General features: G+C 47.4%; 1 protein-coding gene, 1 non-coding gene and 1 pseudogene across 2 annotated transcripts; 1 reads left to right on the top strand and 2 right to left on the bottom strand.

The window, feature by feature from the left end:
* The first annotated feature begins 16,726 nt into the window (after window positions 1-16,726).
* Window positions 16,727-16,833, top strand: LOC120705287. The gene has a single exon (XR_005687875.1). It is a non-coding gene; the product is annotated as a small nucleolar RNA R71 (small nucleolar RNA).
* Window positions 16,834-40,907: 24,074 nt separating this feature from the next.
* LOC120703632 (berberine bridge enzyme-like Cyn d 4) lies at window positions 40,908-42,767 on the bottom strand. The gene has a single exon (XM_039987772.1). The coding sequence runs from the start codon at window positions 42,600-42,602 to the stop codon at window positions 40,953-40,955; it is 1,650 nt and encodes a 549-aa protein (XP_039843706.1). The 5' UTR covers window positions 42,603-42,767; the 3' UTR covers window positions 40,908-40,952.
* Window positions 42,768-49,078: 6,311 nt separating this feature from the next.
* LOC120702130 lies at window positions 49,079-50,118 on the bottom strand (annotated as a pseudogene).
* Window positions 50,119-72,089: the final 21,971 nt, after the last annotated feature.

The following is a 72,089-nucleotide window of genomic DNA, read 5'->3' as shown; positions in this document are numbered from 1 at the left end:
AATCTAGAGGTGAACTGGGTCCCTCTGTCTGAAACAATACGACTGGGCACACCATGCAACTTCACTATGTTTTCCACATAAAGCTTGGCTAGCTTCTCTCCGCCGTAATTGGTTCGTACGGGTATGAAATGAGCTGATTTAGTAAGTCGATCCACTATTACCCATATGGAATCGTGTCCTTTCTGGGTCCTAGGCAGACCCACCACGAAATCCATTCCTATCTCGTCCCACTTCCAAACCGGGATAGGTAGGGGTTGCAACAATCCTGTCGGCTTCTGGTGTTCAGCTTTGATTCTTTGGCAAGTATCGCAATGGGCGACAAATCGTGCAATATCTGCCTTCATCCCATTCCACCAATATTTCTGTCTTAGGTCCATATACATTTTGGTGGATCCTGGGTGGATGGAGTAGGCCGAGTTGTGGGCTTCATCCATGATTGTTTGCCTGAAATCTCCTTTTTGGGGCACACAAATTCTATCTTTATACCATAACGTTCCTCTATTATCCACTCTAAAGTCCGGTGCCTTATTTTCTCCGGTCTGCCTCCGGATCTCCATCAGTCCCTTGTCCGATCTTTGGGCTTTCCTGATTCTCTCTTCTAGAGTGGATTGAACGTTCAGCATTTGGCTGGAGCCTCGAGGGACAATGTGTATATTTAATCGTGCCATTTCCTCTCGTAAATGGTCATTCTTGGGCCCGTAGGATTTCCGACTTAGGGCATCGGCTACTACATTTGCTTTGCCAGGGTGATAATGGATTTCCAGATTATAATCTTTGACTAATTCCAGCCATCTTCTTTGCCTTAGGTTTAAATCTGGCTGGGTGAAAATATACTTCAGGCTCTTATGGTCGGTATAGATTTCACACTTATTTCCAATCAAATAATGCCTCCAAATTTTAAGTGCGTGCAGTACGGCTGCAAGTTCCAAATCATGGGTCGGGTAGTTCTGCTCATGGGACCTGAGCTGGCGGGAAGCATATGCAACTACTTTCCCATCTTGCATCAGCACACAACCCAATCCCTGTCGGGACGCATCACAATAGATGACAAAATCCCGATGAATATCTGGCAGGGTTAGCACTGGGGCTGTCGTCAATTTTCGCTTCAACTCCTGGAAGCTCCTTTCACACGACTCCGTCCAGGTGAACTTCTTCTCTTTCTTGAGCAGCTCTGTCATGGGCCGGGCTATCTTAGAGAACCCCTCAATAAATCTTCGATAGTACCCAGCTAATCCGAGGAAACTCCTGATCTCACTGACATTGGTTGGTTGCTGCCAGTTGGATACTGCTTCGACCTTTTCGGGATCCACTGCTACTCCTTCGGCGGTCAAAATATGACCAAGGAAGGCTACTTTCTCTAACCAAAACTCACACTTGCTGAATTTGGCGTATAGCCTATGCACTCTCAGCTTTTCCAAGACTACCCTCAGGTGCTGCTCGTGCTCCTGAATACTCTTCGAGTAAATAAGTATGTCGTCGATGAAGACTACGACAAACTTATCTAACTCATCCATAAACACTTTGTTCATGAGGTTCATGAAATAGGCAGGTGCATTTGTCAGCCCAAAAGACATCACTGTGAACTCAAACTGCCCATATCTGGTGACAAAGGCTGTCTTCGGGATGTCGCTCTCCCTAATCTTGAGCTGAAAATATCCGGATCTCAGATCGATCTTGGAGAAGTACTTGGCGCCTTTTAACTGATCAAAAAGATCATCGATCCTGGGAGGGGGGTACTTATTTTTGATAGTGACTTCGTTCAGTGCTCGGTAGTCTACGCATAATCTCATACTTCCGTCCTTCTTTTTGACAAATAAAACAGGGGCTCCCCAAGGAGACGAACTTGGCCTGATGAAGCCAATTCGTTGTAACTCCTCTAGTTGTTTCTTTAACTCTGCCAACTCAGAGGCTGCCATCCTATAGGGTCTTTTGGCTATGGGGGCGGTTCCAGGAACAAGATCAATGACAAATTCTATGTCCCTATCTGGTGGCATACCGGGAAGCTCTTCGGGAAAGACATCGGGATACTCATTCACTACTGGGACTTCTTCCAAGGACTTGGCTTCCATGCTAAACACCATCGGGTTTGCTCCACTTTCTCGGGTATGGCAAGTCACTCGGACTCCTTCCGGGTTCGTAAGGTGTACTACCTTGTCAGTACATCCTATGAGGCTATTGTGTTTGCTTAGCCAGTCCATTCCGAGTATCACATCTATCCCTTCTGACTTAAGTACTACTAGGTCCGCTAGAAATTCTACCCCACTTAAATTGATCCTTACCCGTAGACAACCCAGCTAACACTGATGTCTCCTCCGGGCGTCCGGGTTAATAGGGGTGTTTTTAGTAGTACTGTAGGTATTTTATGTTTCTCCACAAAACTCGTAGATATGAATGAGTGTGATGCTCCAGAATCAAACAGTACTGTTGCAAGAGTTGAGCTGACTAGGTACTCACCGAGTACTACGCCCTGGGCTCCTTGAGCTTCCTGTGCGTCGATGTGGTTGACGCGGGCTCGTCCGAAAGACTGCTGGGGTTGCCTCTGCTGGTTGTTGTTGTTGTTGCTGTTGCCGCGGAGGGGCACTCGGTTGGCACCGGTCAGAACTGGTTTGGGTCCGTTCACTGTGTTGGAGAAGGCTGAAGTAGCCGGCTTGTTCTTGGCATAGGGGCAGTCGGCAATGAAGTGACCCGTCTCACGGCAGTTGAAGCAGGCCCTAACATTGCTGTTGTTATTGGTGACCTGGCTTGCATTACTCTGAGGGGCCCTCATGGTGTTCTGGCTTCTGGGCTGGGTGTTAGGGGCCCGTGGTCCTGTCACTTGAGACTGAGTCCTGTACTGCATTGGGGCTTGGGACCTTGGTGTGTTGTAGCTGAAGCTTCTGGGCTTCTAGAAACGATCCTGCTGGCGTGCCTTGCTCTCCAAAAACTTGCGCTTGTTACCCTTTCTTTCATCGATCTTGGCCCTCTCTGTGAGGATTGCCTTGTTCATCAGGGTGCTGAAATCAGGGTAGATCTGAGGAGTGAGCAGGGTCCTGAGTTCTGGATTTAGTCCCTTCTTGAACATGTCCTGTTTCTTTTCGTCGTCGTTCACTTCTTCGGGCGCATAGCGAGCCAGCTCCATAAATTGGTGTGTATACTCTTCCACCGTCATATTCCCCTGCTGAAGTGTGCGAAATTCATCCGCCTTGCCCTTCATGGTGGCCGAGGGGATGTGGTAACGGCGGAATTCCCTCACGAATTCATTCCAGGTGATGGTGGAGGCATCTCGGGCGGCAGCGCAGTAATTTTCCCACCAGGCTAAGGCAGTCCCGGTGAGTTGATGTGCTGCCAGAAGGACTTTATCCCAATCTTGGCACCCAAAGGGTTCGAGCTTCCTCTGGATCACGCGGAGCCAGTCATCTGCATCCAAGGGGTTGCTGGATCCGGCGAAAGTGGGTGGCTTGGCCCTCAGAAAAGCTGTCAGCTTGTCATTAAAGGTCTGCTCTCGTGGCTGCCTGTTCACTAGAGCATTGGCCAGTGTCTCCAGTATGAGAGTCTGGTTATGGATTACTTGTGCCAGGTCCACGAAGGGTGGTGGTGGTGGTGGCAGTTGTGCACCATGATTTTCTCCTCTGCCCTGACTCACTTCTTGTTCTTCCTGAGGATGGTTTTGTCCGTCAAGGTGTACTCCTGCATCAGCGGCTGCAGGGTCCCTGACGCGGGAGGCCCTTGTGACGCTCCGGGAAACCATCTGCAGATCGAGTGGATTTGGACTAAGATTAGGTGATGTTTAAGTTGTTTAAGTCGTATTTTTGAAAAGGCAGTATCTATTTACTGCCGGCAAGCACACAATCAACAAGCAATCATCACAAACAACAAGCACAAGCAACTTTATTACAGCAAGGGTGGTACAACAAGGGTAAGGCCAAACGCGTACTACACGTCCGGGTACACAATTTCAAAAGAAAAGGGGCACAGATCTTCTTCGGACCACACAGCTTCATCCCTTGACGGTCGCTAGCACTTTAGGCAGGCTCATCGGCTTGAGTGGGTTCCTCCCTCGGAAGGGAACTCACGTCCTCCGGGGAAATGAGTGGTCCTGGCTCGCCGTCCTCTAGATCTCCATTTTCCCGGGGTTGTGTCGTGGCTTCTCTTGCGGCGGCGGCCGTAGACCTTCCAGGGTTCTCGGGTGGGGCTAGTGGGTTTCCAACGAGTGGTTCCCATCCTACGACGGGCGTCCCGAGCAGAACATGGTCTTCTCCTATTGCCGGGACTGGGGTTCCACTACTAGCCCATTCTTGCATACGCCGGTCTCGGGCTTGCCTGAGGCTCTCCTGAGCAACTGCTTCACTGCTGACCGCTGTTGCGGCTCTTGCCTCGGCTTGGACTGCTCGGATCTGCTGCAGTCTTAGTGCGAGCTCTGCTTGCACGGCTCGATGGGTCTGTTCCCTCAGCAAGTTGGCTTGCTCGTCAAAGAGCTGATCCAAGGAGGCTAGGTAGGTAGCTACTTGGTACAGGAGGACTTCTTCATGGCGGCGCCGTTCTAGGCTTCTCATTCGAGCTTCCCAAACTGGAGTCCTGATGGCTGGTGGGAAGAACCTCATTGGTGTGGGGGTGAGGTGTCCTTCGAAAATCCGGCACAGGTAACGAAGTGTTTTCCTAACGGCTAGGGGATAGGTGTCCTGGTGCCTAAACCCTGTAGCAGTCACTCGCCATGACTGGATGTCGGGGTAGCGGTCACTTCTGGCGACGACTAGGATCACCCGGCAGCGGAGAGTGCCATGATGCTCGTACTCTCTGCTGTAGTATCTTGGGCGTTCCGTGACTCCAAGGCTTTCTAGGGCGTTGATCAAGAGGCTGGGGAAACCAGGTGTAGCTTGGCAATCGCCCTGGGTCCATCCTTCCTCAGCCATCTGAAAACAAAGATAGGGTGAAAACTTGCACAAATATTTGAGGTACACAAAAGGGGTGGATGACATTTATTACAACATGGTGGGGTACAACTTCATGGGTACACGATTATTAGGGAAGAAGTTCTAGCTTGGGTGCTACTCCTATCATGGGGATTTTTCTTCGATCCTAAGGGAGCGCTTCTTCGGTGGGAGATACTGATCCATCATATCATCCTCGGTCTGAGTCCCTTTGTCCCAGTGGGTTTCTTCGGGTTCTTCTTCTTCAGTTTGAGTTCCAACATCCCAATGGGTTTCCATGGGCTCTTCCTCTTCGGTCTGAATGCCTACATCCCATTGAGCCTCTTCGGGTTCTTCTTCTTCGTCTTCCTCTATCCATCCACCTATTCCCCAGCGGGCCTCGTACCTCCGCATCCGAGCTTGGAGAGCGGCTAGCGAGTCCTCGGCGCGTGTGGCCCTTGCCCGCTGTTCTTCCAGTTCTTCTTCCTTTTCATCCATTTGGACTTGGAGGGTGGCTAGGGAATACTCGGCATGTACGGTCCTCGACCGTTGTTCATCCAGCTCCTGGGTTGCCTTTTCTGCTCTATGGACTTGCTGCTTCAGTTGTGCTGCTTGCTCGCGGTAGAGCTCATCCAGGCCGGTGAGATAGATGGATAGGTGAGAGACCGTGTCTTCTAGGTCTTCTTCTTCTCTTCCAAGTCCTCTCATCCTGGCAATCCATGTGCGCCCTCTTCCTTCAGTCGGCGGGAAAAATCCCATAGGAGTCCGCTGGAGGTGATGCCTGTAGATCACACGTAGACGTCGTAGAGCTTTGCGGGCGGCTTTTCGATAAGTGTCCGGGAAGCGAAAACCAGTGGTGGAGATGAACCAAGGGTCCACATCTGGGTAGCGGTTGCTTCTTGCAATGAAGATCATCAGGTCACACCGAAGAGTGCCCTTGGAGTCGTATTCCCGGTAAAGAAACTCTGGCGGATCCATAACTCCAATGCGTTCCAGGCTGAGTATCAACAACTTAGGAAGGCCGGGCTCTGCGAAACAGATTCCGCCGATCCATCCATCGTCAGCCATCTGGAACAGGGCAAGAACCAAAGGTAAGTATTTGTGTGAGGAAAGGGTTAAGGATAGAAAAGTCCTAAAGTGAAGGGTCCTGAAAACGGGTTTCGCTCCTAGGGTCACGTCCAACGGCCAACCTGGCTCTGATACCACCTGAAGCGTCCCCTCATAAGAGAAGACTTAAATGTGATACAAAGCACCAGTCCCAGGAGGCTGATGCCACATTTATTACATCAGATGGTTCAAAACCGTACAAACCTTGGAGGACACTCGATACAGATAATGATAATAATTAACCAAGCTACGACATAACACCAGACCGCAAACCACATGGGGTCTAGCACGGGCTCAGAGTACTGCGACAGCGGAGGCATCTCGACGGGGCTGGTTCCACAGTCAAGGTTGGGTGTAGAACGATAACCCTACTCGGCGTCGTCTGGTACGAAGTCTGGGTCTTCTTCTGTAAAAAGTAAGAGTGGGGTGAGTACAAACGTACTCAGCAAGTCCAACCACACCCACGGAGGGGGTTATAACAGAGTAATATGCATAGGTAAATCAAGGATAAGGTTACGGTTTAATTTGCAGGAAAAAAATGACATTTTATGCAGGTGTTTATTTTACGGAAAACCTTTTAGAAATCAGTTTTTGCAGTAACACAGAGTTCAGGTTTTAAAACTGCTACCGGACTCCCCGTCCGTCATAGCACACGGCACAACTGCCGGACACAATTCCAAAACAACTCACACCAGCCCATCCCAAAGAAACACTAGTTATGTGACCACACCGTAACTCGCCCAATACCGTGGGCACGGACTATTCGAATAGATTCTTAACTCTGCAGAGGTGTGCAACTTTACCCACAAGTAGGATACCACAACTCGAACACCGCCGTGTCGGTGTAGATCCCAACATAGCCATTACCCACCATAGCTAAGCCTGACTAGCCATCACGGGATGCACCAAGGGGTCATTGACCGTTCACTTAGGTATAACCGGGCATAAGTCACTCGGGGCTTATCCCTTTTCCTTAGTCACCCGTTGCTCTCAGCTCTCCTGATGGCTACCACACCAACTAGTGGGATTTATGCTACGCCGTTGCCCATTCAACGGTCGAGTGGTTTGCACGATAATGGAGTTAGGTGAGATGACACACCAACTCGGTCCTTAGACACGACAAGATGGATATCTCCCTTCTTTGCCCTGCCACACAGGCATAAGCACACCAATCAGCAATTCACACAGAAGTGCCGTCCATCCTGTCCATACTCATCTTTCGAAAATCCACATTTTATCCCTTTCCATACACACACATTTTCTTTATAAAACAAAATGAATTTATGAATAAAGTCTTAAGCGTTCTAATAACGATTAACGTCCAAGCAAAATCAGACATTAATCTAGGTGGTCAAGGGATGGTCATTACAAATCAAGGGGTGGCTATCCAACCGTGTTTTCATGCAAGTAAAACATATGCAACTTTATAAAACAGGCCATTGGGTTGTGTTTATAAAAACTAGGACAGAAACATGCATCAAAGGATGGGATTGAACTTGCCGTCTTCGTAGCCTTCAGGAAGGTCCTGTCCTTCAGGCTCGGGGTCGCGGAACGGGTCCTCGTTCGCCTGCTCACAGTACTGCTCATTGACGGGTTCTCCTTCGTTCACTCCGTGGTCTACAACGCACACAAACAAGCACACAATCAATACACAGAAAATAAAGATCTATCGTTGAGCTCGAATCGGAAATAATTAAGATATAGAGTTCGGAGTAATCGGAGGATTCTTGGTGCATAAAATGACAGGTTAAGGAGGTGTTTAAGAGCTAAACCGTGGTTAAGGGGAGATGAAAATAGGCTGAGTGAATAGTATATGATTTTATAGGAATTTAGGGGAAAGAATCAAGGGAATCGGGGCTCGGATGGAGGAAATACTGTGCTTGCATTGTTGGCTGTGAAATAATTTCGAAAAATAAAATAATATAAAACAGGAGAGGTGGTTCAAATGTTGCGTGACTGTGCTTTTAGTAGCTTTGGGCCAGCAACCTTGCGTGTGGGCCATGGGCTACCTCAGTTTAGGAGAGGGAAGCAGGAATAAAGCAGCGAGGCACCACGGCAACAGGTCGTGTTTCCTCTGCTCCGCCATGGGAGGCGGCCGAAGCTCACTGGAGCTTCGTCGTGGGTGATTCCGGCCACCATTTTTAAAACTGAGGGCACGGCTAGAGAGAGGAGGGAGAGGGGGTTCGTTCTTGGGGCTTCCGAATGGGGGTTGCTGCTGAACAAGGAGGGTGCCATGGGCGGCCATGGATGGTGGCCTGCGAGCTCGTGGGGAGCTCTGCTCGGTCAACGAGAGGGTTAGGCGCGGCTTGGGTGAGGTAGAGGAGGGTATGGGGGTGCTCACCGTCGAAGCAATCGAGCTGTGATGGCCTCGCGGAGGAGATCGACGAGAGTGCTTTGCTTTTGGGGAAAAAACAGAGGAGCGGTGCATTGGAGCGAGGAGGAAGACGGGCGGCGGCGGTGCTGGCTACTCCGGTGGCGGTGTTAGTGAGCTCGGGGAGGGGCGGCACGGGGTGGTGAAGCTCGCTGTGGAGCTCAGGGGTGCACCTCGACCCTCCAAATAGGCGGCTAAGGCGGTGGAGGCGAGGGTGCGGCGGTGGCGACGTCAACGGAGGCGCTGTGCTAGGGTCGTCGGCGTTGTACGTGCACAGGCGACGGCGTGCGCAGCGAGGCAGGATGGGACGCTTCGGCAGGCGGCGACCGCGCGCAGGCGACGCTGTTCCGGGGTCGCCGGCGTCGTGCGGCGTCAACGGCTGTCGGCCGGTGGCGTGTCGCGCGGGATTGAGCAGCGTCGCGTCGAGGCGTGTGCGCGCGGAGGTGGACTGGAGCGGGCGTGCCTACACGCGCTGGCACGCAGGCCTGCGGCCGTGGTGCGGCGTGGCCGCCGCGGTTTGGTGCCGTGGCGAGCCCGGGCGTGGCGCGTCCCGGTGCGCTGCGGCGCGGCGGGCGCGTGCGCACGCACGCGTACGCACGGCCGGCTTGGCGCGACTGTGCATGTAGCGAACGGGGCGGGGTGCGTGCGCGGAAGCCGGGAGCAGGGTGGTGGCAAGCTGCGCGGTGAGGATCAGGAGGGAAGGGAGGTCCGTGCGGGCGGCGCTCGGGAGCGGGCAGAGCAGAGAGGGAGGGGGGCCGAGCGCGCGGGGTAGGAGAAAGTAGAGAGAGAGGGAGAGAAAAGAAAAGAGAAAAAGAAAAAGGGAAAAAGAAAAGAAAAAGAGAGAGAGGAAGGGCGGGATTCGCGCCGACGCGATGCGCCCTGGCCTGCCACACGCGACGGTCGCGTGCGCTCGGCGGGATTCGCGGCGTGGTCTACGGCTGGTCGGCCACGCGTGCGTCGCGCGGAGAGGACGATGGGACAACGGGTGTTCGGGACAGAGAAGTGATCTCGGGAATTGGGGTTTGGGGTTTTAGAAGGATCTCGAGCTCAACGAAGAAAATGCTTTTGGGAGAGAAAAAGTATTTTAGCGCGTGATTTGGCTTTGTTAGATTTTTGGGATGTTACACCTAAAGACTATGCAAGATGAGCAAGAGAGGAGAGGAAGTGTGGTGTGTGTGTGTCCTATTCTCCACCCCCTTGTAGTTATTGCAGGGAGCCACGGGGTGAAGCTTGCAGAACCGACTTGAGCAACCAGTGAGGAGGCGACACATGGCGAAGTTGAGGCGGTGGGGCCCACGGGCCAGGTCGGCCGACCTGGTAGGTCGGTTGGCCTGCCAGTGGGGCCAATGAAACAGACCGGGTTACCGAGAGGCGAACCCGACTTGCACAATCCCTGGCTCCCGATCCGAAGATCAGGGAAAGGGTCCGCTCGCCCCCGCTGTAACCTAATCACCAACTCCCATATATGTGGAGGCAACTTGCAGCAAGCAAGGACTATCACATCATATATTCCCATACCCCAAATCTCACTCATAGTAGCAATAGCATACAACAAATCATTTATAAGTATGGGAATCAAGGAATATTGTAAATAAATGGCCATGCAAGCTCATCTCATCACACTCAATTTGGGAGCGTAGCGTATCTAGCAAGCAATGTCTAATAGGTATTCAATCACGAATGGGCGTGAACTTGATGGGTCTTCATGGTCTTCCTTGCTCTCTGACGTCTTCTAGTCGTCCGGTACGTCCTTTTGGGTCTTCCGAGTGTTGGGGTAGTCCTTCTGGATCTTCTGATCGCCCGGGACGTCGGTCAACTCCTCCATGTCAGGACCTAATCATAAATACATATAAATACAGGGGCCAAAGTGGAAGAATGCACAAAACAGGCTCAAAGAGATCCAACTTACATCAAATCCTATTCTAATGCGTAGATCATGATTCTAGAAGAATTATAAAACTGGTGTCATATTTTTCGGAGCTCCAATTGATTTATTATGAAATAACTAAGGCTAAAACATTTCCTGGAGTTAATAAATGATTATCGAAAAAGGAAGAGCATAGAGGTGACACATGGCAGCACCAGAGCATGCCACGTCAGCATGATGACGTTAGCATGACGTCATCATGAGATCACCAGAAATGTCAGTTCTACTGACGTCAGCAGTGGGCCCTGCTGACGTCAGTGTTGACCAAGTCAATGTTGACCGTTGACTGGTCAAACGGGTCAGTGGGGGTCCGCAAGTCAGTGGGTCCCACTATCAGTCTCACATTAGACACTTACAAGCGGGGTCCGCGTGTAAGGGTTTAACCAGAAAAAGAAAAAGGGAAAGGTTTACGTCGTTGTCGGGCCGAAAGTGTGCAAGCGGCCCAACAAGGCTCGGCTTGGGTTATTGGGTTAGCTCAAGCAGCGGCTTGAAGGCTGGCTTAGGTTTGGCTCGATCTGCAGCTCCGTTTAGCAGGCCGGCTCGGACTGGCAGCTTGGGCGATGAGGAGCCAGCTCGGTTTCAGCTCGTTTGGGCCGGAAGCGGCCCAGTAGGTGGCGCTCAGCCCTCACTCTCTCGTTCTCTCTCTCACTGCTCCTGGGACCGGCGTGTCGGAGCGCCGCTACCACTGGCAGGCGGGGCCCGCGTGTCGGCAGCACGGCGGGATCGCGTGCGGCAGCGCACGGATCCGGTGCGGCTGTAGCTTGTGCGGGCGTGCGCGCGGGATGAGACCGGGGCGGCGGCGGCAGAGCAGTGGGGCTCGCCGGCGGCGATCTGTCCCGACGGGGCTCATCCTCCTCGAGCATCGTCACCTCCTGGTCTTCTCGTGGCAGACGCCCGGCGACGGCTCCTCGGCGGCGCGTTCGGGCTTCTGGGCGAAGTCCGGGCTCCTTCGTCCTTGACGGCTTCGGCGGCGAGGCAGCAGAGCAATGCGGTAGGGACAAGGTCAAGGAAAGGCGTGGTGTGCATGGAACAGTGGCGATAGCATTGCACGGTGTGACGTGCCAAGGCCACAGCGCGTTGGCGGTGGCAGCAGGGCCAAAAGGCGTGGCCTTTGTGTTGGGCGAGGCCGAGGCGCGGGTGCGGGTCGTGGCATGTCCGCGACGTCACGACATTGATGTGGCCACAGCGTAACGGTGGCAACGGCAGAACATGGCCAGGGGAAGGTCCAAAGGCACGGCCTTCCGGCCCGTGCCCGGTGAGGTTTGTGCGAGGCGTGGTGGCGGCTTTGTGGCTCGGGTGTGCAAGCTCGTGGAGCGCGACGTGTGCGCACGCACCATGCGCGACGCAGCCACGGTGAGACTGTGTCCGTGCATGGCGTGGTCATGCTCGTCGTGGTGAAGGCACGGCGTGTGCAAGGCCCAAGGAAGGGTGTGGTCCGACAAGCAAACAAGACAAGGCCGAGGCTTCTCCTTGCAGCTGGCTCGGTCATGGACTCTACGGTGTGCGCGTGCGAGGCGGACAAGGATGACGTGCGTGCGTGTGTGCGGGCACTCGGCTTTGCCTTGGCCACGACACGGCCATGGCTCTTGCGGTGTGCCGGCAAACCGGGCCGCGGCGGCGCCAGGCTGCAGCGGGGTTGCAAGGGCGTCGGCATGGCTCCTGCAGAAACAAGGGAACGGGTGCACCTACGGCTTGCTACACAAGAGGTTCATCGGCGGCGTTCCGTGTACGCCGGCAGCAAGACACAAGAAGGGTTCACGGAGCTGGGAACGGTGGCCTACCGGTGGAACGCGTGGATGACAGGGGTGGTGCTGTGAAGAGGCGCAGCTGTGGTGAGTCAATGCCGTGCCGTGTCGGGCTACTGCGTCGACGACGGCGCACGGGGCGCAGGCATGATGAAGGGGCTCTGGCGGCGACGTCCTCCTCACGCACGGCCCTGGGCGCAGCAGCGGCGTCCCTGGGCGGCGGCATCACTGGGTGGCGACGGCTCCTCCTTGGCTTGATGACGATGGCGGCGGCATGGTCCAGCACGTCCTCCTCCCTGGGCTCGGCGGCGCAGCTGACTCCTCCTTCTTCTTCACTGCTTCTTCTTCTCTTCCCCCCTCTTCTTCTTCTTATCCATGACTCCCCTGCTACTCATGGCTCTCTCCCCCTTCCTCTCTGTTCCAGGAAGCGGTGGCGGCTATGGGAAAAGAGGGCGGCATCCCTGGGCTTTATAGGTGAGGCGTGGCTAGGGTTCCGAGGGCACGAACGTCGAAGATCGACTGGGCCGGCTCGGCGCGGGCATCCGGGGCGTGTGGCGGCATCACAGCAGCTATGGGGCTTGGATGCATGTGCGGTGGTCAAAAGCGAGAAAAGGAGGCGCGGCGGTCGTGGGTGACGGGAGCGGCGCAGGCGGGGCAGAGCGCGGGCGGCCGTTTTGTCGATTTGTCGCGAAGCGGGGGCGGAGAGGGAAGGCGCGCGTGGCGCTGGCGAAAAGCGGAGCGGAGCGACGCCTAAGGGGCGGCGTCGTTGGGAAGGGGAAAGGGGAATAGGACCCCCTGGCGGGTGGGTCCAGGCTGGCGGTGACACAGGTGAGAGGGAAAGGTGGCCACGATGCTAGGCTGGGCTGGCTCCCTCGCGAGCTGGGCCTAGCGGGTTGGCGTGGGAAGCTGGGCCAGGCTAGTGTGGGTTCAGGCGTTGGGCTGGCGGGGTTCGACTGGTGGTGCTGGGCTGGTTCAGGCTTAGCAGGCCGGCAGCTGGTCTGGGCTGGTTGTGCTGGGTTGGTTTGAGTTAGGGTAGGTCTTGGGTTTGGATATGGGTCGACGAACGAGTCACGGATTTAATTTGAATGGCTCATTTCAAATTAAATCCCACTCAACAAGGTTAGCATTGAATTTAAATGGAGGGGCACACCTCAATTTAAATTCCACACAATTTGCACATAAGAAAAACAAACCCAAATTGAATTCGAGTAAACATGGCAGATGCAATAAAATCCAAACAACTCCAAATATTCCCATACTAGCAAAACATTATCCTTAATTCAAATCAAAGTTTTGATTTACTAGGAATTTTGGAAGGTAGAAATCCTACTTAAGTGGAAAATTATAGCACTGCCACGAAATTTTTTTGAAATTCACATTTTTCGACTATTTAACATTTCGGAAAATTCCGGGATGTTACAGCCAACCACCCCCATCTTCTTCTGACAGGCTGTCTTGCGCTTCCTCTTGTCTGAATGCTGGGGCTTGCCTTGTCTTGACTACTTTTGGGTTGGTTCTTGGGCTACACTTGGTCCATTTGAGCTTGAATCATCGCTTTGATATTTTATGTGATTTTATGTCGGGCCAAAGTGTGCTTGTAACCTGCAAATTAGCTCCAAAACACAACTTGCATTTTCTAAAAGGTAAAGTGTGGTTTAGGGACTTTATTGGATAAAGATGTATGTAAGAAATGCAAACTCTCATGATTTTCTTATCAAGTTGACGCCTGGAAATGATCATTAGTGAGCGTCAACAAGATCCCCCAAGTTGTCCTTTGCTCGTCCCGAGCAAATCAGGACAAATTAGGTTGTTGATCAGAAAATCACTTTGACTCGTACCTTACCTGCCGTGTCATAATCTTAAGCAGAGAGATTCATCTATAAGCTTAAATAAGTTGGTTAACATACCTTTGCACAATCACCTTACTCCTTCATGGGGCTTCTTAGCCGTCTCCTTGTCTTGGGCTGTTGAGAGTTAGAATGGTGCATAGAGTAGTACTTACTTGCTCATTGATCCACAATCCATCTGGAGATACTTTTTGAAAGATTTTTTAAAACATGGCAAAGTTCCCAGGATACTAAACTTGTATTTCCTTACCAGGACTGTATATTTTTTTTAATCTTTCCTACTACTACAAAGCTTTTGTGGAGCTCAAGGTAGGATAAGAACAGGGCATACTTGCATTCCATATATTGTAAAGTTAAAGAGATGATCCATGGAGAAACAAGTCATGCAATCTCGATCAAAAGTTGCAGGTGTATGAGTGGATGGATGGATGTTGCTTACTCCTTGAGGTAATGGTTCTCTCTCTCGAATCATCCCTGTCTCTTCTTTTTTTTTGAGACATGGTTATCCCTTTTTCTCTCTCTCTTTTTTTGGGTCATGCTTCTTTTGCATGCCATCTTTTCTCTTTTTGGGGATATCATAATCTAACTTTATTTTATTTCAGGGATGTTCTACGAGAGAGATCACCAAGACATGAAGCATTTATTAATGTGGAATGGATGGATGGTGGTGCAAATTCCCAGTGTAGGAATGTAGCGAATGGACGGGACGTGTACGTGCTTATGATCGAGAAAGCATGAAAGCATCTCACTAGGGTCACACAATTTGTGGTTTTTCATGGAATATTACATATGGCTCTGGTAGGACATTGCATATCACTAGGGAATTTGTCTTTTTAGATTTTCGAAAGCAACTCCAGATTTCAAGCATCACTAGAACAAACTTGCACAACCTTATTTACCATATATATACTCACAACAACTTAGACTTGGATCAAGCATATGCAACCCACGGAACTTTCAGGTTCATTGGCAAGATATTTGCATAACCAACAGATTTAAACTCAAGAGAACTCTCATTTTCAAACTAAGCACAACAGACATGGTAGAGCAAAGCAAAACTCATCATTTCAACTTATCATAAAGAGTTAAAACATTCTTACCGCGCATGATGTAAAAGGGAAATAAAGCAGTAAATTTTTGTTTTGTTTTTTTGAATTTTTTTATCATATTTTATTCGAAAGTAAGTAAAGGATACAGTTGACTTAGGGGAGGGAACCTCCCCAAGCTAGCTCTTGGTTTAGGATCCGAAAAGCAGGACCTTTCTCCATACTTGATCAGGTTGAGGTCATTTCATCCGTACCTGGAGAAGTAGTAGCGGTCGATGACGTCTTATTCGTCTTGCGTCATTTCATCTTGGTCTTCTTTGATGGCATAGATGGTGCAGGAACAGGATCCTTGGATGTAGGATAGACGATTTCCAGATCTTCCCATACTGTATTGGTGATGAAATCAGAAATCTTCTGGTCGTCTTCCACTGGCTCGGTTGGTGGAGTATGAATCTCCCAATCCTCCCAAGCTGGCTTGGAAGGGGAGTGATAATCTTGATCATCCCAACTGGGTTCTGCCCATAACCCCTGTTTCTCACTATCCTCATATATCAGGAATACCTCCCTCTTGTTTTGAAACTTGAATTTCATGGTCTTTCTCATGATGCGGAGGCTGATTCTTCTGTCCATACATCAATTCTGGTATTTGTAGCCTTGAGGGATGGTCGCCCAAGTATGAGTGGGATTCCAAGATCTCCTTCCATATCGAGGACTACGAAGTCCACCAATATGTAGGTATTCTTGACTTTTACCATTAACCTTTCCACAACTCCTTCGGGATATCTTATCGTGGAATCCGCCAGCTGAACACACATAGTAGTAGGGGAAATTGATAGATAGCCTAGCTTTTCGAATGTTACCTTGGGCATGATGTTGACGCTAGCTCCAAGGTCACACAGGGCATGATCAAATTCATAATCGAAGATTGAGCAGCTGATCACTGGGGTTCCGGGATCTTCTCTTATTGTGGCTGCTAACTCACCCCACGCACCTCTTCTTGGGCATGTGAGCTTTTCTACATTGCTGAGGGGTTCCTGCTAAGTGGCTCTTTCCACATAGCATTGATGACATTGACGCTCTCTAGAGTTAATTCGAGTTGCGCTGGGATCTTCCCTAGTTCAGCAGCAGGTGTAGCAGCAGCTAGCTGAGCCAATTGAGTTTCTAGCGTCTTGTTGAAACTCAGCTGGTTCTTCATAGCAGTGGAGAATCCGTCCATCTTGGCATGGATAGTCTCCATTGATTTGTCTATAGCGGCCAACATCTTTCGAAGGGACTCAATGATCTTCACTTGGCCGTAGACAAGATCTCTCATGGTAGGTTGGTTAGGATTGAAAGAATTTGAGTTTCCATTACCACTTTGATAGTATGGGCGTGGTTGATTCCACCCCTGACCTCCTTGTGAACGAAACCCACTGTTGTCATTGAGGAATGGAGCTTCCTCTTGGGTTTCCGAGCAATTGTTGCCCAAATGTCCAACATTCTCGCAGACCTCGCTTGTCATGCGAGTTTCCAAGGCTTGAATTGTTTGCATTCGAGCCTTGGGAATAATCCTCAAATTTCTTGAGGAGATCAATCTTCATAGCGAGCATGTCGGCCTCCTTTACAGAGTGCATGCCTCGCTGGCGCGGTTGGAGGCGATCATCGCTCCAACCTTGGTTGGACACCATCTTCTCGATTAAAGATGTAGCTCTTTCAATGGTCAGCGAGAAGAAAACTCCACCCGCAGTGGCATCCACATGATCACGGGATGATTAAGTCAACCCGATGTAGAAGTTCTGTAGAATGAGACAATTGTCCATTCCATGGTGCGAACACACTAAAATGTACTCCTGAACTCTCTCCCAAGCTTCAGGAATTGACTCATTTGATGCCTGCTAGAAGTTAGAAATCCGACCATGAAGAGCATTGGTTTTGCCCGTCGGGAAGAACTTCGAGAGGAACGCCTTGGCACATTTGTCCCAAGTATCCACAGCAGCCTTGTTAGCATAAAACCACTGTTTCACTCTCCCCAAGAGAGAGAACGGAAACAGACGGAGCCGGATTGCATCTTTTGATACACCCTTGATAACAAAAAGTACTGCAGAGCTCCAGGAACTGCTGGAGATGAGCGCTGGCATCCTCATTGGCCTTGCCACAGAAAGGGCTGGCCTGCACCATCATAATGTGACCCGTCTTGATCTCGAAATTTTCCCCTCCGGTGTTAACCTCAGGCCCGGTAGGGACCTGGTTAGCAGACGGAGCAGAGTAATCACGAAGTGTCTTCTAGGCCATAGTTTGAGAAGCTGACGACGATGCGATGACTGGTTCGGCTGCCGAGAGTGATCTCCGAGGTGATACGAGATGAGCTCGCGTCCTCCTTAGAAGTGACTCTGGATTGGAATGAAAGTTTTGCGGCAAGTCAAAACCGGTCATACACTACCCTGTTTTCATATCAACAAAGACAAGAAAACAAAGCCAAGTTAGCCTGTTTAGCAAGCGAATACCAATTTCGATTTTGTTCATAACTTTGTCTATATACTTCAATCTGTGCCTTCCCCAGCAATGGCGCCAAAAATTCTTGTTGGCACCTACCAACGTCACCACCGGGAAAGCAGCGATGACGCCCGCAGACGCCAATTTTGGGGTGGCAGTATTTCATGAACCAAGAATAAATCCGCAAGCGCACGGAATATCGCTGTAGCATTTTATCCGGGAGTATACCGGGATGTCATTTATATTTCCGCAAGGAAGGCGGTGAGTGAAGAGATATAGGCTAGTTGATGAACTTTATCTAGATTGGTTATTCTCATGCATAAACAGAGGTAAGATATATAACATGGTAGGATGTAGTGTGACACACACAAACAACCCTCTTGGATAGATAAATAAATAAAAGAAAAGATAAAAGATGCTTTAGACCGGGTGCAAGGCAGAAGTTAGAGGTCCCGTCAACTGTGCTAGGCTAGCTATATCTATACTATCTCATTGGTTAGATCGTCAGAGATTAAACTACACAACAGGGAGAAAGCTATTGAAGCAACGGGAGGAGCCCATACACCCAGGCGGCTTTATGTACCTCCTACCCCCCATACCGAACATGGAGGATTACTCAGGCTCGGACAGGGCTGTCACCACCTGCCGGCTACCTCTACAAACCGTGGGTATAGTTGACATCTAGCAAATCTTAGCTAATCTAGACACCATGTCTACACTAGTAAGGGATACTCTAGTGTCCCGCGCGGAGCCCCCTCCCTCCGAATGGATAGACATCACACTAGAGCAAACATACGAATACTGGAGCAATTGATAGAGTTCTAAGCACGAAATACTAACCATCTCAAGCACAGGGTGATCATGCGATGCAAGCAATGAACAATAACGCAACCATATCAAGAAGCATATATCCGATAACTCAGAACATACTTCGAGCAGATATTGGTAACCATAGTCTAATTCTATTACAAACAACCGAATATTAGAAGAGAGAACTAGAGATGAACCCATACCATACTCTCGAGCGGATCCGGCGACTCGAAGACTCCTAAACTTCTCCTAAACTCCACTAGGCCTAAAGACTATGCAAGATGAGCAAGAGCGGAGAGGAAGTGTGGTGTGTGTGTGTCCTATTCTCCGCCCCCCTTGTAGTTATTGCAGGGAGCCATGGGGTGAAGCTTGCAAAACCGACTTGAGCAACCTGTGAGGAGGCGACACATAGCGAAGTTGAGGTGGTGGGGCCCACGGGCCAGGTCGGCCGACCTGGTAGGTCGGTTAGCCTGCCAGTGGGGCCAATGAAACAGACCGGGTTACTGAGAGGCGAACCCGACTTGCACAATCCCTGGCTCCCTATCCGAAGATCAGGGAAAGGGTCCGCTCGCCCCCGCTGTAACCTAATCACCAACTCCCATATATGTGGAGGCAACTTGCAGCAAGCAAGGACTATCACATCATATATTCCCATACCCCAAATCTCACTCATAGTAGCAATAGCATACAACAAATCATTTATAAGTATGGGAATCAAGGAATACGGTAAATAAATGGCCATGCAAGCTCATCTCATCACACTCAATTTGGGAGCGTAGCGTATCTAGCAAGCAATGTCTAATAGATATTCAATCACGAATGAGCGTGAACCTGATGGGTCTTCATAGTCTTCCTTGCTCTCTGACATCTTCTAGTCGTCCGGTACGTCCTTTTGGGTCCTCTGGGTGTCGGGGTAGTCCTTCTGGATCTTCTGGTCGCCCGGGACGTCGGTCAACTCCTCCACGTCAGGACCTAATCATAAATACATATAAATACAGGGGCCAAAGTGGAAGAATACACAAAACAGGCTCAAAGAGATCCAACTCACATCAAATCCTATTCTAATGCGTAGATCATGATTCTAGAAGAATTATAAAACTGGTGTCATATTTTTCGGAGCTCCGGTTGATTTATTATGAAATAACTAAGGCTAAAACATTTCCTGGAGTTAATAAATGATTATCAAAAAAGGAAGAGCATAGAGGTGACACATGGCAGCACCAGAGTGTGCCATGTCAGTATGATGACGTTAGCATGACGTCATCATGAGATCACCAGAAATGTCAGCTCTGCTGACATCAGCAGTGGGCCCTGCTGACGTCAGCGTTGACCAAGTCAATGTTGACCATTGACTGGTCAAATGGGTCAGTGGGGGTCCGCAAGTCAGTGGGTCCCACTATCAGTCTCACATTAGACACTTACAAGCGGGGCCCGCGTGTAAGGGTTTAACCAGAAAAAGAAAAAGGGAAAGGTTTACGTCATTGTCGGGCCGAAAGTGTGCAAGCGGCCCAACAAGGCTCGGCTTGGGTTATTGGGTTAGCTCAAGCAGCGGCTTGAAGGCTGGCTTAGGTTTGGCTCGATCTGCAGCTCCGTTTAATAGGCCGGCTCGGACTGGCAGCTTGGGCGATGATGAGCCGGCTCGGTTTCAGCTCGTTTGGGCCGGAAGCGTCCCAGCAGGTGTCGCTCAGCCCTCACTCTCTCGTTCTCTCTCTCACTGCTCCTGGGGCCGGGGTGTCGCTGCGCCGCTACCACTGGCAGGCGGGGCCCGCGTGTTGGCAGCGCGGCGGGATCGCGTGCGGCAGCGCACGGATCCGGTGCGGCTGTAGCATGTGCGGGCGTCCGCACGGGATGAGACCGGCGCGGTGGCGGCAGAGTAGTGGGGCTCGCCAGTGGCGATCTGTCCCGACGGGGCTCATCCTCCTCGGGCGTCGTCACCTCTAGGTCTTCTCGTGGCGGCGCCCGGCGATGGCTCCTCGGCGGCGCATTCGGGCTTCTGGGCGGAGTCCGGGCTCCTTCGTCCTTGACGGCTTCGTCGACGAGGCAGCAGATCAACGCGGTAGGGACAAGGTCAAGGAAAGGCGTGGTGTGCACGGAACAGTGGTGACAGCATCGCATGGCGTGGCGTGCCAAGGCCACAGCGCGTTGACGGTGGCAGCAGGGCCAAAAGGCGTGGCCTTCGTGTCGGGCGAGGCCGAGGCGCGGGTGCAGGTCGTGGCATGTCCGCGACGTCACGACGTGGACGTGGACACGTCGCAACGGTGGCAGCGGCAGAACATGGCCAGGGGAAGGTCCAAAGGCACGGCCTTCCGGCCCGTGCCCGGTGAGGTGGTGGCGGCTTTGTGGCTCGGGTGTGCAAGCTCGCGGAGCGCGGCGTGTGCGCGCGCACCATGCGCAATGCCGCCACGGTGAGGTTGTGTCCGTGCATGGCGTGGTCGTGCTCGTCGTGGTGAAGGCACGGCGTGTGCAAGGCCCAAGGTAGGGTGTGGTCCGACAAGCAAACAAGACAAGGCCGAGGCTTCTCCTTGCAGCTGGCTCGGTCATGGACTCTACGGTGTGCGCGTGCGAGGCGGACAAGGATGACGTGCGTTTGCGCGGGCACTCGGCTTTGCCGAGGCTGCGACACGGCCATGGCTCTTGCGGTGTGCCGGCAAACCGGGCCGCAGCGGCGCCAGGCTGCAGCGGGGTTGCAAGGGCGTCGGCATGGCTCCTGCAGAAACAAGGGAACGGGTGCACCTACGGCTTGCTACACAGGAGGTTCATCGACGGCGTTCCGCGCACGCCGGCAACAAGACACAAGAAGGGTTCACGGAGCTAGGAACGGCGGCCTACCGGTGGAATGCGAGGATGACAGGGGTGGTGCTGTGAAGAGGCGCAGCTGTGGCGAGTCAACATCGTGCCGTGTCGGGCTGCTGCGTCGACAACGGCGTACGGGGTGCAAGCATGATGGAGGGGCTCCGGCGGCGACGTCCTCCTCACGCACGGCCCTAGGCGCAGCAGCGGCGTCCCTGGGCGGCGGCATCACTGGGCGGCGACAACTCCTTCCTCCTTGGCTTGACGACGATGGTGGCGGCGTGGTCCAGCATGTCCTCCTCCCTGGGCTCGGCGGCGCAGCCGACTCCTCCTTCTTCTTCACTGCTTCTTCTTCTCTTCCCCCTCTTCTTCTTCTTCTCCACGACTCCCCTACTACTCATGGCTCTCTCCCCCTTCCTCTCTGTTCTAGGAAGCGGCGGCGGCTATGGGAAAAGAGGGCGGCATCCCTAGGCTTTATAGGTGAGGCGCGGCTAGGGTTCCGAGGGCACGAACGTCGAAGATCGACTGGGCCGGCTCGGGGCGGGCATCCGGGGCGCGTGGCGGCATCACCGCGGCTACGGGGCTTGGATGCACGTGCGGTGGTCAAAAGCGAGAAAAGGAGGCGCTGCGGTCGTGGGTGGCGGGAGCGGCGCAGGCAGGGCAGAGCGCAGGCGGCCGTTTTGTCGATTTGTCGTGAAGCAGGGGCGGAGAGGGAAGGCGCGCGCGGCGCTGGCGAAAAGCGGAGCAGAGCGACGCCTGAGGGGCGGCGTCGCTGTGTAACACCCTAATTTAAATTTCAGCATTTAATAATAAATTTAATTGGCTTTATTTAATTTTCTAAGGATTTTCTGTGTTAGTCTGGCATTTAACCCAAATTTTTGTTCCTCAAGTAATTAAAATTTTATCATAGGTTAAACTTTGTTGCTGCATTCATGCTGGAGCATTTATTTTATTTGCTTGTGTGCATAAGGTTGTTGAATTCAAATTTTGTTTGAATTCAAATAGATTTGTTTGAGCTAGAAATAGAAATGGGAAGGAAATAGTGGAAGAAAAAGAAGAAGTGAATCCAACCCAGCAGCCCAGTTTCCTTTTTCCTCTAGCGGCCCAACCCGGCCTCCTTTTCTCTTTGGCCGGCCCAGAACCCAAACCTAGTTTGGCCCAACTCCTCCACACCTTGGCCTGCCTCCTCTCCTCCCACGCTGGACCGTTCCCTCTCGCCCGCCAGCAGCCTTGCCTGACGCACGTCGGCCCAATTTCCTCCGCGCCCGGCCTGCCTCGCCCGCGCGACGCGCAACCCGCTGATGGTCCGGGCCCAGCTGCCAGCATCGCCTTCTCCCCCGCGACCTCTGCTCCACGCAATGGCCGCGCCTCCCCGCGATCTCCGGCTGCGATACCCGCACCTTTCCTCCCTATCCCACACGCCGGGATCTTCGGCTGTGCCCTTTAAACCACCCCGACCCCCCTGCGCCCCCTTCCATCCACCAGCGCGCCGCCCAACCCTAGCCGCCGCACAGAGTGGCCCCGCCGTGCCGCCGCTCCTCTACGCCGCCGCGGCCACGCCGCCCCGCCTCACCCCAGTCCACCTCTAGCCGTGCAGCAGCTCCGCCAAGGCCCTGTGACGCCCCCTGAGACCTCAGCTCCGAGGTTATGCCGCGCCCGCACCAGAACTCTCCCGCATCCCGGACCGCGAACTCCGTCCAGCGTCTCTGCCTGATCTCGCCGCCGACTCGTCCTGCGTCGCGCCCTCGCCGTTTCAAGCTTCGGTGAGAACTCCAAGCCCGGCCCTTTCCTTTTGTGCTAGATTTCCTCGCTTGCGACGCATCCCAGGGACCCCAGCAATGCGTTCCGGCAAGACGCGCCGCCCCGAGTCGCCTTCGCCGTCGAGGGCCATCCTCCCAGCCCCGCACCGCCTCCCTAGGTATCCCAGTGGATTACACGTGCCACGAGCATCCTCCACGTCCCATCCCCGGCCCAAACCGAACTCCGGTGCTGAGCGCCGCCGCCCAGCACCCCAAACCTCCCTGGCCGTCCGATCCGAGACACGCGGCCTAGATTAGATCTAGGACCCAGCCACCCGGAGCCATCGGATCGAGATCCGACGATCCCGATCTAAAGATACCGGTTCGGCCGGTACCTTTTGCTAAAGAGACCCTGCCTTTTTCTGGAATCAACCCGCAGTCCACCTATAGTCAAAAGTAATTGCAGTTTAGTCCTGTTTTTAGCGCTTTAGACCCTGGGTTTCTTTAAATTAGAACCCACCATCCAGCCCTGGTGTTTTTGCGAGTTAGACCCTAGAACTAAGGTTTAATTACGTTTAGACCCTCAGTTTTTGCAGGAAACCCCCTGGAACTTAGTTTTTATCGCAGATAAGCCCCTAGAACTTGTTTTTAGCCTAGAAAATGCGTTTTACCTCCGTTTTAGGCGTTCTTTATGTCCACGCAATCGTTGTAATGCGTAGAATAGTTATAGACTAGTTAGTGTGCTGTTTTTATGTATTGATGTATTGTTTCTTAGTTTTTGTTAGTGTTTGCTTGTATGCTCATTATTGTGCATTGTTTTGGCCATGTGTTCGTGAGTAGACGCAGATCCAGTTGAGGAGCCCCAGTACCAGTACCCGGAGCAGCCGTCTTCTGACCAGTTTGAGCAGCAGCAGGAGCAGTACGAGGAAGGCAAGTATAACATGAACAACCTATCACTTTTAAATACACTTTCATATTGCATTTTAATACTGTATGCCTATAAGGATTTCCTAGCCACTTATATCCTTTATATATATCCTTTGGGTTGCATTTTGGTTAGTTGTGCTAGGTGCCGCGCTATAACACATAATGGTCCTTTTTAATTAATTTGATTAATGGTATATGCAACTTAACTCTGAGAGTGGCCCTCTGTGTGTCTTGAGTGGCTCACTTCTCATTAAAATTGGTTTTGTTAGAAACATGGTTTAGGGGGCCGGCACGGTGCTTACTGCCTGGTTGGCCACTCTCCATAAGGACCGGTTCATAAAGCGACAACCTAGGACAACAGCGCTACCACAAGACTGGAATGGGACGGTCTTGGCTTACTAATTAGGTCATTTTGGTTCGGGAGTAACTTACCGACGGGGCATGGGGGGTGGTGAGCTTCAATGGTGGACAGGCTACGAGGCTTGGTGTGCGTACCCCTCGAGGTGGTTACCATCGTTGCGGAGCCTGATTCCTTAGCGGTTACACCTTACCAACGTGTCCTCTGTAACGGCCTCGTAGTGAGTTTTCTAGTCATCTCACCTAAGGAAGTGTGATGAACAACTAGCGTAGCTCACGACTTGTGGGTAAAGATGTGCAACCTCTGCAGAGTGTAAAACTGGTATACTAGCCGTGCTCACGGTCATGAGTGGCCCAGATCCTCCTTTTGATTAGTGGGGTTATCTCCTTCCGACGAGGGAGGTGCCTCTCGGGGTTACCTTGGTGGTTGTGGTTTGGTTCTCAGTAGTAACATGATTAAATTTGATTAATTACTATGTAACTGGGTTTATGGTAATTCATCAACTTGTAGTAAATAGCTTTAATAAAATTTTGTCAAGACTTAAAAGCTAATGCAGTTGAGTCAGCAAACCTTAGAGCCTCATAGTTTGTGTTATACTTGTTGAGTACAAGTTGTGTACTCACTCTTGCCTCTTCTCTACTTTTTCTTCTTGGATACGCTACTTGTTGAGTACCAGGACTACAAGGACTTCTAGGTGTTCGTCTCCCAGTCGACGTCCCTGTGGCGCCCTGCTCAGCTTCGGAGAGTTTTATCGTATTTGTACTTCGCTTCCGCTGTATCAGACATTTTGTCATTAATGTATTAAATAACATTCGTATTTGCTTTATTATGTCTTTTTACGTGATATGTGCTATGATATACTGTTCATTCTGTTTTATATACGTGTGACTTGATCCTGGCACGTATATGATTGCTCGGTTTATGTCCTTTTATAAACCGGGTGTTACACGCTCGGAAGGGGAAAGGGGAATAGGACCCCCTGGCGGGTGGGTCCAGACTGGCGGTGACACAGGTGAGAGGGAAAGGTGGCCACGATGCTGGGCTGGGCTGGGTCCCTTGCGAGCTGGGCCAAGCGGGTTGGCGTGGGAAGCTGGGCCAGGCTAGTGTGGGTTCAGGCGTTGGGCTGGCGGGGTTCGACTGGTGGTGCTGGGCTGGTTCAGGCTTAGCAGGCCGACAGCTGGTCTGGATTGGTCTGGGCTGGTTGTGCTGGGTTGGTTTGAGTTAGGGTAGGTCTTGGGTTTGGATATGGGTCGACGAACGGGTCACGGATTTAATTTGAATGGCTCATTTCAAATTAAATCCCACTCAACAAGGTTAGCATTGAATTTAAATTGAGGGGCACACCTCAATTTAAATTCCACACAATTTTCACACAAGAAAAACAAACCCAAATTGATTTCGAGTAAACATACGAATACTGGAGCAGTTGATAGAGTTCTAAGCACGAGATACTAACCATCTCAAGCACAGGACAATCATGCAATGCAAGCAATGAATAATAACCCAACCATATCAAGAACCATATATCCGATAACTTAGAACATACTTCGAGCAGATATCGGTAACCATAGTCTAATTCTATTACAAACAACCGAGTATTACAAGAGATGAACCCATACCAGACGCTCAAGCGGATCTGGCGACCTGAAGACTCCTAAACTTCTCCTAAACTCCACTAGGCCTAAAGACTATATAAGATGAGCAAGAGAGGAGAGGAAATGTGGGGTGTGTGTGTGTGTCCTATTCTCCACCCCCCCTTGTATTTATAGCAGGGAGCCATGGGGTGAAGCTTGCAGAACCGACTTGAGCAACCAGTGAGGAGGCGACATGTTGCAAAGTTGAGGCAGTGGGGCCCATGGGCCAGGTTGGCCGACCTGGTAGGTCGGTCGGCCTGCCACTAGGCCAACCGCTCCCATCTTCTTCTGGCAGGCTATCTTGGGCCTCCTCTTATCTGAATACTGGGGCTTTGTGACACTTCAGGTGTCTAGTAATTAGAACATAGGATAATGTGTGAAATTTGTGTTTGTTCTTGTGTGAAAGTTTAATTTTTCCAATGTAAAATTAGGGGTATTTTTGTAATTATAGAAAATTACAAGTCCCTTTTTGCAAAAGTTTTTGACTTAGGGAGCAAATTCAACTTTGTGAAGGGCTTTCTTGCAATTGTGCTAGTAATCATTATTTGGCAGTTTTATTGCAATTTAGTCCTAAATTTGTTGAAATTTGCTACCAAAAAGTATTTTTCCTATATTAATTAGAGTTCATTTGAACTTTTGAAAATATTTTAAAATCCTTTGATCTAGTGCAAATTTGCACAACATAAAAGTTGTAGATCTTGAAAAACTGAACAACTTTCATTTTGGACACTTTTTCATTTGAGCCTTAGAATAGTGGGAAATTTTAGATTACAGTCAAGCCCCTGTGGTTTTCACAATTTCCACTTTAGCCCCCGGAACCCTTCTTCAGCCTCCCACCTCGCCGGAGCTCTGCTCCACCGCCGCCGCCACTGTTTTCGCCCGCCGGCTACCCCGCGCCGCCCCACGCGTCGCCCGTTGGAACCCCAGCCTTGCTCCGCCGCCGTTGCTGGCCCCACGCATGAGCGCCATGCCGCGCAGGCGCCTCCCCGCCTCGCTGCCCCTGTTTTGCAACTCCGGCAAGCTCGAGCGCCGCCAGAACTGCCCCCCCCCAAACTGCCTTACTACCTCCACGCGTCGCGCATGAAGCTCCGCCGCCCCCGAACCGCCTTTTGTTGACCTGCTTGCCCTGCGCCACACCACCCTGAGGGCTCCTCTGCACGCCACCTCATCGGCCGCCCACAGGAACGCGCCGCCGTCGTCGATTTCACTCTTTTTCCTGCCGAACTTGTTCCCTGGCCTCTTCTCTCGCTTATCCCCTCTCCTCTGGGCTATAAATAGCCCCGGCCGGGCTTCTTCGCCGGCGTACACCACCGCCGCCCCCTTCTTCTTCTCCGGCGAACTCTGTTCATCGCCGAACCGCCGCCACAGCTGCTCCCTAGCCACCCCAACCTCCTTGTCAGCTTTGACGTGACCTTGTGAAGCTAGACTGCCCCTCATCCTCGCCTTTCCCCTACCGGAACGCTGCCGTCGTCATTTACCTCCGCCGACGCACCCTGCTCTTCACCGACGAGCCCCCTCTGGTCACCTTCTCTGGCCCCCAAACACACCAGCAGGTGCGCCGAGCCCCTGAATTTCCCTGACCCCTTGGCCCTCGCCGCCGGCGACCCCCCTTGCCGGAATCGGCCGGTCAAACTCCCCCCTGTCTCTGACCCCGGCCAAGGGCTTGATTGCAAGGATTGCAATTTTTCCCGGGGACTTTTCTGTAAAAAGATCTTTTCCTTTTTATCTTTTTCTGTGAAGTTTGAAAAATCATAGGACATTGTAGAAAAATCAAAAAAAAAATGTCAAACCAATTTTGTTGTGTTCCTTGTGTTTAGATCTACAGTTTGATGCTATGAGTTTGAGTTGTTTTCTTGTATAGCTAATTCTAAAAATAAGGTTATGTTATAGCTCTTTTTATTTATATCTTTTGTTCTAGAGCTATACTTTGAATCAGCTTTTGACCATATGCTCTTTAGAGTATGTCAAACTTTGTATAATTTTTCTAGACCCATTAGTAGAATCTAAATGTACTTTTAAAAATTTCTTTTTGGTGTCTTACTTATGTTCTTCAGGATTTCTTTTAAAAATCCTTTTTGTTGTTTATTTTTGTTTAAATAAAAACCTTTTCTCATGTTATTTTATGGAGTTTATTTGTGTTTACTTTTACTCTATAAACAATTGCCCAGTAAAGTAAAACTTTTAAGTTTAGTCTTAAATGTTTACTTTATTGGTTTACAATTTTTTAGTGAAGGAAAGCTATACTCAATCACTTCACTAATTTCCAACTTCTGCATTGCATATAGAAACAACCTCGCTAACAGACGAAACATACGAGCTCATCCAGGAGCCGGACGGGAATTTCTCTGAAGCTCAAGCAAATGCTGCTGAAATAACTGAAGTCCCGAACTCTGTTTTGGAAGAGCCAAAATCTACTAACTCTATAGACACCACTAAAGGCAAGCACTGGTGCATAATTCTATTATTTCAAATTATACCACTTATTATAGTTATTTACTTATGCATTTAAGTTATTGGAGTTGATTGAAAACCTTAGTTGCATAATTCTATATACCTATTGCTTGAACACTAGAATCTAAGCCCGAATAGATGCTGTGCCAATAGGACTGGTAAAAGTCGAGTGATTGCCTGTCACTCGCGAGCTTTATAGGAGTTGACTGTTTACTTTCTTCCAATCACTATAAGGATCATGGACGGATTTGGTTACAAGCTTCATGGTAGAAATCTGTCTATGTTGATGAACTTGATAAGGCCGCAGTTTGTGGTAGCGGTGGTTAAGCATTTGAAAGTACTAGCCACATGCCGTAATTATGTACGCGGCAAGCCTAGTAACTGATCGGCCCGGCAAGTGGACAAACCCCCACTCTCTCTTAGAGATAGGAAGTTATTTTATGTTTCAACACCACTGGTACAGAGATGTGGTGGTTCTCTGTAGTCAGAGAGAGTGGCACTGATCCACGAACCGGAAAGAGAAGCAAACGGTTGCTTGGGAGTGACTCGACAGTGCTCCAAGCGTGTGTGTTAGGTTTACCCTTGCAAGGTTGGAAATTCGATTCAGAATCGTCCGTTTCTCGCGGATATTGAGACTGCTTGATCCCTTTGCCACATGGAGTAAGAAGTGAAACATTTTTTATACTTAATCTTGTTGGATGCAAATATATCTTCTACCATGTTTATGTAGATAGGTGCTTATCTAGAATGGTTAATAACACTAGAATCTAAAACCGAAAACTTGAAAGTAAGGATCTACTCTTTGTTGCTTTTCAGCAAAAGAAACCCCAGAGCCTTCACAAACCTTACATGTCTAGTTAAAGGGCTATGATATACCCTTAGTCGGGTCAGTCTTGTTGAGTATTAGTATACTCAGTCTTGCTTGTGATTTTGTTTTCAGGAATGACTTGTGAGGAACCAAACACTAGTTTGACTTGGCCTAGTGTTTTACCTGCTGGTTGGTCTATGGAATGGGAACCATCCCCGGCCAGCAATGACTCGGTTGAATGATGTCATGCTCGGGCTTACCATGGCATCTACCCTACGACGGTTGTGTATAGTTGTGTTTTCTTTCCGCTGCAGAACTTCTCTCTTATACTTAGTTTCTGTTAAACTTCTTTAAGTTCCTTTGAAATAAAGTGTGTAAAAGCTAGAACTTCGGTTTACTAGCTTTGAAACTCTGATGTAAGTTACACCCTTATCAATGTGATGTGAAATATTATGGAATGTTGTATCTCTGTTTTGCCTTCGTGCGGGATGTATACTTGTGTTATGATCGGATATTCAGTGGTTACATCGGGATGTTACCCGACAAACCAATGATTATACCGGTTGAGGTGCGCTTAGACGTTTAGTGCACTCAAACTGGTGTAATTCAAACTGGTTCTGCCACAGGCTTGCCTTGTCTTGACTGCTTTTGGGTTGGTTCTTAGGCTACACTTGGTCCATTTGAGCCTGAATCATCGCTCTGATATTTTTTGTGATTTTATGTCGGGCCAAAGTGTGCTTGTAACCTGCATAGTAGCTTCAAAACACAACTTGTATTTTCTAAAAGGTAAAGTGTGGTTTTGGGACTTTATTGGATAAAGATGCGTGTAAGAAATCCAAACTCTCATGATTTTCTGATCAAGTTGACGCCTGGAAATGAACGTTAGTGAGCGTCAACAATGCTATAAGCCCCACATGAGTAAGGTAAAAGGTGCGAACAAGGCCAACTTATTCAGAATAAAGGTAAGAACACTCAGTTGTGCCCTGTGCATAAGTCAGGAATGCGACATTGTAGCAACTCCTGATCAACAACTTAAGTCTAAAACTTTGCTCGGGACGAGCAAAGGGCTAGCTTGGGGGAGTTGTTGACGGTGCTTAAGTGCCAAATCCGGCCATCAACTAGACTCAATAATAAAGGAAAACTATACGCCTTACTCACATATTTGTATCACTAACCTTGCTCCACAGTTGTTTTCGAGTTTTGTACATTTCGGATGAGCAGGAGCGAAATAAGAAGAAAACACGTAGCAGACGCCACACAACTACGCAGAAGATCGCATCCGGCGTCACCCACTTAAAAAGAGGGCCCACCTAGCAGAGCAAACGGGCGCGCCACACATAATGCACACAAGGAAAGATACAAGGGCCCACCTATCAGCCTGCCAGAGGAGGATAAGGACGAGGGGCGCCAGGGGGGGTCGGTCGAACCCCAGGTTCGGCCGAACCTGCCCTGCCTCCCGTCTAGGTGCATTTCGAGGATGAGTCGTGGCCAAGGCACCTAATCACCTTCCATATGTGCGTTGGCGGGAAACCGGCCTCCACTAGTATAAATAGGCCTCCCCTCCACCCCTCTCAAACACACACACTCTCATTCCACCATTCCAAGAAGACTCTCCTCTCTCTTGCTCTCTTAGCTAGATAGTGGGGCTAGGCTAGTTCTTCTTTAGCGAGCAAGTCGTCCTCGGGGTCGTTTCTCTCTTTTATTCCTTCCTCTTGGAGCATGGATGTGTGCTGTGTCGCATTACCCTTGCTTATTCTTTACCTGGACTTACCCCTATTAGAGTTTTGCCTATTCCTTGAGGCACAATAGCATGGTTAATGTTGAGTACAGTACCTTTGCCACTACCATCCTTTGAGACAAAATAAATAATGATACCCTTACTCTCCGGGTGAAATGCTACAATGGTATATCCGTGCGCTTGCGGAACCATCTGTAATCGTATAGATTATACCACGAGAGTGGCACCCCTTGGGTGCAGTTGCTAGGATGGGTTGGCACCCTCATTTCTAGTTATTGCACTAAGGACCGCCAACAGGCAATTCTGAGGTTGTTGCCGAGGTCTTCACAAACCCGGTATCGACTTAAGAAATGCCAACAGATGCATACAAAGATTGGCTAGCTTATATGCATACAAGGAACCAAGCCATGGGTGAGTTATGGTAAAGCCCAATATATATATATATACACACACACACACACACACACACACACACACACACACACACACACACACACACACACACATGGATTTTGCAATTCACTCATGACTGATATTATGGATCCTTTTCAGAGTTTCAAGACAAATACAGGGAGGACACAATCAAGACATACTAAGAATGGTTGGGGGTTGAAGGAAAACTTGATGACATCAGTAATATCCCTCTCCTAATTGTCAAACAAATTACCATTCTTTGTCAGACTTCAAATTATGCTAGCTCATCATGTGACAAAATTCTACCATTCATATACAATCCAGTCAAGACAGTAACCCAACACCTCCAGTGCAGCCACCATCTCATGCTCGGTGTTGGACACAAGGGCAAGGAAATGGTAACTTGTGTTTGTTAGGAATTAATTGTGTATGCATATTATGTCGTTTAGTGTCTATAATTATATTTTGTTCTCATGGAATAGGCTCAGAAAATAGGCAGAAAAGAGGACGTGGTCCCCTAAAAGGCTTGAAGGCAATCTCCAAGAGAATCAAGGCGGGCAATCAGAAGATGAAAGTTGACTTCTCCAGACTTGGAGGACCGGTAGGTGATAACTACCGCTCATTCGTTGATGAAATAGTAATGTTTACAAGGAAAAGGGCGCCACTCATTGGAGTGAAAATGTGGAAACATATCCATGAAGATGTAAAAGAGTCAATAGCATATGATATATTGGTAATCATAATCTTTGCTTGTGTATACATTTCAATTTTAAACTAACGTAACAACTCACATAGTATTTGCATGTTCTTGTAATTATATAACAGGCTATGTGGGACATTGAGGATAATGATCATTCAAGAAGAATCATATGGGACATTGCTAAGGAGCGTTATAAAGGATGGCGTTCAACTTTCAGTGCTACGGCCAAGGCATACAACAGCTACCACCAGAGAATGTTACATAAGCCTAAAGAATTAGATATTGTTGAATGGCAATATCTGTTGAAGTATTTTAGGACTGCAAAATTTCAGGTTTGTTCGACATTGTTACTATTACTAAACGATATCAATTTCATACAAATGGCTATGTCTGAGTCATTAAGATTATTGTTGAAATCTTGACATTCTATAGGCAAAGAGCATACAAAATTCTGGAATTCAAGCCCAACAAAGGACCAGACATTTGTCAGGCTCTAAGCCTTATGCTCAGCGTAGCTATGAGAAGGTAATAACTAGAGAAGCACATCTACAAGCTTTTTTGCCGGATGAATTACTAATTTGTTATGTTCTTGGCATATCAGAGAGACCCAGAAACTGGTGATGAGCCCAATGATATGGAACTTTGGTTTATAATTCACACAAAGGATGGGCACCGGAAAGACCAAGAATCTCGGGATGTCTACGTGAGTTCTCAATGAATTTGTACATACATTACTATATATAGTCCATGCAAATATAGAATACATGCAATTTCTTATTCAACTAACTCCTCCATCTGTGCCTTGTAAATGTTAGGACAAAGCAAGCAGTCTTATTACTGAGGTGGAATCAAATGCAAGGAAAACTTTGTTACCCCAAAGGAAAAGAACGAGATTTTCTAGAAGGCATACAAGGCAGTCACAGAGTGCAAATCAACCAAGTTGCATGGTAATGGGTACCTGGCAAAAAACCCATCTAGAAGGCAGCTGCTGAATGCGGATCACTAGGAATAAATTTGTAGAGAGGAGCAACAGCATCAGGAACACGTCGAGCTCATGGAATCATTTGGGCAGCTACAACAACAAATGTTAACATGGGAAGCTGACAGGGAAGCCGAAAGGAGAGAACATGCACGACAAATTGAAGAAATTAACAAGGCAAGGGAGGCTGATAAAGAAGAGCTTAGGCAAGAGTTCCTATCAATGATGCAAGCAGCAAATGGACAGGCACCATTTCAGCAGGTACTAGTCAAGCTATTTATTGAATGACTTTCTTTCCTTAGGTTCTATATTTAATTGTCTGTAACCTTTCATAGATTGTCCTGCCAACATCTATCTAGCCAAACAACAATGTCACTGCATTTGTAGAGGTGGTAGCGGCTGCATCAAATATGAGTACTAAAAGTACAGAAAAACTCACCGAATGTGCTCTCTTCTAGTCAGGTTGTTTCATGAATTGACAACTTTTTACTTCTATCATCAGATACTGAACAAAATCACATCTAATTTTTTCCTTCTAAATTTTTTGCTCCCAGAAAAAGCCTCAAAGCCACCAAGAGCAATCTGAAGTCGGTGCTAAATCAAGGGCGGCTAGCATTCGCACTACAAGAAGTAGTAAAACTGATAACAATAATGAAGCACATTCGGTCCTGGCCGCGGCATATGTTTCATCACAACAGCTACTGGAAAAAGCTGCAAATAGGAGACGACAAAACGCAAAAAAGACAGGAGGTAAAATTTTTGTAACTCCTCTACCTACTGTGAATGTTTCTGTTTCAGCAGTCAAAGTGTTTATAGTTGTGTTAATTATTTGCTGTCATTCTGATAATTTTATGATTCACAATGAAACGTTGGTTTGCTACATGCTGTTGTTTCACCCTTTCCATTATTACAGATTATTTGATGCTCAAAAATGCTATTCATTCTTTTCAGGAAACTAAGCCATTTCGAATGGAGCAAACAGGTAATGGGACCTTCTTGAAATCACCCTTTGCTGATCAAGTGATGGGATCGTCTTGAAGTTACCCTACTATATGTTGAAACAATGTCCTGTTGAAAACTTATTAGTATTTCAATACTTCGTGTGTCATGGAATTTATCAGTGAATGGTTGAATGTTGTTTCATGAATTATAAGTGCATAATTATTATTGATCCTGTATTTTAATGTTTTAAATTATTGCTGCTACAAATAAATGAGCGTGGCAGAGTAGACATATGGCGAGCTACAAAACTATGGCAGCAACACCTTTCGTTGTAAAAGAGAATTCATCCTATCGCAACCCATATTTTTCGGTGTCACAAAGGCTCATGAGAATAGTAAGTTCCACTTGTAGCAAACTTATATTATGGTGGTAATAGAGACATGAACATTTGGCAACCAAAACATTTTCGAAGCAACAATGGAGGAAACATCTTACAACCAATCAAACTAGGTGGCAGTAGCGTGCTCCACCTATTGCCTCCAACCTATATATTTTGGCGGTAATAGAATGTTCCACCTATAATAACCATCTCTGCTGCGTGGAAATAGAGGACACCACCTATAGCACCGTAATCAACTTCGTGGTAATAGAGGGAACCACATATAACACCCAAACAACTTTCGTGGCAATAGAGAACACCACCTATAGCATCGAAATCAACTTCGTGGTAATAAAGGGAACCACATATAGCACCCAAAACACTTTCGTGGCAAAAGAGGTGCTTCCCCTATAGCAACCACAACTAGAGTGTAGCAATACAATACTTTGCAACGCAAGATTTTACGAATTACAACGTGTTGGGTACGATGCAATTGCACCTCTGGCAACAGCAGATGCATCGCAATATGATAATTTGCAACCAACACGAGCGAGCCCGTAGATGCTAGTTGCAACGCCTCATTGTGTTGTAATAGAAAAACTTTTGCAACAAAAAAAGGACATGCGTCACTACAAGCTAATGCAGCGAGACATTTAGCTACGTTTTCTTACAAAACAAATTGGTTGCAATTGCGGCTATTGCAACCAAATAGGGAGAAAATCTAGTAGTGATCTTCTGCTGCATTTTCTCCAGCCTCATCCGTTTCTTCAGCATCGTCCATGGGTTCATCTTCAAAGGCTCCCGCTTCATATAAGTGAGCCCAGTCTTCAATATTATCATCATCATCTTCTTCACCATCTTGCATCACAACTCCAGGTTCACCGTGCTTGGTCCAAAGAGTATAGTTATCCATGGAACCCTTTTCATAAATGTGGGCGTGTAGAGTGCTTCTCTTGGAGTATTCCTTTTTATTTTGGCAAAAGCGGCATGGACAACACATGAAACCTTTTGATGACTTGTGGGCCTCCGCCGCATTGAGAAAAGACTTTAGACCATTAATCCACGCTATGGTGCACCGGTCGCCGTACATTCATTGTCGGTCCATCGATCTACAATTTTGTATTAACAATATTATTTTACTTGTATTCATATCATTTGGCACATAACATAATAAAAAACAAAAGCCATTTCTGCGAATTTAACATTGAAATACAAAAAGTCTGAATATCCATCACATAACATGCTTAAATTACACAACATGATAAATAGTAGTCCAAATTAATAAATAGATTACACTACATGCTAGCTACCTAATACAAATTACTCATCGTGAGATCTTTTGACCAATGCCTCATGAACTGCCTCGCGAAGTCTTGACACGGAACGGTCATATTCTGCCAGCCCCGACTCTTCACGTCTTGCATTATATCGAGCCATCAACTCACGATCATCATCAGTACCATGCAACTCGACATTAAATTCATGATGAAATTTATGACTTTCTTTGCCAAGGGAGAATTTATGAAAAGCTTTCTTAATCAAACGATGAATACGACCGCTAACAAGACCAACACACTCTGCAGGGTGGAACTCAAGCGAATGATCGGTGTGCTCCAATTGATTGCGTACCGCCGCCCAAGCCGCAGATCGACGCTCAAAGGCATCATGTTGCAAAGGCATTTCTAAGAAGTAATATTAATAACAGGTCAATTATACGTCTCATTAAGAAACAAAACTAATTTCATTATACTAATACATCATTAGAGTGTCAAAATAATGTAACTAAATGCATAACAAATACCATACTAATTAACCATGCATGCCACTAGAAAAAAATTAAAAAAAATCACTATAAATTGTCCACACTGAAACTATCCTATAGACCTTTTCCAAATTCAAGTAATGGGTTCTATACATCTCAAATCCATGCATAAATCAAATAAATTGTGCTCATTCTTACTATTTCTAAAAATCACAAATTTCTCTAACTATAGAGCATGAAACAAATAATGAATACCATCAAACAAGAGAGGATGAAGTTGTAAACCTTTAGTGCACTTGGATGAGTGAAATCCCCACAAAACTTGAGAAAATGGGGGAGCACCTCCTCTCTAACTCTCCATGGGAAGAAAGCCCGAGCTCTGTCAAATGGTTGGATCGGGCTCGGGGAGGAAGAAGGCGAGCTGATTTATAGTTGGCGAATTAGTACCGGCTGGTGGCTCCACCCGGCACTAGAAGTCGCCATTTAGTACCGGCTGAAGCCACCAGTCGGTACTAAATTGCTCGGCTCCATTTAGTACCGGCTGGTGGCTCCAGCCGATACTAAGTGGTCACCTAGCTGTTGCGCCCAGCTGTCGGTGGCGCACTTTAGTGCCGGCTGGTGGCTCCAGCCGGTACTAAATGGCTCCGGGGGGTACTGTATCTTTGGCCCGGTACTAAAGATGCACGTTAGTACTGGACCAAAGTGCGCTCGGTACTAACTGCCGCAGACGAATGAGCAGTTTTCTGGCAGTGATATGAAGCCTCATATCATAACCTGCCATCGTTGTTGCACACCATCTGCCAGAGAAATCATGGAAGCTTCTGTGACTTGAAAACATATCCTTGTGTTTAGAAACAAGGCAAGCAGGTATTGCAGTGCTCCTTCTTGGCCTTAGGATCTTGCATTGAGGCCTTCTAGCATTGTCGTCCAGTCATATGCATCGATGGGACATTCCTAACATTCCTAACGGGAAAGTACAAAGGCACAATTCTAACAACAATTGCGGCTGATGGCAACAATCAGCTCGTCCATTGCCTTTGTTGAGAAAGAGTCCGGAGATAGTTGGTATTGATTTTTAGAGAGACTGAAGCAGATGGTTGTTACAGATGTACCTAATGTTTGTGTTATATAGGACCGACACAAAGGTATTCTACAAGCTATCGATGACATGCAGAGTGGTAATGTCGAGCGGCAGAGAACAGCACAGTGGCCTGATATTTTTTATTTACACTCCGCACACACGGGCTATGGTTGTCTTGGCTGACATGTCAAAGTTACATGGCCCATAACCGATTATTGTGTCCGAATTTTTGCATGATAGCATTACAATGATGAATTATATTGGTCACAAATGTTCTAGCCAATTCATGGCGTTGTAGCCTTTTTTTTTAATTTATACTTCGCACACATGGGCCATGCTTGTTCTGGCTGACATGTCAAGTTACATTGCCCATAACCTGATTATTGGGCCCGAATTTTTGCATATTACAATGACGAATTATATTGGTCACAAATGTTGCAGCCAATTCATGATGTTTCAACGTTGCATGTTATGACGGTTGCAAAAATTCTGTCACAAAACACGGGCCAATTGGTGGAGGCCAAATGAGCCAACCCCTAATCCATGACAGTAACTTGAGAATCGTCTCAGATTATGCCATATTGTGATGTTTCTTAAAAGAGTAAAGTCTATTTTTGACCATCCAACTATGGACTGCATCCGGATTTGGCAATGCAACTCTAAAACCGGACATCCGCAGCCATCCAACTCTCAAAACCGTTCATGTTTGGCCATCGAGCTGTTTTGCTGGGTAGTTTTGCTGAGTTGGACGCCACGTGGCGGTGGGACCCACCTGTCAGCCCTCCTCTCCCTCCTCTCTCCTCTTTCTCTCTCCCTCTACCTCTCCTCTCTCCTGTCCCCGTCGGCACGCGCGCCTGAGCTCCGCCATCCCCGTCGGCCAGGTAGGCGGCCGGAGCTCCGCCATCCAGGTAGGCGGCCGGAGCTCCGCCATCCCCATCGGCACGCGCGCATGAGCTCGAGCTCCGCCGCCCAGGCCGGCGAGCGCGCGAGAGGGGCGGAGCACACCGGAGCCGAGGCAAGCGGAGGACCTGAGGCCGCGGCGGAGGAGGAGCCGGAGAGAGGGAGAGGAAGGAGGAGGGAGCAAGGGCGGGGGACGGCGCGGCCGCCGGCGGCCCCTGCTCGCCTCGCCGACCGACGCCACCGTGTCGAGGGAGCCGGCCAGGGCCACCGCCATCGCCGGAGGCCCGCGCGTGCCCTGGCCCGTTTGCCGCCGTCCGGCCCCGATCCGCCATGGGAGGGAGGAGGAGGAGGTGCTCCCGGATCCGGCCGGCTCCGGAGCTTGAGGGCCGCCGCCCTGCTCGCCTTCGTGGGCTGGCCTCCGCGGTGCCCGGCGCCAGAGGAGGATGGGGAGCAGGGGTCGCGGCCGCGGTCACCGCGCGCACCCCGCCCTGCTCGCCTTGCCGCGCGCGTTCGCCGCACGCTTGCCGGCCTCAAGGGCGCGTCCGCCACGCGCACCCTGCCCTGCTCGCCTGCGCTCCGCCCCCTGCTCCGGCCGCGCGCGCTCCGCGGCAGCTCCTTCCTCCCGCGGCGGCTGGAGCATGAAGGTGTCGCCGCCACCCGCGCGAGGCTCCGCGCCGCGCCGTCCGCCCGCGCGCGGGATGCCTGGCCGATCCCGCCGCGCGCCGGCTCCGCCTCGTGCAGGCCATCGGAGCTCGTGGCGGAGGGGTGCGGGAGGGGAGGGCCCCAGGGAGCCTCACCGTGCCAGCCGCCGTAGCTCCTCGGCCTGGTGCAGGGGAGGCCGCCGCAGCTCCTCGCCCGCCGGCCCGGCGCGGAGGGAGTAGGGGAGGCCGGCGGCCACCGCTCCGCCCTGCACCGCCGCGGGAGCTCCCGCCGTGGAGGGGAGCAGGGGAAGGGGAAGGGAGGGAAGGAGGGGAAGGGGCCTCCGTCGCCGCGCCGGGAAGGGGAGCCGAACACGCCGGGCGAGCTCGAGCTCCGCCGCGGGCCCGCGCTGCCGGCCGGGTCAGCTGGAGAGGCGTGCGCTGGAAGGGCGGCGGCCGACGCAGGGTCAGCGGAGTTGGACAGGAGAGAGGAGAGGTAGAGGGAGAGAGAAAGAGGAGAGAGGAGGGAGAGGAGGGCTGACAGGTGGGTCCCACCGCCACGTGGTGTCCAACTCAGCAAAACTACCCAGCAAAACAGCTCGATGGCCAAACATGAACGGTTTTGAGAGTTGGATGGCTGCAGATGTCCGGTTTTAGAGTTGCATTGCCAAATCCGGACGCAGTCGATAGTTGAATGGTCAAAAATAGACTTTACTCTTCTTAAAACCGTCATGCAGAATCCGTCATGGACCACACCATCCCATTCCATCACTGACTAGTGTATAGAGCATGCCTCGTCATAACAGTAAGTACCATTAGATTAACAACTATAATACACCTAGCTTTCTGTTTTTGAAATAGATTCTCAACTAGCCCCTTACTATCGAGGGATTATAGGCTTTCCGGTAAATCCATGCCAGCTAAGTGTTCTCTGAATATATTGGGTGGTAAGCTTTTTGTGAGCGGATCCGCTAGCATCGTTTTTTGTTTAGAGTAAATTACACCCTAAGTCCCTAAACTTGTCCCGAAGTTTCATCTAAGTCCCTAAACTCTCAAATCGTCCATTTGGATCCCTAAATCGTGTTAAGTGGTTCATCCGAAGTCCCAAACACGCCACGTGGGCAACCAAAACTGACGTGGCATGCCATGTGACACCTCAGTGGCAAATATTTACAAAAGAACCCCTTGTATAGTTTTATCTTCTCCAGTTGGCTCCTCCCCTGGTCCCCTCTCTCTCCCTCACCAATCTCTCTCTGCTAGCTCTGCTCGCACGCCTCGCAAGTCGCTCGTCTCCCTGGTGATGACCCACGGCGGGGAGCTTGCCGTGCGGACCAGCGCCGCCGTTGTGCTCCGCCAGCTTGCGTTGTCGGCTGATGGCCGGATCCTCGAGGCCGTGGCGCGGACCCCGAGCTTGTGCGACGCGCTCGTCCGGAGCCCCGTCTCCGCAACGGCCGACAAGGCCGCGCTCGTCTCCGGCGACCGCGACGCTACCTGGCAGTGCCACGTTAGTGCTGCCGCCGCCGCCGCTCTTGACGCCCTCGTTGTAGAGGAAGATGGTGAGGCGGAAGATAGCGACGACGAGACCCGCGAGAGCGGCTCACCCTCGCCTCGCTTGATTTGATCCGGTCTCCCCTGGTTTGATTGCTTGCTTCCCAGCCACCAACGCAGCTGCGTAACCTGGGCGCTCCATTTCTTGGCTTCCGCTCAGAGCTTTCCAGGGAAGAAGCAAGCTAGGCGCAGCCGGGCCTCGCCCGGCCCCACGGCCGCGTCTCGCGCAGGCCGCCGCCACGCCTCGCCCGCGGCCGCATCTCGCGCAGACCGCCGCCGCGTCTCGCCCGCGTCCGCATCCCGCGCCGGCGTACCTCCCCCGCGGCCGCCGCCGCGCCTTGCCAGCATCCGCATCCCGAGCCGGTCGCCGCCGTGCCTCCCCGCTGCCGCATCCAGCGCAGGCCGCCACGGCCACACCTCCAGGGAGAGGATGGTGCCGATGACGCGCTCTTGTGAGCTGACGACTTCCGTCGTGGCGGCCTCGGTCCTGCAGCGGCCGCTGGCAACCGTGGGCGGGCAGGGAGCCCCCATGACCATTTGCATGCGCCATCGGCGCCACGAGAGTGTGAGCAGGCCGGCCGCCGCCGCCGCCACGAGGAGGACAACGGCCGCGAGCGCCTTGGATGACGGCGCGCGCCCGTGGCTGCCGCCGTTGCTATCGGGGGCGCGGCGGCAGAGCAGTGCAAATGGAAGCAGATAGAGCGGTGGGGGAGAGAGAGGACCAAATAGGAGGAGATAAGACTATGTAGGGGGGTTTTGTAAGTATTTGCCAACGTGGCACTACACGGCATCGTCAGAAGCTTGCGTGGGGTGTTTGGGATCTCCGATGGACCACTTAACACGGTTTGGGGACCCAAATGAACGATTTGAGAGTTTATGGACTTAGGTGAAACTTCGGGACAAGTTTAGAGACGTGGAGTGTAATTTACTCTTTTATTTATATATGCTCGAGACTACCAGTAGAATTCTAGATTTTCTCTTTCACAACAGGAAACTTTACGTCGAATGGCTGAGTCGGGTACTGGGTTGGAGATCAAACTAACAGGCACAAGTGGCGGGATGCTCTGCTCGTTCCTGAAGTAGTCGTTAGGGTCGATCTTGCCCTTGGCCAGGGCGAGTCTCTTGTAGTTTCCCTTGAAGTACTTCTCGCCCCAGACCTTGCCTACCACGTAGCTGCTGACGTTGCCCACGACGACGTTCCTCCCCAGGTCGAGGTCCCTGTAGTTGAAGTAGGCCTCCCTCGGGTTCTTGCTCACGTACGGCGCCATGAACGCGTACAGGTCCCTGATCCACCTCACGTTCGGCTCCCCGTCGTTGCCGGCGGCCCAGGAGTTCATGTAATAGATGTTGTACAACACGCCGCCGCGGTGCGGGAACGGCGTCACCGCCTCCGGCACGGCGCTGATCGCTCCGCCGTATGGGTCTACGATCATGATCCCCGGGTCAGGCTTGGCGAGCCAGCCGAAGATCTCCGCCCACACGTCGCGGGGGATGGCTCGCCGGACGTAGTCGGACGCCACCTTGTAGGAGGTGTCCATGGAGGTGGTCCGGTTCAGCAGGTCCGTCACGGGGATGGGCTGGCCGCTGCCCACGCAGACGTAGAGCACGGACTCGGCCCAGCTCATCTCCCGGCAGTGCGAGCGGTTCATCCCGAGCTCCGGGAAGCGGCCACGCATCACCGGGAGGAGCGCGTCGCACGTGCCGAGGTACAGGGACTCGAAGCTGGCCCACCCGTTCGTGACTATCACCCTGATGAACAGGTCGTCCGGGAGGGCCGGGCCGACCTCCTGCCACTTGGTCAGGACGTCGACGGCGCCGTCGTTGACGGATACAGGGACGATGAACGACGCGACCTTGGGTGGGACGGGAACGAGCCTCACCCGCCACGACAGCACGATGCCGAAGCTCTCGCCCCCGCCGCCGCGGATGGCCCAGAAGACCTCGCGCCCCATGGCCTTCTTGTCCAGGAGCCTGCCCTGGGCATCAACCAGCACGGCGTCGATGACGTGGTCGACGGCGATGCCGTACTTGCGTAGCAGCAGGCCGAACGCGCCGCCGCTGAAGTGGCCGCCCACGCCGATGGTCGGGCACAGGCCGGCCGGGAAGGCCAGCCGGTCGCCGCTCGCCTTCGTGACGGCGTAGTACAGCTCGCCGACCGTGGCGCCGGAGTCCACCCACGCGGTGGCCCTGGCCCGGTCCACGCGCACGGAGCGGAGGTTGGCGAGGTCGACCAGAGCGAACGTCTCGGGTTGGACGGACCGGTACGAGAGGCCCTCGTAGTCGTGCCCTCCGCTGCGCACTCGGACGCGGACGCCGTGGCGGCGGCCGCAGAGCACGGTGGCCTGGGCGTGGGAGGCGTTGGTGGGCCTGACGATGCAGAGCGGGCGCACCGTGCCGGGTGTGGAGAACCGGGGGTTCCTGATGTACGCCGCCAGGACGGAGGTGAAGGAAGGCGAGCTCTGCGTGAATATGAGCTTGCTCGGAATGCTGGCCGAGAGGCAGTGGAGGAAGTCGCCGGAGGAAGCCGAAGAGGAGGGGGTGGGGGCGTAGAAACACACGAGGCAAACGGTGAGCACCAGTGCTCGGAATCGGAGCACGGCCATTTTTGCTGCTCTGAGCTTGCTCGATGTGCTATGGGATGCTGTGGGCTCTAGAGCTAGTGAGCTCCTCTACATCCATTTAAAGCCAACACGGAACGCATCAGTTCCAGCTAGGATTATTTGCAGGACAACATTGTTGGCTTGTTGCCTAGGAGTATCTAGGAATACGGAGTGCACGGTGCAGAAGAATGTGAGCACGTATGGAAATGGAGAAGTGACGGCATGAAGGTTACATTTGAGCGCACGGTACGTGCTATATTGATTTAGGACTTGAATCTAATTTTATTTAAGCCAATAAATAAGGTTAGAAATAAAATAAAAATTTACTTTCAGTACATATACAAAACTAGGACATATATCCTTAAACATATTTTTTCTAATATATTTATTTTTTAAATATGATTTGATATACCTATAGTTCAAATTGGATTTACTTTAACCAAAAACATAAAATCTCGTGTAAGCATTAGAAAATAGTAAACTAGTTCAAAAGTTATTGAAATCTGTACACCACTTTTATGTAGCATAGTACATGTAAAAGATTATATTTGGGGTACATGAGCAAATATGTAGTATTTTCAACAATAATAATAGAAAATAATAAATTTTACTTTCCATGGCCGTTCCATAGTCCGAGCTGCTCCTAGAAATCCTTTTATTAGGAGGGTTCCATCATTCAGTCAGTCCTTGGAAATCTTTCAGCCTTTCAGGAGCAGATCGGTTGTTATAGTGCACATCATGAATATTAAGTGCCGAGAAACTTCTCAACCACTCCAGAAATAGATATTTTTCTAGTTTTCTACAAATCATTCTTATAATAGTAATAAGTTTAGCGTAACGTTTTGGACTTGATGATTTTCAAACAAAGGAGTAGTCTAATATAGTGCAGAATCACAAGTGACGTGCTTTGATTATAGCCTGCCTACCTTGATTTTAAAAATAACAAGCTTGTAAATGGTGAAAGACTTTGGCATGACCCTGGATGGATCCTAACTTGGAGACCTCGCCCGTGACGCTTGTAGCTTACACCCCACTAGTGCAAAACGATCCGTAAGAGCGCCCTTTTTTCCAGGGGCGCGGATCAGTTAACCCGCTCACAAGGAGAGGGGTTACTGCCCATCCATATAAATGCATTTCCTTTCCTGTTTCTAAGTGCGGCTCGCCTAGTCACCCGCCTCTAAAAAAATATTTTTCAGAGCGGATGATGGCATGACCTACTCCTAAAATTGATTTTCATGGGTGGACGATGACATGATCCCTACAAATGGTTCCACATAAATAAATTCATAACTTTTTTATATTATCTCAAATAAAAAAGTCAACCTTTATATAAAAATTGTAGAGTTTGATGAGATCTAAAATTTTATATTTGATAACCTACTCATTTAAAGTTATTTATAGTTCAAAAAATTAAAAAAAATCTCTAATTTCAAATTTAGAATTTTTGACTTTTTCCAAACAACCTCGGATGTAGAGTAGCTTCATATCAAAATTGTAGTGGTAAGATATAATATTTTATAGTTTGTACATTATTCATTTAAGACAGTTTAGGATCACAAGATTGAATTGTTGTACTCTATAATAGGTGTGACGTGCAATATTGTATGGAAATAGTTTATGAGAATATGAAAGCAATTTGAACATATGTATCGTGATTGTGATATTTTGAACAATTGGAAAAACACTTGAGATATGAGAAATATATCTTCTCTCTCTATGCGTGCATGTGTGTTCAAAGAAAAGAATAAAAACAAAACTAAATAAATAATTGTAGGTCCGGGTGATAGCGTTACCGGCTCCTAGAAATAATTTTCAAAGACGGGTGATGGCATCAACCACTCCTACAAATCATTAATATAAAAAATAACATACCTCATTCGGTCAGGTGACATATCAGGCTGGAGGTAAGAGCATTGAACCCTGGTTAACGCAAGTGTAAATATTTTATCAAAAAATTGTACCCCAATATTAGGCGGCCTTGTGACGATGGCCGGTTGGTTGGCATTTTTTCTTTTATATTTTGTTTGTTTTCAATTTTTCTAATTCTTTTATTTTCTGAAAATTTACTTGTAGGGGTGGTTTTATGCCCTAACACGCCTATGCAAATAGCATTTCTTGGGGCAGTGATGGATTTATCCGCCCTTGAAAATGAATTTACCCAGGAGGGTATGTTATCTGCTCCTATAAATGGCAGCTTGTAGCTACAAAAAGCAAGAGCTCGTCAACCTAGACATAATTAACTGAGATCGAAGAACCTAACTGAACCGACCGAAATCAAACTCAAACTGACTGAAAATGAATTTTTTTGTCATAATTTTGATCTTGGATCTCTAATGACCGAATTAATCCAGTCTATTCGGTTTTAAGCAGCGGTTAACCAAATATCAACAATACCAAATTATATAGAAAGAGGCCTAATTCCTCTCTCAAGTGCAGCCCAAAACCATCCAGGCCGCCCGTAAAGCCTTCACATATGCTAACCCTAACACCACCCACCCCACCAGCCTACCACACCACCACCGCCCACCTCCCCTCCCTCCTAGACTGCGGCACCCCAACCGCCTCCAAAATTTAACCATGACCTTAGCTTGGAGGCAGTTGTCTTTACCCACCTCGGAAAATAAAAAAAATGCGGGCCTCAGTTAAGTTTAATGTAGTAGTGCCCTTAGCTTCCCTCTCTATCTCTCTCTACCCTAATATGGCGATACCCGCCCGAAGGCGCTCTACGGCTCCGCACTCCCCAGGTTCCACCCGGCGCCTACTCACACCCCGCCAATGCCGGCTCCTCCGTGGTGCGGTCGCGCTGGTGACAGCAGCCTGGTGCTGGGGCTACCAAGCTGACGACTATGGCTTGCGTGCTTGGCGCTTGGGGCCGGCCAACTCGGTAGCGTCCTTCCTCGGGCCCTTCAGGTCGCGCGGCGGCCGGCGACGCATCCCCACCGCGGCCCCAGCTCGACAGTCCTCTCTCGAGCCATCCATGCCAGATCCAGCGATTGAAGCCTCGACGATGGCGACAGATCCAGTTTTCTGTTGATTTGCAGTCAATTTTCTTTGATTTGTGTTCACTTGTGCATTGATGGAGCTATCTGTGCTTAATTCATATGCGATTGTGCTTCAATCTTGCATTTTTTTTGTGTTGCCTCGATGTTTCAGTTCGTTTGGTCATGACCATGACCGAACCAAAATATCCAACACTGAATTTGCTCGGTCCTAGGAATTTTCAAGAATCAATCGATTTCTATTTTCTGATTAATGAATTTGGCAAATAACTGAAGAACCGATCGGTTTGGTTCGGTTAGACTGAATGCCCAGGCTAATGAGCATGTACTGCACCCGCGCCTGCAAATATGGTTCAACCGCCCCTACGAACCCTTTTTTGTAGTGCCCATCACTCATTTTCTTATAGTGATGGGCCCGTGCGCCTGCAACATTTCCTGCATTACATTTAGTGAATTTTCGTAGCAGTGTGGTTGCGCTCTAGTCATATTCCCACACTAATACAATAAACCGTTTAGCCATGAAGAAATGGATCCTGGTGGTGACAATATTGCAGAGACATAAATTTATATGATTGAGGAACATATATATAAGAAAATTTAAGGACCTAAAATTGCCAAAGTTGTTGAAAAGAGCAATATTCAAAATCACGTTTCATACAAAACAATGGGACGAAATACATGACTAGGACCGTATCTGGTTGGCTCGCTTGGCTGCCTTAATGTGGTGACAATGACTAGCGAACGACTCGTTATTGGTGCTCGCATTTTTCTGAATTTATTCTAGAATTTAACTGGCTTTATTCTTTCAGTGGTAGGCGACGTGCTCGTCGATAGCGTGGCGTCAGTGGTGACTTCGTTAATCTCGAAGTTCTGCCAGCTGAGTCTCTCTGGGGTGCTCATAAGGGTAGAGTTGTGTGCGTGTATTCATAGGGTGATTGTACGTGCGTTTGGGAGTGTCTGTGTTTTTACTGTATTTGGCAAAAAAATAAAGGAACCATAAGTAATGATTGTTTGCTTTCCTGTGGAAAAAATAAAAATGGAATGGTGTACTCCGAAGAGTTTAGCAGAAAAGAAAGACCAACCATAGAGGAGTATGATATTACACATGATGAACGGACGGATGAAAAAATATAGTTAGATAATATTCTCTTAATTGCATGCTGGGCATTATTGGCAGCCATCCAGTAAATTAAACACCATCACAGAATAGTTTTGATAAGAACACAGATGCTGCACAAAAATATAGTCTTGCTTTCCTCGTGTAGTCACGTTCGCTGTCGGGCCAAGCTACACGCATAAATCCACACAGGACGATCGCCATCATCAACGCCAAGTCCACACATGTGATCGAGTTGCTTTCTCGTGGCGCCTAATTAAATATGTAATCATCTAAACTGATGCAACCCCGAAACTGTAAAAAACACCCAATTTGACACTGCTTTAGGCAAACCGCCGGTCATTATCACTTAGATGAGAGCTAACACGTGCTCGCTCGAGAGCACGCCACGTGTTAACCCACATCTAAAGACTTGACAACCGACAAGTCATTCGCCTAAAATAATATCAAATCCGGTAGTCCCGGTATCTACTCCACTGCATACCCAAGATAATGCACACATACCGTTTACAATAGATACATCACCAATGAACCACAAAGCGCAATTTTAAGCATAAAAAGAGTACAACAAATAATTATTACAAATTCAACATAGGAGGGTTCAAATATAAAAAATAAAAGGGTTTAACATCTCCATACAGCCTTAGTCCATGAGTGATAAATAAGAGATATAAAAATAAAGTTTAGTGTTTTGTCATGTTCTCTCCAAAAGAACCACTACGCAGCGGATAAAAGATAAAATCGCAAAAGCAATAGCGTCCTGTTCAAGGGCGCTATCGCAACCACAAGACCTACTCCTCTCCCGCGCCAGAGTCGGCGGGATAGAAGTGGCCAAAAACAACTTCCGGCTCACCTGCAATTTAGTTTAGAAAGCAACATAAGTATAAAAGGTAGTTGCAAGAATTACGCAATTAAATAAACAAGGAGTATGCAAGGGCTCAAACAAATGATGCTTAAAGGTTAAGTAATTATTGCATAAGCATTAGCTCTCTAAACCAACATCTAGCTCTCTAGCAAAATTAATTATCTTGCCCAACCAACAACACAAATTTTAGTTCATTATAAAGTGAGACAAGTAAGTAACCATAAAAGTGCCATGAATCACATACCATCGTAACCGAAAATTTCTACGAAGAGTTCGTCAGACAAAAAGTTTGCTCATAACCGAGAGCGTGGAAATTCGAATTGATTTAAACTTTACAAGGGTGTACTTCTTTACTCACACGATATAAGGATCGTGCGGCTCACCCAACTGATCGTGTTGGATAAGGGAGTACTCACGTCAACCGTTCCCAACAAACCTCAACCATTGAACATCACACATAGTTCACGCGGAGAGTCACCTAGGTCCATCGGGGACATCTCTAAGCCTCTCTACATAGCTCCTTGGGCCATGTATCTAGGACCGTGCATCAAAAGTCTAGGCAAAGAAGGTAATTGGCTTATCCTTACCATTAATTAGGATATGTGGTAGCACGATAAAATGCTCAAAACCGAGGTCATCCACAGACAGTCCTTAAACGACCCGAGCGGACTATGCCTGTGACTTTTTTCTATAGGCCCTACCATTCTGCCCGGATCACGAAACTATTCTTCTATTCTAACAAGACCCAAGTCGTACAAGTGCGATCAAGGATAACCGGGTAAGTGTGATGACTCTCAACCATTTTTCCCTATCAAGTGGCAAACTACTCTAAGGATGGCTAAGCATCTATTCAAGTTAAGTAATTAATTAACTAACAAGTGACAAGGATAAGGATAACAATATCGAGGAAGGGTAATGCATAAAAGTATATACAAGAATGCAATAAATAACATAATATACATAACCCACAATACCCAAATGAGATAACTAAATTAAATCAAATTGAATAGTCACAATGAATCATGCTTAGCTGCTTGCCTTGGTTTTCCTCAGACTCGACAATGAATCATTTGTATGTGCTTTCAAATTTATTTTCAGATTCAAATTTGAAATGAATTAAACTTTTTTTATTTTATAAAATCTTATCCGAGGCGGGCGTCATAAGGTCCGACCACCTCAGTTAATATGTATTAACAGAGGCGGTTATGTTAGAGAAACCACCTCTGTTAATACATATTAACCGAGGCAGTTTCTTTAAAACAACCGCCTCGGTTAATCTATTAACCGAGGCGGTTGGCTGACCGCTTCGGTAAAGGTCACGATTAACCGAGGCCTTATGTCTGAGGCAGTTGCAATACCCGCCTCGGTTAACCTATTTTGCCCGCCTCGGTTAACCTATTTTGCCCGCCTCGGTTAAAGTTTGTGTAGTAGTGTTGGGCGGTAAGACTTTCGTGAGAGGATCTGCTAGCATCATTTTTTTATTTATATATGCTCGAGACTAATTTTGTCTTTCACAACATGAAACTTTATGTCGAATGACTGAGTCAGGTACTCGGTTGGAGATGAAACTAACAGGCACAAGTGGCGGGATGCTCTGCTCGTTCCAGAAGTAGTCGTCAGGGTCGATCTTGCCCTTGGCCAGAGCGAGCCTCTCGTAGTTTCCCTTGAACTACTTCTCGCCCCAGACCTTGCCTGCCTCGTAGCTGCTGATGTTGCCCACGATGACGTTCCTCCCCAGGTCGAGGTCCCTGTAGTTAAAGTAGGCCTCCCTCGGGTTCTTGCTCACGTACGGCGCCATGAACGCGTACAGGTCCCTGATCCACCTCACGTTCGGCTCCCCGTCGTTGCCGGCGGCCCAGTAGTTCATGTAATAGATGTTGTACAGCATGCCGCCGCGGTGCGGGAACAGCGTCGCCGCCTCTGGCACAGCGCAGATCGCTCCGCCGTAGGGGTCTAGGATCATGATCCCCGGGTCAGGCTTGGCGAGCCAGCCGAAGATCTCCGCCCACACATCGCGGGGGATGGCTCGCCGGACGTAGTCGGACGTCACCTTGTTGGAGGTGTCCATGGAGGTGGTCCGGTTCAGCAGGTCCGTCACGGGGATGGACTGCCCGCTGCCCACGTAGACGTAGAGCACGGACTCGGCCCAGCTCATCTCCCGACAGTGCGAGCTATTCATCCCGAGCTCCGGGAAGCAGCCGCCACTACTACAAATTACCCGTTCCTACCAATAGAGCGTGTGTATTGTAGCAAATGAGCCGCTCCTAAAAATGGCATTTTCAGGGGCGGCTCACCCCCCAAGCCGCTTCTAAAAATGGGTGCCATTCTTAGGGGCGGGTGGGGGTAACCCGCTCCTGAAAATGGCTTTTTTAGGGGCAGCTCACCCCCCCCCACCTGCCCCAAAAAATGACCACATTTTCTGGGGCGGCTTGGGGGTGAGCCACCCCTAAAAATGTCATTTTAGGGGCGGCTCACCCCCCAGCCACCCCTAAAAATGTGTATAAAAATCTGGGCTTCTTCCTCCTCTCGAACCCCCATTGTTTGGTTGGGAGAGGAGCTCCCCAAGATCCAAAAAAAAAGAAGAAAGGGGGGAGGTTTTTAACTTGATTTCCTTGAATTTTGGGGCTTTAGGAGGTCAGTTGATGCCAATTCCTTGTCATTCCTAAGCTCTTTTATTAGATTTGTGGCTCAAATGGAGCTCTCTTTCTCTCTAACTAGCTCTGGATCTCCACGGTGTGGTTTAGGCATTTGAGACATCATTTGCCTCAAACTTTTGGATGAAGTTGTGCTGTTTTAGATGGAGAACAAGATTATCTAATCAGTTGGTTTGGACTATATGTTTTAGCCTCATTCCTTAGTAAATTAGTCACTAGATCTATGAAGGAGAAAGAAGAAGATTTATTTTTTCTCCTATTTTTACACACGTGCATGTTAGATTTTTTTGCAAGATATTATGCTACAATAATAGGTTTGGTTTTGTACTTTCTTATTTAGTACTATTTAAATTACTTTTTTCAATATGTATGCTTATAGATTACTATATCTTCAATGTCATTTGTGATTATTATACTTGGAGGACAAAATTTATATTTTTCCTAATTATTTACGTGAATAGTATCTTATTTTAATCTATTTAATTATTTGTTACTGTTCAAAGATGGATAGGATGTGGATGTACCATGCAAAAAGGACAGACGCCTATTTCCATGGAGGGCTTAACAAGTTCATTCAAGTTGCGGAGAACCATGCAAGAAATGAGAAGACACATCTGATGCATTATCCATGCAATGACTGCAAGAATTTGAGAGTATTCAGCGACTCAACTACAATCTGATTGCATGTGATGGTAAGAGGTTTTGTCAAGAACTACACGATTTGGAAGAAACATGGCGAGATAATCCACTGGATCAAATCGTACAAGACAAGGATTTTATCAGAATGGTTCATTCTTATTTTTATGGTGGCGGAGATGATGATGGTGTCGATGACAATGATGATGATGCTGGTGCTGATGATGGTGATATTGGTGGATCCCATGGTGATGATGTCGACTGTCCTATGGATGGTGATAGCAGTGATGATGAACTTGACGACGGTGATTTTCTCGTCCAGTTTTGTGCCACATCAAAGCAGAGGTATTGGTTGCTAGTGCCCGGGGGTTAGCAAACTTCGAGACGATGAAAAAATCAGCAGCGGAACTTATTTATGACCGCTCAAAGGGATGCCCGAAACACTGGACCGTGCTTCGTTTCATACTTGAGCTGTTGACTCTGAAGGCTAAGCATAGTTGGTTATATGATAGTTTCAATGATCTGCTGCGTATCTTGGCTTGGTTGCTTCCAAAGCCAAATAAAGTGCCAGCCAACACATACAGAGCAAAGAAGCTTGTCAGCCCGTTCACCATGGGTGTAGAAAGAATCCATGCCTATTCTAATAATTGTATATTGTATCGTGGGGACATTTTTCAATACTTGAAAAAATGCCCTGTATGTTCCGCAAGTCGGTACAAAAACAATGTTGGATACTGTGGTGATGACAATCAAGATCCAACCAATGTGAATAAGGGGAAGGGGAACATGGCAAAGAATAATAGTGCTGCCTCCGTTGACCCAAACGATGCTACTTTAGGCATTTCTGAGAAGCAGAGCAGAATTCCCGCCATGGTTATGTGGTACCTTCCAGTTTCTGATCGCCTTAGGCGTTTCTTCTCAAACCCAAAGGATGCTGAGCTAATGCGATGGTGGGATTCAGATAAGCGCAAAAAGGGAGACGGAAAACTCCGACATCCAGCTGATGCTCGGCAGTGGAAGGAATTCAGTGACAAGTACTATCTAGAATTTGGGAATGACCCAAGAAATGTTCAGTTCGCGTTGAGTACGGATGGAATGAATCCGTTTGGTGAAAGAAGTAGCACCCACAGCACATGGCCAGTGATACTGATGATGTACAACCTGCCTACATGGCTGTGCCAGAAGAGGAAGTATCTTTTGCTATCCGTGTTTATACAGGGCTCCAATCATCCTGGCATCGATATAGATGTTTTTCTTGAGCCTCTGATGCAAGAGATGGAAACTTTATGGAAGGAGGGTATCAATATATATGATGGTTTTGCACGATAGTCCTTTAATCTTAGAGCTATTATATTCATCACCATCCAAGATTACCAGGCATTGTTTGTCCTGTCAGGACAGATCAAAGGTAGGACGGGATGCACGGTGTGCGTGGATGGCACCGTATCGTCTTTCCTTGAAGGTTCTCGAAAGGTAGTTTACCTTGGGTACAGATGCTTCTTGGTGGAAGGACATAGGTACCGAAGTAAGAAGTTCTATAATCATTTTGATGGCATGCCTGAATTGCATTCTACTCCGGTACATCGAGACAGACACTATGTTTTCGAAATGGTTCGGACCATTCAGGTCATTTATGGAAAGAAGAAGGAAGATGGGAGGAAAAGAAAGAGAGATAAGGCACCTATTGAAGGCGTACCATTCAAGAAACAGTTCATCTTCTACAAGTACTTGCCGTATTGGGCAGATCTTGAGGTTCGCCATGCAATCGATGGTATGCACCTGAAGAAGAATGTGTTTGGTAACACAATTGGGCTCCTTCTGGAGACATCAGCCAAAACAAAGGATACTTCGAAGTCACGACAGGACTTGGTAGCTATGAAGATAAGAAAAGATCTTCACCCTGTTGAGAAAGGGAATGGTAGATATGAACTCCCCCAGCTAGCTACAACTTGACACGTGATGAGAAGAAGGCAATGTGCAAGAGCTTAAGAGGGATCAGAGTCCCGAGTCGTTTCACGTCCAATACAAGGAAACTAGTGTCGATGAAAGATTTGTCACTATGCGGCTATAACTGTCATGATTGTCATGTGTTGCTGACATTGTTCCTTCCGATTGCAATCAGAGCGATCAAGCCAGTATATGTAAGGATGGTAATTACTCGGTTGTGTTACTTCTTCAATAGGATTTCACAAAAGGTGATAGATGAAGACGGGTTGCAGGATCTCAAAGAATTCATTGGGGAAACTATGGCGCAGATGGAGATGTGCTTCCCTCCGGGATTTTTTGACATAACCGAACACCTAATGATTCACATGGTCAATCAGATACGAGCACTTGGTCCACTTTACCTTCACGAAATGTGGACGTATGAGCATTTTATGTCCATCCTCAACCGGTACGTACTGAATCATGCTCATCCTGAGGGGTCCATGATAGAGGGATACAGTACCGAGGAAGTCATCGAGTCTTGCCTAGATTACCTAAAGGATAATGTGTCCCTTGGTTTGCCAATTTCACGTTTTTTGGGGAGATTGGAAGGTGTGGGCACGGTTGGGAGAAAAATCTTCATCGACAAAGATTTCAAAGGTGTGCAACAAGCACACTATAGCATCTTGCAGCACCTCACGATAATGACACCTTTAGTCAATCAACACTTGATCATAATTCATGCAGAAAGTAACGGTTGCTCGGCTGATTGGATCATGACAGAACACAAGCGTCGACTGACTGCATGGTTGAAGGACCTGCATCTACCAGATGGGGATACCGTTGAGGAATAAACAATCAAAAGATTGACAGCGGGTCCGTCTAGCCAGATCAAATCATGGCAAGGGTACGATATTAATGGATATCTATTCTATACTACCGCCAAGGACAAGAAGACCGTGTCCCAAAACAGTGGTGTTCGTATTGCGGCCTTAGATGAAAGAATAGGTCAAAATACAATATATTTTGGTGTCATAGAAGATATATGGCAAGTGCACTATGGTTCCAATATACAAATCCTGGTCTTTCGGTGTCGTTGGGTCAAACATCCGAAAGGTGTTGAGGTGGATGGATATGGACTCACGATTGTAGACCTCAACAATATTGATTATAAAGACGACCAATGGGTACTTGCTTCACAGGTCGCACAGGTACTCTATGTAGCTGATCCTGCAAAGAAGACAAAACACGTTGTCGTCCCTGGAAAATAAGATATCATAGGAGTTGAGGGTATCGATGATGTGGAAGAATATAATCAGTATGATCAAATGAACCTCTTCACAGATCTACCACATAAGATGAAAATTATAAAAGCGGGCATCAGAAAAGATGAGAAGCCTTGGGCATGCAAAGATGGTGAATCGAGAATTGTTACCGCTTAAATATATCGTGCATTCATGTATTCACAATCAATTATAAATATGAGGTCTATTAATGTACGAAAATGATTGTAACATGTCTATGGTAATACAATTGTTCAAAACGAGATTTTGATACATTGTTGTTTCAACACTTTTATTCAATATATACACTGAAATATGATTTTGATATTTTTTATATGTTACACATATCACAATATGCCTATAGTAAAAGTTTCACAATTTTATCATTTATTTTATTATTTTATTTGCATTAATAGAATTTTCAGAGTAATATGGAAAACAATTTGTAGGTGCGGCCCGCCCCTACAAATCCATTTCCAGGTGCGGGTGACCCACCCCTAGAAAGCATTTTCAAAATAATTCTAAAAATTCTTTTAATTTAAATAGAGCTGCAAAACAGTTCAAAAAATGAGCAATTTTTACCATAACCATTTAGTGAGCTGTAGAACTCGTGAAAAAAATATAAAGACTACAATTCAACATGTTTAGTGTTAAAGAGTATTCAAAACATAAAGTTAGCCTTGAGTTGTATGAGATAGTAGTGTGACATAGGTATACATTGTTGTTTGAATACTTTTATTCAATATATACGCTGAAATATAATTTTGATAATTTTCATATGTTACACATATCACAATATGCCTATGGTAACATTTTCACAATTTTATCATTTGTTTTACTATTTTATTTATATTAATAGAATTTTTAGTATAATATAGAAAAAGATTTGTAGGGGCGGGCTGGGCACCCACCCGCCCCTACAAATCTATTTGTAGCGCCGCCCCTCCCCGCGGCGGCACCCCTACCGGTGCCGCCACTCTCCGTGGCGGCCCCTCCCCGATCGGCGTCGCCTCTCCCTGCGGCTTGGGGGCCCTCACCACGACCGGCGCCACCCTCCCCGCGCGGCCCCCTCCTTGACACGCGCCGCCCCTCCCCGGCCGCGGCGGCCCCTTCCCCGACCGGCGCCGCTCCCCCAGACCCGCACCAGCCCCTGCTCGTCGTTGGCTCGTCTCCGGCCACCTCCGCCCGACCCGAAGCCACATACAGGTTGCTCTCGACCTCCTCTTGCTCCTCCCCCACTTCTTCATCGCGGCCGGTGAGCCAAGCCGCCGGATTGTGGCTGGCCAGAGCTCCCCCACCATTTCATATGTTCGCAGTTTGTTAATTAATTAGAAGCACTCTGTTTAGTTGTAAATGCATGATGTTTTTGACATTTGTCATGGTCCTAAAGCAAATTTAATCATAATTTCATACGTAGGTACGACAGTACTAAAATTATTTTTATTATGAAATATGAAATATGAATTCTTAATCTTTCTGATTGAGACAAATTCATAATTCATAATTTGTCATTTGTCCTGGCATGAATTCTTAATCTTTCTGATTGAGATGATCCCGGGGAATATTTCAACCAGGGTACATGACATGTCCATTGCACTATTGGATCTAACCAGACAAGATATCAGCACAAATGATTGCATTAGAAAATAGTAGTGATGTTTGATAAAAAAAATAGTAGTGATGGGCATATGAGAGCAGTACCACCACCACCACTGCTAGTACCATTGCCGGTCAACTGCTTCTGAAGCCTGGAGAAAAAGCACACCATATCTGCAGCACAATCGGTGGTTAAGGTCTAAATATGCCTAATTGCTGAATCAACAGCTAATCAAAATTAATCTCACGATTTCTTCTTCGGTACTAGAAGATTGTATACCCTCTGTACCTTTGTCAGTCAAGAAGTGCACTTATTCAGGTGCTCACCAGAGTGAGTGACAGTGAGCTGAAAAAAATGAAGGTGCAGGTTGCAGTAACAATTCTCCATATTTTTGCTGTTTTGTATTCAGGTCAATCATTGTAATTCAGAGAACTACTGCACACATGTCGTACAAGTACTCCAAATGAATCGCAGCTCTAAATTGACCTAGTTTAGAATGTGTGTGCAGCTGACTTTTTAGACATGGCTATATATCAGCACTCCAATAATTACATTCAGATTAAAGGTAATCAGCATCTACAAACTAATAGAAACTCAAGCTAGAGTTAGCCATTCTAATGTGTCGATAGTATATTATTTGAATTGCGAACTAAATCTCGTGCATAAAACGGGCTGGCTACTGCTAGAAAATCTCTCATTAGTACCGGTCGGGAACCCCCGGTTTGTACCGGTTTCCCGACCGGTACCGCTCCTCCGGTACTAAGTGCACGCGCACTTAATACCGGTCAGGTGGCCCGGTACTAAATGACCCGTTTAGTACCGGTTGGTAACACCAACCGGTACTAAACTGGCCTGTTTAGTACCGGTTGGTAACACCAACCGGTACTAAACTGCTGGCCACGCCAGCAGCTAGGCGGAGCAGTTACTAAACGATTTTTTTCTTTTTGATGCTTTATATTTGTTCTTTTTCCTTTCAATTTCAATTAATTAGTATTAGTAGTCGTACTCACAGCGGTTTGTGTATTCGTACTCGTACTCGTATCTAGAATTCGTATTTGTATATGGAGCAAAGCAAATAAAAAATTATATACATATACATACATGGATAAAAGAAATGTTAGAAATTATATACATACATGGATAAAAGACAATAATATTTACAAGTATGAATTCTCATAAGTTTTTCCGACAAATTCTTCAATAATTCTAATCATCTGCATCGTCATCGGCACCGGCATCCTTCTTGCGGCGTTTGTTGAGTTTATCAGCTCGAGCCACACTTATAATTAGATCGGAATAAAATTCACCTTTTGGATTTATCACCTCATCTAACAGGAATCCACAGAGTGCTTCTTGAATTGCCCTGATTCTTTCCGGTTCGATGAGGTTCTCTTTCAGTCTCCAAATCTGTCAACAACAAATAAACACCAATAGTTTAATTTAGTACCTGCATGGAATTAGATACAAGAAATTGTTACTAATGTTATACGTACTTCGAAGTTTTCTTGTGTTACCCTCTTGGTTTCTCTGCAAAAAAAGTGCATGTGCTCACATACGTAGTATCCGCAGAGGTTGGTTCCTTGTTGCTGTCTCAAACACTATATACATATATACATATATACATGTTATGAAATATGCATGCTGTTTGAATAAATGAAAGTAGATGTGCGATATTCGTACCGGCTTGTTATAGTTGAATTCAAGCTCAGTCGGTGTTGACGCGACTCCTAATTGTGTTTTGAGGAACCGAGACCATGCCCTTTGCATGATGTCTACGAGATTTTGATATAATTTTGGTGGCTTATTCAAGGAGTCCAACACAGTAACTCGGGACCGATTGATTTCGATCACAAGTAGGATCCAGTCAAAACTGTTGATACATACATATGGATACAAGAAATGTTAGATATATACACTTATTGGCTAGTTGAAGTGACTCAAAAAGTGAAAGGACTCACTTGAAGTTGTACGGCAACAGAATGAATGTACGATCATGCTGCCCTTCCAAGGACATGACTAAATTATTCTCGGTCCGATTAGGATATTTGCGTACACACTCCTCATGTATAACATTCGGATCTATGAAGCCAACATTGTAAATCCCGCTCTTCCGGCATTCTTGCATTTTCATCCTGCACGATTACAAATAAAAGGAGGGAATGAGAAATCTAAACGACTTAGTAGAGCTAGAGTATACAATTGACAGAAAACACTTACATAGACCATACACTGACGAGGGACTTGTCTAGGGCGTCTTGATGGAATAGAAACAAAAAATGGTCAAAATCAATCCAAATGTCATCCATTCCCTGATAGAAATGGGTATGTTTAATTCGAGCAGCTAGCATTATATACCCTTATGCACATGCTTTCAAGTACCACTGATGTAACTCACGCATTCTTGTTGGTAGGGTGTCAATCAACTCTGGCCACATCAGAGGTTCCCCCAGTACAAATGGTTTTTTTCCTGCCCCTTGGTGAAGCGGGATTTTTTCCAAACCTAGGAGCTGAGCTTTTGTGAGGTTCGTTTCCTTGACAAACTCAGCAATAGCTTCATCCTAATTTGAAAGCACTACTAGAGGGGGTACGCTTTGTTTGGGTTGTTCGCCGAGTTGGGGGACTTGGTTGTACCTCCGATTACTCTTCTTCTCCCATGATTTTGTAATCGAGCGGTCGTAGTCCGACATCAGTGGAGGCTTTGGTTGGCACATCATGGATAGATAGAATTTCTTCGCTGCTGGATCCACTGGTTCCTTTGGCGGAGGCTTCTTTGGCTTCAACTGCTTGCTCATGTCTTCTTGCACCCAAGCAGTTAATTCCTCTGGAGTCATTTCGTAACCTGACTTCTCTGGCGCGGGCTTCTCTTTCTTCTTTCGTGCTTGGGTCTTCTTCGGCCTTGGAGGTGGCGGTGGCGGCACCCAAGCAGATTTCTTCTTCTTTGCGGGGGAGGAGGTGGCGGAGGCGGACAAACACTGGGCTCCCCGGAAGCGGCCGGTGACGGCGATGGACTAACGCTGGGGTCCTGGGCAGCGGCCGGTGACGTTGGATCCACACTTGGCCTCGGAGACCTTTGAGCAGCTAGCGGTGACCTCGGAGATGGGCTAGGATCCCTTCCTGCAATTCTTATGTACTGTTTCTTCCAACAGATCCAAGTGTGGAGGGCCTGTCCTAACTCCTCTTCTCCATCGCCTCCAGGGATCTCTAGGTCGAGGTCTTCCCATCCATTCTCGACACGGTCAACCATGACTCTAGCATATCCTTCTGGGATTGCCATGCCATGGTTTGTCCCGCCTTGAACGGGGACTTCAGCAACCCCGTGAGCGACTACTTTCAGTTTTTTCCTGAGCTGATATAGAAGCTCACAGGGGGTCCTCACGACGATGTCGTCCACGGGGTAATGTTCCACAACTGCTTCCTCTCGATCTGCGGCTGGGTGTTCCGTTGAAGCGACGCTGCTACGACGCTGCGAGCCGATGGGGCTAGTCTCCAGCTGAGCCGTTGATCTGGCTTCTGGTGGCTGCTGTTGGCTAGCTGTAAGTGCACCTTCGATCGAAGCAACCCGTTCTTCTAGGGCACGCACCTTCTCTGCTACTTCAGCCTTTTTTCTCTACCGGCTTCGATACGTCTGTATGTCGCCACTGAAGCCATGCTTCCATGGAACTACGCCCATGCCTCGCACACGTCCTGTGTGTTCCGGTGTGCCAAGAGCGTACGTCAGCTCGTCTTTCTCTCTGTCCAACTTGAAGCTGCCTTCGGACATGGCCTTTAGTGCCACTTCGAGCCTGTCGGCCACTTCCCTTATGGCATCGCTAGTGACGAACGACCCATCTTCCATATTCAATGAGCCTCCATGAGTGTAGAAGTAATGTTTTGCTCGCAACGGCCAGTTGAATGTCGCCGGTACGATTCCTCTGGCAATGAGATCATCTTCCATCTTCTGCCATTTCGGAATCGCCGACGCATATCCTCCTTGCCCAAGATGATGGAAGTGCTTCTTTTTGCTCGCATTCTCCTTGGCTTGGGCTGTCTTCTTCTCGCTATCCTCGGATGACTTGTACTGCACGAATGCCTCCCAATAAGGACGTTGATTCTTGAAGTTTTTCTCGAAGTCCGGCGTGAGTCCCTTTCTAACATAATCTTTGTTCAATTTTTTCTTGAACGTCTGAAAAGCAATAGCCATCTTCTTCATGACCCAATCCTTAAACAACTGTTCTTTGTCCTCCAGAAAGGTGAAGTGCCATTTGACATCTGCCCATAACATTTCTTTCTCGGTCTCGGGAACGACGTCAGCATCGATATCTATGGCTTTACTTTTCTTCCATAGCTTGAAGCTAATGGGAATGTGGTCCCTGACATAACATCCACATTGATTCACCACCGTCGTCGTCACACCCTTCGGAGACTTTGGTTCACTCTTAGGATTCAATGAAGTGATAATAGTGTGCCCCTCCATGACTTTCTTCGACCCTCGTTTCCGTTTTGGTTTCCTAGTCGATCCGGATGCTTAAAAAATATGTATTTAGTACGCATTGTACTTAAATACAGAATTAATGCGTATGTTTATATATATAAGCACGAATTGTATATACCTCTGCGCTATCATCTTGCACAGTCGTTTGTTCTGTTTGGTTATCATCGCCATCGCTAGTATCGTTAAGATATTGGCTGCCATCGTCCTCGGCAGCATCCTCTTCGTTGTGGTGCGTGCCTATACCAATTATGTCCGCAAGAAAGGCCTCTTCGTCATCACGGTGAAAGGGTTCCATTTTGTTTCCTATGTGAATCAACATATGTTTGATATGCAATTTTGTACTAATTGACAATGTATAAAAAATTTACAAGTGCACCTTCAATAAAGCCGTACAACGCATACATGGACAAAATTTCTAAAATTTATATCATATACATCTTATATACAATGTGCCCTAGAATTTTATAAAATGTGCCCTGAATTTTCTAAGATTTTCAACTATTTTTCAATGATTTTCACCAATTTCTAAGATTTTCTACCATTTTCTACTAATTTCACCTGTTTATAGTGTAACAACCTAAAATTTACAAAGAAAATTACAAATTCAATAGATAAAGCTGTACAAGACCAAATTTACATCATATACATGTCATAAAATACACAATTCAAAATTACCAAATAAAACAATAAATGTTAAGCCCGTAAAGACTTGAAGTTTTCTACAATATTCAAGATTTTAGTACAATATCCATAATTACTACAAGATATAAATGTGAAGCCCGTAAAGACATGAAGTTTTCTATGTATATATCTACCATTTTTTTACAAATTTTGTACAAATTTCAACAAATTTACTATATATTGAACAAATATCTATAATTTTCTACAATCTCACTATTGCGTAGCAATTTCTAACAAAAGTATGATCAAGGGGCCACTTGCCTTCTCGAAATGCTGCTACTGAACGGTGTCTTCAAAGTCTTGCTCTTGTTGACCCTCGAACGGCGCGTCGTCTACGCATCACACAAGCACATACAAGCAAACACATACAACAAATAAGAAACAGTACACCAAACAATATAAACAGTACAAAAAGAGGGTATAAAACTATTCTACACGTTGCAAGGATCGCGTGAACGCAAGAATCGTTGAAAACGGATTTAAAATGGTGAAGTTATGGCTAAAACAAGGTGCTAAGGGCTTATTTGTAAAGGTTTTAAAACAACAGGGGCTAAAACATAAAGAAAAGGACTAAACTGGGATTATTTTTTTAAAAGGCTTGGACGGCGGGTTGATTTTAGAAAACTAGAGGGGTTCTTTTGCAAAAACGCCAGAGTTGACCGGCAATTGGCTGGTTGACTCGGCTTGGGACAGATCTGGACCCTTGGATCGATCGGGCGGCTGGTACGCGACGCGGCGGTGATGGCGGCGGCGCAGAGCGCCGGCGGCGACGCTGGGCGGCAGCTCGCCGGTGTAGGCCGAAATTGGCCATCTGGGGCTCTTTTCGAGTGCGGTTTGTACGGGGAGTGAGCTCGCGAGATCGCGAACTCATTTAGGGGCTCGGACGGAGCGCAGAGGCGGCGGAGGGCTTGCGCGGCGGCGGAGCGACTCGACGGAGGCGGCGGCGGCGTACGGAGGGACGGAGGCGGCGGCGGAGGGCTTGCGCAGCGGCGTACGGAGGGACGGCGACGTACGGAGGGGCAGCGGCGTACGGAGGACACCTCCGGATGATGTGCTTGCGCGGGGGAGGAGGCCGGCGCCGGAGGGGACGATGACGGGCGGCGGCAGCGTGCGCGGGAGGGCATGGGGCCGATGTCCACGGTGTAGGGCGGCACAGAGGAGGCTGGCGCGAAGGATGGCGGTGCAGAGGGCCTCGGGCGACGCGCGTGATGGGGGCCGGACGGCGGTGGCGTCGTCGGCGACGGGCGGCGGCCGGCTTCAATCGATCTCGTCGGGGGGGAGGGGGGAATGGCGACGAACGGCTAAGTCCCCCAGGTTATATAGAGGAGGCAGTTTAGTACCGGGCCCTGGCTGCACCCGGTACTAAACTGCCGACAGCGCAGTTTAGTACCGGCTGGTGCCACGGCCTGGTACCAAACTGGGCAGTTTAGTACCGGGCCGTGGCACCAGCCGGTAGTAAACGTCCCCAACAGGCGGGAAAGATTGGGGAGGCAGTTTAGTACCGGCTGCAACTATGGCCCGGTACTAAACTTCCAAAACGATTTTCCAGTTTTGTAATTGTTTTGTAATTCGTTTTATGTTTTATGTGCAACAAAATTCAATAAATGATTAAAAAATAGATATATGTACTATTTTCACCATGCAAAATTACATTATTATTATTAAGCACTTAATTTATTATATTAAGTTCAAAATTTGTAACATTAGTGTGTCAAATGTGTTTTAGTGTCTAAAGTATTATAAAAATGCATATATTTAATATTTAAACACTTAATTAATCGTATTGAGTTCAAAATTTGTTATATTAGTGTGTCAAATGTGTTTTAGTGTCTAAAGTATTATACAAATGCATATATTTATTATTTAAGCACTTAATTTATCGTATTGAGATCAAAATTTGTTATATTAGTGTGTCAAAAGTGTTTTAGTGTCTAAAGTATTATACAAAAGCATAAAAAAATGAAAAAATAAGTTTCAGAATCAAATCGATTGTAGGTTTACGCTCTGAACTCGTCATATTGAGTTCAAAATAAGTTTCAAATATATTACATCAATCACTTGGTTACATGAACATGAAAGTATAACATAATGATTACACATCATTGTTTAATGGAATGTTGACAACCTTTCTTTTTACAAATGTCCCTTGATCATGATCGAGGCGTAAGTAAGGAGCGTCCTCTTTGGACAACAGGATGCTAGGGTCAACATTGATAGAGAATGGAGGACGGTCGTCAAACTGATCAAAGTCTTCTGACTTGTCCGAAATGTCTTCAACTCCAACGATTTTTCTTTTTCCTGGAAGAACTATGTGGCGTTTTGGCTCGTCGTCGGACTTGCCTTGATTTTTCTTAGGTTTGCTTACCATGTCCTTCACATAGAAAACCTGCGTCACATCCTTGGCGAGGACGAATGGTTCGTCTTTATATCCAATCTTTTTGAAGTCCACTATTGTCATTCCATACCGGTCTATTGTTACACCGCCACCTGCTCGGTTCACCCATTGGCATCGAAACAAAGGAATCTTCAAGGGGCCATAGTCAAGCTCCCATATTTCCTCTATGACACCAAAGTAGCTGTCCTTATTTCCATCATGGCCTATTGCATCAATACGCACACCACTATTTTGGTTCGTGCTCTTTTCATCTTGGGCTCTTGTGTAAAATGTATATCCATTGATCTCGTATCCTTGGTATTGCATGATTGTGGCCGATGGTTCCCTAGCAAGCCATTGTAGTTGTACATCAATCGTGCTGTCACCTATGAGTTTTCTTCTTAGCCAAACCGCAAAGCTATCTATGTGATGACGTGTAATCCATGCCTCAGACTTCCCTATGTTTTCATACCGGACAATATTGATGTGCTCATCCATATATGGGGCCACGAGGGATGAATTCTGTAGAACGGCGAAATTTGCTTTGCTGATTTCACTTTCAGGGATGTGCATATTAGATTTCTTGCCTAGTGTGCCCTTTCCTTCCAATCGCCCATCATAGCGTGACATGGGGACCCCAATCGGACTAAGTTCATCAATGAAATCAACACAAAACTCAATGACCTCCTCTGTTCCATAGCCCTTGGCGATACATCCTTCTGGCCGAGAACGATTCCGAACGTACTTCTTTAAGACTGCCATGTATCTCTCGAAAGGGAACATATTGTGTAGGAATACAGGGCCTAAAATGTTTATCTCTTTCACAATATGAACCAGGAGGTGGGTCATAATATTAAAGAACGAAGATGGAAAGACCATCTCAAAACTAACAAGACATTGGACCACATCATTCTGTAGCATTGTGAGCTTATTTGGATCGATTGCCTTTTGCGAAATTTTATTAAGAAAGACACATAGCTTCACCACTGCTAATCTTACATTTTCTGGTAGAATACCCCTCAACGCGACTGGAAGCAATTGGGTCATCAAAACGTGGCAATCATGAGACTTTAGGTTTGTGAATTTTTTCTCTTTCATATTAATTCTTCCCTGCATATTCGAGGAGTAACCGGACGGTACCTTCATACTGTTCAAGCAATTAAACATGCTTTCCTTCTCCTCTTTGCTGAGAGTGTAGCTAGCAGGACGTAAGTACTGCTGTCCATTTTCTCTCTTCTCAGGACGTAGGTCTTCTCGTTATTTTGTTTCTTTCAAATCATGTCTTGTTTCTAGTGTATCTTTTGACTGCCCATACGTACCAAGGAATCCCAGCAGGTTCACGCAAAGATTCTTCGTCAAGTGCATCACATCGATTGCGTTGCGGACCTCCAGGACATCCCAATTTGGGAGCTCCCATAGTATGGACTTCTTCTTCTACATTGGGGCATGGCCGTTTTCATCATTCGGAACTTGTTGGCTTCCACAGCCCTTTCCAAACACGACATGGACATCCTTCACCATCGAGAAAACACGCTTCCTGCTTTGGAATATAGGCTTAGCACGAGTTTCTAGTTCCCCTTTGAAATGTTTTCCTTTTCTTCTTAAGGGGTGGTTGAGGGGAAGGAATCGACGATGACCCATGTACACGACCTTCCTACAATTTTTTAGATACAAGCTGTCGGTTTCTTCTAGACAATGAGTACATGCCTGGTATCCCTTATTCGACTGTCCGGACAGATTGCTAAGTGCAGGCCAATCATTGATGGTAACAAAAAGCAATGCTCGAGGTCAAAATTCTCCTGTTTGTACTCGTCCCAAACACGTACACCTTCCTTCTTCCATAGCAGCAAAAGTTCATCAACCAACGGTCTTAGGTACACGTCAATATCATTGCCCGGTTGTTTTGGGCCTTGGATAAGCACCGGCATCATCATGTACTTCCGCTTCATGCATAGCCAAGAAGGAAGATTGAACATACAGAGGGTCACAGGCCATGTACTGTGACTGCTGCCCCACTCGCCGAATGGATTCATTCCGTCCGTACTTAAGCCGAACCTTATGTTTCTTGGGTCATTATCAAAATCTGGGAAATCTCTATCCACGTTTCTCCACTGGGACCCATCCGCAGGGTGTCTCAGCATCTGATCTTGTTTACGCTCTTCTTTGTGCCACCGCATCAATTTAACATTGGATTTATTTCTGAAAAAGCGCTTCAAACGTGGTATTAATGGGAAATACCACATCACCTTAGCGGGAACTTTTTTCTTGACGGCCTCCCCGTCGACCTCACCAGGATCATTTTGCCTGATCTTGTACCGTTTTGCATCACAGACAGGACAAGCATCCAGTTTCTCATATTCTTCGCCTCGATAGAGAATACAATCGTTAGGACATGCGTGAATTTTCTGTACCTCTAATCCAAGAGGGCAAACAACCTTCTTTGCTTCGTATGTTGTAGAGGGCAGTTCATTTCCCTTTGGAAGCATGTTCTTTACGATTCCAAGTAGCTCCTCAAATCCTTTATCGGTGACACCATTAGCTGCCTTCCACTGCAGCATTTCAAGTGTGGTACCCAACTTTTTAAGCCCCTGCTTGCAATCTGGATACAATATTTTTTTGTGATCCTCCAACATCTTCTCAAACTTCTTTGACTCCTTTAAAGTTTCACAGTCTCTTTGTGAATCCACTAGAACCTGACCTAATTCATCAGGTGGTTGGTCTTCTGCTGCATTTTCTGCAGCCTCGTCCATTTCTTCAGCATCGTCCATGGGTTCATCTTCAAAGGCTCCTGCTTCATATAGATGAGCCCAGTCTGCAATATTATGATCATCATCTTCTTCACCATCTTGCATCACAACTCCAGGTTCACCGTGCTTGGTCCAAAGAGTATAGTTATCCATGAAACCCTTTTCATAAATGTGGGCGTGTAGAGTGCTCCTCTTAGAGTATTCCTTATTATTTTGGCAAACGCGGCACGGACAACACATAAAACCTTTCGATGACTTGTGGGCCTCCGCCGCATCGAGAAAAGACTTTAGACCATTAATCCATGCCATGGTGCACCGGTCGCCGTACATCCATTGTTGGTCCATCGATCTACATTTTTGAATTAAGTAACAACATTATTTTACTTGTTTTCATATCATTTAAATTGGCACATAACATAATGAAATACAAAAGCCATTTTTGTGAATTTAACATTGAAATACAAAATTAATAGAAGTCCAAATTAACAGATACATTACACTACATGCTTAAATTATAGAACATGATAAATAGAAGTCCAAATTAATATATACATTACACTACATGCTAGCTACCTAATACAAACTATTCATCATGAGATCTTTGGACCAATTAATGCCTCGTGAACTACCTCGCGAAGTCTTGACACGGAACGGTCATATTCCGCCAGCCCCGACTCTTCACGTCTTGCATTATATAGAGCCATCAACTCACGATCATCATCAGTACCATGCAACTCGACATTAAATTCACGACAAAATTTACGGCTTTCTTTGCCAAGGGAGAATATAGAAAAAGCTTTCTTAATCAAATGACGAATACGACCGCTAACAAGACCAACACGCTCTGTAGGGTGGAACTCAAGCTTTCTTAAAATGAAAACATAAATTGTAAACCATAATTATTTTGACACTCTTCAGTTCAATGCGAACATGTCGTTCCACGCCATAAGGGATGCGCAATCAATGTTCGCGGCTTTGTTTCAGGCTCACTTTCTCTAAAACCATCGAGAAGAAAAAATATTTGTTTCGAAACATGTCTATGTCGTCAATCTTGACCCTGCAGTGATAACACTGACATTCGGGGCTACTATTGACATCCACGACACAGTGCGGTACAATAGGACCAGATGAAGGAGTACGACCTAGGTCTGGATAATTTCATTCTTAACTGGCTCAAAAGGTGTGGATTTCATAATTGAGACCAAGACCGTACTCCTTCATCGCGTCCTCATATATACCGCACCATATCGTGGATATCGATGCTAGCCCCGAATAGCAGTGTTTTCACTACAGAATCAAGGTTAACGACATATTCATGATCCGAAACATATATTTTTTAAACTTCTCGATCGTTTCCATATGAGCCCGAATAAATACATCATTAGAGTGCCAAAATAATGCAACTAAATACATAACAAATACCAAACTAATTAACCTTGCCACTTGAATAATGCAAAATCACATTAATTCTCAATCAAAAAACCTGAATAAATTAATTGAGAGAAATCTCTAATTAATTGAAATAAATCTCTATAACTCCTAATTATTTTGACACCCTTCAGTTCCAGGAGAGCACTCTTTTCAATATCCAGAAACCATCTAGAAGAAAAAAAACTTTATTTCGGAAAATGTATATGTCGGTAACCTCGACCCTGCGGTGATGACAATGCCTTTCGGGGGGACACGGTGCGGTACAAGGATGTTACCAATCGGCCAGTCGCAGCACCAACATTTCCGGTTAATAGGAACATAGCACTAGGCACAGGCAGCGTGCTCGTTGATATGCTCTCAGTGCAACAACGGCCACGCTGACTGCGTCAAATGCTGTCTTCGTATCAATCAGAAGTGCTGGTGATGCGGCCAACCGATTCGCGACGTCCATATAACACATAGTGTTTCCCCGAAAGGTAGTGTCATCACTATTGGATGGAGATTAACGACGTATACTTGTTTCGAAATAAAGATTTTTTTAGCTTATAGATAGTTTCAATGTGAGCCTGAATAAATACATCACTAGAGTGTCAAAATAAACAATTCATAATAAAAAAAATCTATTATAATTCTTTCATTAGTTCATTATAAAAAAATTAACTATCCACATTATGGTTATATCTACTACAATAACATGTTTTGTCTACACTCATTCTAAAAATTTCTTCTATCCACATGCTCATCTGAATCTAAAAATAAAAAATGTGCTACAGTCATTTGTAATATATAGAAAATGATTGAAAAATATGTCTATAAATTTTTCATAATCAACCTAGCCAATAAACCTACTCCCACATTCAAGACATCGGTTCTATATATCTCAAATCATTGCATAAATCAAAGAAATCATACTCATCCTCACTATTTCTAAAAGTCACAAATTTCTCTAACTATAGAGCATAAAACAAAGAATAAAGACTATCAATGAAGAGAGGATGAAGTTGCAAACCTTTGGCGCACTTGAATGAGTCCAAATCACATAAAAAATGTATCAAATAATGGCGGCGCAACTCTAATATGAGAGAAAAAACCGAGCTCGAGCTAGCTCTCTGGTGAAATGGGCGCTGGCTCGGCTCGGGGAGGAAGAAGTCCCAATTTATAGTGGGAGCATTAGTACCGGCTGGTGGCTACAGCCGGTACTAAAGCTCCCCATTTAGTACCGGCTGGAGCCACCAGCCGGTACTAAGTTTCCTGGCGCCAATTTAGTACCGGCTGGTGGCTCCAGCCGGTACTAAATTGTCACTAGCCGTTCCAGGCGGCTGTCGGGGGCTATCGGTGGCGCACTTTACTGCCGGCTGGAGCCACCAGCCGGTACTAAATGGCTCCCAAGGGCACTGTTTCTTTGACCCGGTACTAAATTTGCACGTTAGTATCGGCCGAAACCATGACCGGTACAAACGGCCGCGGACGAATGTGTGTTTTTCTAGCTGTAACATCCCGTATTTTTTCCGAAATGTTAAAAAGTCTAAAAATGTGAATTTTCAAAAGTTTTTGTGTAATTGTGATTTTGCTAGAATAATATAAGAATAAATGCTATCTCTCTCAAAACTCCTAGAATTTAAAACCAATTCAAATGTAAGGATGATAATAATGTTAGTGTGAACATGTTGGAGTTATTTGAATCTTTTTGAATCTACCTGTTTCAAGTTGTTTGTTGGGCTTTATTTCAAATTTATACAAGTTTGAGTGATCAAATTGGGTGGATTTTGAATTTGAATAGGCCATTCAAATTCAAACTCAAAGGCTGATAAAACTAACAAAACCCCTAACCTGTCTCGGGCCAAAACCTCCTAAACGGCCCAACCCGTACAGCTGCTCCGGCCTGCCAATCTCGGGCCGCATAGCCGCCCCGGCCTGCCAATCCCAGCCTGCACAGTGCACCCCACCAGCCCACCTTGCCCCGGCCTGCATGGCCGGTGAACCAGCGCCCAGCCTAGCACTGCCCGCTCCTTTTCGCCCTGAGCTGCTGACATCCCGGCCCCGCCTGTTAGCCACCTTTTCCTTCCCCTGTTTTTCTTCCCCCGTCGCCGCTCGTCGCCTTTTTCGCTGGCAACGCTCTGACCCGCTGGCGTCAGCACCGCGCACGCCTCCGCCTGCCCTATGCGCAGCCGCCTCCACTCCGTGACAAGGAAGCGAAGCCCCTCGCGTCTGTTGGTACTTTGTGACGTCACGAATAAAATCCGCAAGCGCACGGATACCACTGTAGCTTTCACACAGGAGTATTCCATGATATCGTATCTACGGAGGAACGTGAGTACACTATCTATGGGTTCAGGTTCATCCAAGGACACACACATTGGTGTAGGAGAGATAGGATAGAGAGGACTTCCTAAGATTTAGAATCTCTGTTTAGAAGAATAGATACTTCGAGCTACCAGTTTCGACTGGCTTAAACAAGCCAATAGCTCCAGTAGTAATGCTCTATCCAATATCCGAACATGAAGGGTTACTAGGGCTCGGACAGATCTGTCACCACCAGCCGGCTACCTCAACAAACCATGGGACTATCAGACAAGTGAGTGGTATAGTCTAGCCTAGACACCACGTCTATGCTATTCCATACTAATTCTAATCCTGGCCAAGATTATCCTTCTCTATCCGGAGTCTTAAGCTAGGATCAAATGCTACTGTAAGCATACACTCAAGTTATATAAGGCAGAAGAAATAACTTGCAATGAAACTCTAACTCTAAATAAGGAAGTCACGAACACTTACAACCGAATAAGCATCCATCGAGGTACAAGTGGAGAAGAGTGCCGACAAACCCGGCACTTCCCCTGACTCCTCTCCAGTCTCCTCCTAATCTTCTACACCTCCTAGGGTGCCTAAAGCATCTAGGATGAAGACCTCCAAGCTCCAAAGGAAGAGAGGTGAGTTGTGTTGTGGTGTATGTTGTCTCATTTGCACCCCCTCCCCTTGTATTTATAGGAGGGAGCCACGGGGTGAGCTGCACTGAGCCGAGCTAAGCACCCAATGAGAAGCCTCCATGTGGAAGATTTGAGGCAGTGGGGCCCATGGGCCGGTCGGCCGACCAGGGTGGTCGGCTGACCACCCAATGGGCCCACCGACCTTCCCCTTTTGTCCTGTGGGCTGCTCTCTGGGCCCACTCGTCATTGGCCTGGGTTTTGTCTTTTGTCATGTTGGTTTCTTGCTCTGGTGGGCCCTCTAATCCATTTGATGACACGTGTCACTCTATGATTCGTTGGAACGTCACGTCTTGGATCATGCCACACCATTTTGCTTCAAATTTAGCTCAAAATCACCCGCACATATTCTTAAACACCATTTGTAGAATTTGTTAATAAATAATCCTATCCTACCATTTATTCCACATTTTGGTTCAATTTTGTGCAGGAGTTGACGGTCAAAATAAGTCGTTAGTGACCATCAACAAGATCCCCCACACTTGGCCCTTTGCTCGTCCCGAGTAAAGGTCAGGACTGAGGTGCCTTGACATCTTCTTGATAAATCCTGCACAAAAGTCATTCCATACCTTGCTTTTGCTTGTGAACTTAAGTGTGTCTACCATGATGTCTGCAATTGTTGAAGAACGGAATGAACTTGGTCTTAGTTGCCATCCTGCCATGTTGCCAAACTTGGAGATTTTTTCAAGAATTTTCATAAAGAAAATTTTCATGGTCTCACTCTCTTTCATAGGTTTCTCATTGCCATTCTTGTGTATTTTCCTTACCAGGGCTTGCCTTTTACTCTGCCTCACTGATGTAGCTGGTATATGTGGAATAGGGAGTAGGAAGGCATCTACTTGACTCAAATCTGTTGCAAGATCAAAGATTGGATCCATAGGCATAATACTCATATTTACGAGCTGATCAGGTTAGTGCACAGGTAATTACATACTCCTTTCATGTCTGACTTTATTTATTGGGTCATGCTTCTCTGGCATGCCATCTTTTCTCTCTTTCTCTTGATCTCTGTTTTTTTTGGGTCATGCTTCTTTGGCATGCCATCTTTTTCTCTCTTTTTTTTTGAATACTATTGTCAGACAATTTTTATGGAGCATTTGTTTTCATCTGTGCACACAACCTTTAATCAGAACCGCAAATAAAGTAAAACCATGATGGGTCACAAAATTTGATCGAGCTCAACACGTAGTCAAGAGACATATGCAAAAGCTTTTTTGGGTGAAATGTATCATATGGCTCTGGTAGGAAAAAGGTACGCAGAGGTGAAGACCAAGAACTTAATTTTTCTTGTTTTATAAATAAATTTCCCAAACTTGTCAACATGCAAAGATAAACAACTTAGAGCCAAAACATATCACGTTAGTCAACAATTAAGCATCATGGGGTCCTAAAAGATTTGGTTCACAAACTCAAGCGCAGTAGGAACAACATTTATGCACGTGTATTCTCAAGCACACCTTTTTGCATAACTTAAACAGTTTTTAGATATTCATTATATTCATGTTTAGGAATACTATAGGGAGGAAACAAGTGAGGTAGTGCAAACTCAGGAGTCGGAGCGAGAGGTGTGCGTGATGTATGAGGATGGTAGTAGCGTATATGCATGACATCACAAGATCTCCCCCCCCCCCCACACTTGTTTTTGACCTGCTCATCGATCATAGCCAAAACAAAATATGAAAGATAACGGGGCTCTTTCGGCATTAACACCGGGGAGCCAAACTT

This window comes from Panicum virgatum, chromosome 4K, assembly GCF_016808335.1.
Source record: "Panicum virgatum strain AP13 chromosome 4K, P.virgatum_v5, whole genome shotgun sequence".
Classification (NCBI taxonomy): domain Eukaryota; kingdom Viridiplantae; phylum Streptophyta; class Magnoliopsida; order Poales; family Poaceae; genus Panicum; species Panicum virgatum.
Note: the sequence above shows the minus strand (reverse complement) of the source record. Positions and strands in the feature narration are given on the sequence as shown.

What these genes read in the sequence shown, in the direction of transcription:
- LOC120703632 (XM_039987772.1), bottom strand. Translation starts at nt 42,602, where the DNA reads ATGGCCGTGCTCCGATTCCGAGCACTGGTGCTCACCGTTTGCCTCGTG.